The 72,089-nt window shown below is 40.9% G+C and overlaps 2 protein-coding genes and 1 long non-coding RNA gene across 7 annotated transcripts in view; all 3 read right to left on the bottom strand.

Annotated features, from left to right (window-relative positions):
- LOC117501936 overlaps nt 1-997 on the bottom strand; it is a 13,977-nt gene extending 12,980 nt beyond the window's left edge. Inside the window, exon 1 of one of the 2 annotated variants that reach the window (XM_034160902.1) lies at nt 326-997. In XM_034160902.1, coding sequence (XP_034016793.1) covers nt 326-591 — 266 coding nt within the window. In that variant the 5' untranslated portion in view covers nt 592-997. The remainder of the gene's footprint in view (nt 1-325) is intronic. The other variant, XM_034160903.1, reaches the window with a different exon arrangement.
- Nucleotides 998-4,709: 3,712 nt separating this feature from the next.
- On the bottom strand, nt 4,710-8,968 carry LOC117501439. 2 transcript variants are annotated; one of them, XR_004558034.1, is made up of 3 exons: nt 7,300-8,968; nt 4,996-5,066; nt 4,710-4,851 (listed from the first exon to the last, which is right to left on the bottom strand). It is a non-coding gene; the product is annotated as an uncharacterized LOC117501439 (long non-coding RNA). The 2 variants fall into 2 exon arrangements; XR_004558035.1 differs by having other exon boundaries at nt 4,710-4,817.
- A 24,819-nt stretch (nt 8,969-33,787) lies between these two features.
- On the bottom strand, nt 33,788-71,261 carry LOC117501363 (splicing factor, proline- and glutamine-rich-like). 3 transcript variants are annotated; one of them, XM_034160222.1, is made up of 11 exons: nt 69,377-71,261; nt 69,198-69,328; nt 68,420-68,608; nt 64,759-65,060; nt 64,541-64,636; nt 58,487-58,683; nt 58,161-58,245; nt 52,361-52,472; nt 52,212-52,260; nt 42,940-43,049; nt 33,788-34,277 (listed from the first exon to the last, which is right to left on the bottom strand). In XM_034160222.1, exons 1-11 carry the CDS (start codon nt 71,103-71,105, stop codon nt 34,167-34,169), a joined length of 3,111 nt encoding a protein of 1,036 aa, XP_034016113.1. In that variant the 5' UTR covers nt 71,106-71,261; the 3' UTR covers nt 33,788-34,166. The 3 variants fall into 3 exon arrangements, with proteins under 3 accessions (XP_034016113.1, XP_034016114.1, XP_034016112.1); XM_034160223.1 differs by having other exon boundaries at nt 69,198-69,669; nt 69,742-71,261; XM_034160221.1 differs by having other exon boundaries at nt 69,198-71,261.
- Nucleotides 71,262-72,089: the final 828 nt, after the last annotated feature.

The raw sequence follows: 72,089 nt of genomic DNA, 5'->3' as shown, positions 1-72,089 counted from the left end.
TTAGCCATAAATCTAAACTGCATTGCTATCCATGTCTCCTGCAAGATGTCTGCGAAACTAATGCCCCCCCTTTGAACACCAGGATCTCTTTTGCTGAGAGCAGGCTCATCTTAGAATCACTGGCTCATTGTTTGCGTTTGCCTTTGAATTTAGTCAGAAGTATCAGTAGCTGCCAGTGTATTGGAGTCAATACTTAAAGTTTAGCTTTTAGCTGTAACTTCCGCATAATTTTTTTAGGGGCTTATCGGTTTAGCTTTATAAAAGTTAACTTTTCAATTAATGGATTAATGGTTATTGAAGCCAACTTTTTGTTAGCTGTGCCCACCACTGATTATGCCCAATTTGTTCTCCACAGGCAACACTCTCCAAACTCTTTGACTTATAACACTGACCTCTGGAACAGTTCAAAGCTGAGGTCTTACCTGAGCCGAACTGCTTGGGTTCCTCTGGCTGCAGAGCTGAGAGACGGCAGCCGCAGTGGAGTCCTGCTGTGTCCTCCTGCTGCAGGTGGCAGGTGCACAGAGCCGGACAGGACCCGGGTCTGAACCAGACTCTTCTCAGCACCTCTTTGATGCCACGGACCCACAACATCCAGGCCAATGACTACTACTGGGGGTGCAGTTCCAGCTGTGCTGTTCATGAATCCAAGTGTCTTACACCTGACAGAGAAATGGTCCAGTAACACCCAAAAAGCTCCGGGTTCAACAACTGTGAAACTATTCACAGGATGAAAACGCTACTTTTTTTTTTGACACCTTCTGTGTCACAAGTGTGTTTTCTGCAGAGTGGAAGCAGACTGCTGCAGGGATCTGGGTCTGCCAGCCGTGGGGGGTGAGCACAGAACTGTACCAGTGGCCGCGGGCAGCGGACGCATCAATCATGCATGGCCATTAAAGATGCATGATGGATGCTGGTCAGGCAGAAAATTTTACCTCCACAGGTCAGTTTACAGACATCGCGTAGCCACTTGACAGTCACAAAACAGTCCTCACACCACGTGCTCGCACAAACAGAATATTGAAACACTCACAAAATGATACTCAGAATCAAAGTCAACTGAAATATTTAATTTAGAGGAAGTTCCTGTATTATTGTCTATTTTTGCTCAAAAATAAAGTTGCTGAATTAAATGGAGAGGATAAGAAACTCGCATGTTTTTTTGTTTTTTTTTTGGGGGGGGGGGGGGGGGGGCGGGGGCTGGAAATACCTTCAGATTTACATGACAGATCTTGGAAAAGATTTGAATTAATTTCAGATGTTGAGGTCCACTCTGGAATCCACACCAGCACACTTGGAAATGTGGACCCGGTGGGCGTCGTCGGGACATTAAGATGGTGTTGTGGGCGATTTTAACATCCACACAGATGCTGAGAATGACAGCCTCAACACTGCATTTAATCTATTATTAGACTCTATTGGCTTTGCTCAAAAAGTAAATGAGTCCACCCACCACTTTAATCATATCTTAGATCTTGTTTTGACTTATGGTATGGAAATAGAAGACTTAACAGTATTCCCTGAAAACTCCCTTCTGTCTGATCATTTTTTAATAACATTTACATTTACCCTGATGGACTACCCTGCAGTGGGGAATAAGTTTCATTACACTAGAAGTCTTTCAGAAAGCGCTGTAACTAGGTTTAAGGATATGATTCCTTCTTTATGTTCTCTAATGTCATATACCAACACAGAGCAGAGTAGCTACCTAAACTCTGTAAGGGAGTTAGAGTATCTCGTCAATAGTTTTACATCCTCATTGAAGACAACTTTGGATGCTGTAGCTCCTCTGAAAAAGAGAGCTTTAAATCAGAAGTGTCTGACTCCGTGGTATAACTCACAAACTCGTAGCTTAAAGCAGATAACCTGTAAGTTGGAGAGGAAATGGCGTCTCACTAATTTAGAAGATCTTCACTTAGCCTGGAAAAAGAGTTTGTTGCTCTATAAAAAAGCCCTCCGTAAAGCTAGGACATCTTTCTACTCATCACTAATTGAAGAAAATAAGAACCCCAGGTTTCTTTTCAGCACTGTAGCCAGGCTGACAAAGAGTCAGAGCTCTATTGAGCTGAGTATTCCATTAACTTTAACTGGTAATGACTTCATGACTTTCTTTGCTAACAAAATTTTGACTATTAGAGAAAAAATTACTCATAACCATCCCAAAGATGTATCGTTATCTTTGGCTGCTTTCAGTGATGCCGGTATTTGGTTAGACTCTTTCTCTCCGATTGTTCTGAGTTATTTTCATTAGTTACTTCATCCAAACCATCAACATGTTTATTAGACCCCATTCCTGCCAGGCTGCTCAAGGAAGTCCTACCATTATTTAATGCTTCAATCTTAAATATGATCAACTTATCTTTGTTAGTTGGCTATGTACCACAGGCTTTTAAGGTGGCAGTAATTAAACCATTACTTAAAAAGCCATCACTTGACCCAGCTATTTTAGCTAATTATAGGCCAATCTCCAACCTTCCTTTTCTCTCAAAGATTCTTGAGAGGGTAGTTGTAAAACAGCTGATCACCTGCAGAGGAATGGTCTATTTGAAGAGGTTCAGTCAGGTTTTAGAATTCATCATAGTACAGAAACAGCATTAGTGAAGGTTACAAATGATCTTCTTATGGCTTCGGACAGTGGACTTATCTCTGTGCTTGTTCTGTTGGACCTCAGTGCTGCTTTTGATACTGTTGACCATAAAATTTTATTACAGATTAGAGCATGTCATAGGTATTAAAGGCACTGCGCTGCGGTGGTTTGAATCATATTTGTCTAATAGATTACAGTTTGTTCATGTAAATGGGGAATCTTCTTCACAGACTAAAGTTAATTATGGAGTTCCACAAGGTTCTGTGCTAGGACCAATTTTATTCACTTTATACATGCTTCCCTTAGGCAGTATTATTAGACGGTATTGCTTAAATTTTCATTGTTACGCAGATGATACCCAGCTTTATCTATCCATGAAGCCAGAGGACACACCAATTAGCTAAACTGCATGATTGTCTTACAGACATAAAGACATGGATGACCTCTAATTTCCTGCTTTTAAACTCAGATAAAACTGAAGTTATTGTACTTGGCCCCACAAATCTTAGAAGCATGGTGTCTAACCAGATCTTTACTCTGGATGGCATTTCCCTGACCTCTAGTAATACTGTGAGAAATCTTGGAGTCATTTTTGATCAGGATATGTCATTCAAAGCGCATATTAAACAAATATGTAGGACTGCCTTTTTGCATTTACGCAATATCTCTAAAATCAGAAAGGTCTTGTCTCAGAGTGATGCTGAAAAACTAATTCATGCATTTATTTCCTCTAGGCTGGACTATTGTAATTCTTTATTATCAGGTTGTCCTAAAAGTTCCCTAAAAAGCCTTCAGTTAATTCAAAATGCTGCAGCTAGAGTACTGACAGGGACTAGCAGGAGAGAGCATATCTCACCCGTGTTGGCCTCTCTTCATTGGCTTCCTGTTAATTCTAGAATAGAATTTAAAATTCTTCTTCTTACTTATAAGGTTTTGAATAATCAGGTCCCATCTTATCTTAGGGACCTCGTAGTACCATATCACCCTAATAGAGCGCTTCGCTCTCAGACTGCAGGCTTACTTGTAGTTCCTAGGGTTTGTAAGAGTAGAATGGGAGGCAGAGCCTTCAGCTTTCAGGCTCCTCTCCTGTGGAACCAGCTCCCAATTCAGATCAGGGAGACAGATACCCTCTCTACTTTTAAGATTAGGCTTAAACTTTCCTTTTCGCTAAGGCTTATAGTTAGGGCTGGATCGGGTGACCCTGGACTATCCCTTGGTTATGCTGCTTTAGACGTAGACTGTGGGGGGGTTCCCATGATGCACTGTTTCTTTCTCTTTTTGCTCTGTATGCATCACTCCGCATTTAATCATTAGTGATCGATCTCTGCCCCCCTCCACAGCATGTCTTTTTCCTGGTTCTTTCCCTCAGCCCCAACCAGTCTCAGCAGAAGACTGCCCCTCCCTGGGCCTGGTTCTGCTGGAGGTTTCTTCCTGTTAAGAGGGAGTTTTTCCTTCCCACTGTTGCCAAGTGCTTGCTCACAGGGGGTCGTTTTGACCGTTGGGGTTTTTCATAATTATTGTATGGCCTTGCCTTACAATGTGAAGCGCCTTGGGGCAACTGTTTGTTGTGATTTGGCGCTATATAAAAAAAAAAGTTGATTGATTGATTGATTGTGGGTCTTGGCAGAAATGTGCACCCGAGTTCTCTTCAAGTTGCAAAATGCGTTTGATTTCAGCATGTAAGTTTTCCACAAAAATGCAAGTTTTCCACAAAATCAAAAGTTTGATGGAATATGTGTCTACCAACAGTTTACAGGGGAAGCTGCAGTGTGTTCTGGGCCAGACCGGATGAACCTGATCCACAGTAAGGCTCCCCTCGTGCTGGCTCCGGTCTTCAGGCTCCGTCGTCTCGTCTTGCTGCCTCTGAGCTGGACCAGCAATAGGGTTGACAGCCAACCTTCAGGAAGTGTGATCCGGTGGCGGAAACACAGCACCATTATCCTCAACTGTATCTGGACTTAACTTGAGATTCAGACCTGGTGAACCGAATCGTGTGCAGTCTGTGCTGGCGCCAGTTAATGACTCGATGTATAAAAATATATATGAACACACGAAACATTGACCTCAAACAGAAGATTGTTCCCATCACAAAACCAGCTCCTGTTATAAATAAGCAATCAAGAGCACAAATGTGACATTTTATAAGATTTATTGTCAGTATAAAATATTCGACGGTTCAGGCTGATGGACGGTTGTCCTCTACTGGATGGTCTGCAGTTCGTGGAAGGTCCTGCTGCTCTGCCAGAAAGAGGAGGGAACGGAAATGACTGTGTCCACATTTATGATGTAGAAACACAGTTTTAAAACTACTATTATTATGGAATCTGACGGTGTGACAATGTTGCTTATACAAAATCAATATCCTGGTTATAACAGCTACATATTTTACATATCTGATAAACAGAACTCACGTGACAACCTGGCATTCGCATTCAGGTTGTGTCTCTCCACAGCTCTGGTGTTTCAACGTATGTCATTTTAGCTACAAAACAGAAAAAAAGCCATTAGACTACGCTGCTTGACAAAATCCTGCAGTTTCCTTATGAAAACACTTCAGAAATGTGGATTCATAATAAGGGCAGCCACATCCCATACCAGCTCCATGTAACAACACATTACTGGTGCATCTGTCTAGAAATATTGCACCTCCAAAATAAAAAGTAAGAGAACTCCACAAACTGAGGACTGTTACTCCTCAGAAAACGTGACATTCTGGATCTTTCAAGGTGACGTGCCCCTTCAGTTTCTAACAAATTAACATAGACTTTATGTTGAAATGTAATAAAGCAGCTTTATTTCTGTGCTATATGGCAAGATTACAGCTAATTTTATTGCTGCTGAAGTGCTACTTTTGGGTAGATGTCACAACGAACAGTTTGCATAAGTTTGGATGTCTACCTTAAACACCGCACATAAAAATGACTCATTTTGGCAAATCAAGCAGAAAGAATGCGACTAACAAGAGTGATCAGGAGATGACATGTCCCCCCCGGTCCCCACAAATCAGTAATACAAAGTGTCGGGAGAATCACCCAAGTACACCCTTATGCTAAATATGAATGAAATCGGTCAACTGGTTAAGATATTGAGCTAAAAAGGGAAACCGGACATGCTGATCGTCACATTCATACCGGGCGAGTGGGGGGAGATAACCGACAGCAAGCAATATGCAGCAAGACTGTATAAATTATGTCAATTTAACCCACTGAAATCCCCAGTTGCCCATGTTCATGAACTCTGTGCACACATGCATATTTTATATATACAGTAGTGTTCAGAATAATAGTAGTGCTATGTGACTAAAAAGATTAATCCAGGTTTTGATTATATTTCTTATTGTTACATGGAAACAAGGTACCAGTAGATTCAGTAGATTCTCACAAATCCAACAAGACCAAGCATTCATGATATGCACACTCTGAAATTGGGCTATTTGTTAAAAAAAAAAAAAAAAAAAAGTAGAAAAGGGGGTGTTCACAATAGTAGTAGCATCTGCTGTTGACGCTACAAACTCAAAACTATTATGTTCAAACTGCTTTTTTAGCAATCCTGTGAATCACTAAACTAGTATTTAGTTGTATAACCACAGTTTTAGTAGGAGAAACATGCCCATATCATGATGCTTGCACCACCATGCTTCACTGTGAACTGTGGCTTGAATTCAGAGTTTGGGGGTCGTCTCACAAACTGTCTGCAGCCCTTGGACCCAAAAAAACAATTTTACTCTCATCAGTCCACAAAATATTCCTCCATTTCTCTTTAGGCCAGTTGATGTGTTCTTTGGCAAATTGTAACCTCTTCTACACGTCTTTAACAGAGGGACTTTGCGGGGGATTCATGTAAATAAATTAGCTTCACACAGGCGTCTTCTAACTGTCACAGCACTTACAGGTAACTCCAGACTGTCTCTGATCATCCTGGAGCTGATCAATGTGAGAGCCTTTGCCATTCTGTTTATTCTTCTATCCATTTTGATGGTTGTTTTCTGTTTTCTTCCACGCGTCTCTGGTTGTTGTTTTTTTTTTGTCCATTTTAAAGCATTGGAGATCATTGTAGATGAACAGCCTATAATTCTTTGCACCTGTGTACACGTTTTCCCCTCTCCAACCAATTTTTTAATCAAACTATGCTGTTCTTCTGAACAATGTCTTGAACGTTCTATTTTCCTCAGGCTTTCAAAGAGAAAAGCATGTTCAACAGGTGCTGGCTTCATCCTTAAGTAGGGGACACCTGATTCACACCTGTTTGTTCCACAAAATTGATTAACTCTGACTGAATGCCACACTATTATTATTGTGAACACCCCCTTTTCTACTTTTTTTTTTTTTTTTACTAATAGCCCAATTTCATAGGCTTAAGAGTGTGCATATCATGAATGCTTGGTCTTGTTGGATTTGTGAGACTCTACTGAATCTACTGGTACCTTGTTTCCCATGTAACAATAAGAAATGTACTCAAAACCTGGATTAATCTTTTTAGTCACATAGCACTACTATTATTCTGAACACTACTATATATATATATATATATATATATATATATATATATATAAAAGCAACGGAGTACTACATTTGTGTTAGACAAGTTAAAAATTACATCACGCACAGGTGACATGTTATCGATGAAGCCACTCAAACAGTACTTTGATGTCTACATAGAATATATCATACATCCAGAATATTTTTTTTTAAATAACTGACTGACGCTGATCGTACCATGGCTCAGCTATGTGGGGTGTCAGCCTCCATCATCTGGTTGCAGGTCCTGTGGTGAGAGACAAACAATGAGTATCTCAGAGAACTGATCAGTCTGTTCATACGTCAATTTATTTAAGGATGTTATCTTTACCACAAAATGACTGTGTGCATCTGTGTGTAAATGTGTGGTTGAAAAACATGGTTTGTAAATGCAGATTTAAATTTTTGGTATGGACATGCATTAATTGGTAGAAACCGTCACTGAGACTGTTGGATGTGAGGTAATAAGAAATATGTTGGGTGTTTTGTGTGGCGATGTTCAGATACAGGTAGAGTTGAAAACTTCATCTCCACAGCCTGAAGTAGCTTTTTATGACTCTACAACTGCAGAGGGGATGTGACAGATGCATGACAAGCACATGTTGAAACTTCAGGGACAGAGAGGTGTAGGCTCGACTTCACACCGACACGCCAGAGATGTTACTGCCAAACCTTAACTAGAACTGGAACTGCATCTTAGCAGACCAGTGACCTGGTAAACATGATGATATGGTTATTTCCACACTCAGTCTTGCAGACTTTGGGCACTTTTAGAAGAGGCCGTAAAACAGGGTAGTTCTGGCATCACACTCTGAGGTAGCAAATGGAAAAACAATTTTTGGCCAATCAGAAACAAGGATTCAGTTAGACAATGGATCACAGTGCAGATTGATACGTTTTCATAGCCTCGAGGGCAGGACGTGAACCAACACCCGAGAGAGCTCGTGATGACCACCATCTCCGGCAGCACCTTTGTCTTTTCCAGCTACAACAGCTCCAGAGTACAAGAGACAGAAAGGACGTACCACAGTCCTGATACGGAAAGCCCTTTGGAAATGGAACGGCACAATACTGGCACAACAGGCACCCAAGTGCAATGGGCGCAATGACAGAGATGGAGTCGAGGTACAGAGTTTTAAGGAGAGAGACGAGGAAAGAAAGTTAACTTCACCACAGATGAGCAGGGCGCTCCGCAGAGTCAGCACCTGTACAAATCTAACTCCTTTAATAAAGAATCCTCAACGTAAAAAGACTACAATAAAATTTTCAATGCACGTGGCAACTTATTGTATTTTTGCAAAATGTCTTGCAGGACAGTTCTGGTGTACATTTGTAGAGCCGCCACCGGGGGCTTTAATACCAAAAACTATTATTTCAGTAAAGGCAGGAGGGTGAAAATTCTAATTAAAGATCTGAAAATGGTGATTCTTTCTTTATACAAACATGCAGTCGTGTGTTTTCCTAACTGAAGTAGGGTGGCAGCTGCTGGATCTACATCTGAATCATTCATAGATGAGCATCACTTTCTTTTCTTTTTTTTTTTTTTTTTAACTGTGAATGTTTGTGGCACTGAGGTTAGCTCATGTCACCCGCATGCAGATATTGGCAACAAAAAACAGTCACTTGAGTGTCAGTTAAAAACCCAGTGACACTAACATGAGTAAGAATGATCCAGAGAGGGCCCATTCGCACAGAGGCAAGGTTAGGTGTATCCGAAAAAAGTTTTGGTATTGTATCAGCATTTTGTCCACAAGGAACTGCCATTTTCACAGCCAAAAAACACTACTGTTTGAAAGTGAGTCAGAGTGGATGAATCTCAAATCATTGCCGTTGCATTTTGTGCAACCAAAATGCAACTTTTGTGAAACAATGATGTCATCGTCATCATCATATATATATATATATATATATATATATATATATATATATATATATATATACACACACACACCACAGCATTTTCAGTGGTTTTGTGTACTCGTATACGCAGATATTTCTTGATATGCAAAAGAAATCAGAGATTGTTTTGGTGTAAACAGAACTGTCCATATCAGGTGGGGGGGGTGTCCAATTGGTCTAAAGTCATCCAGCATGAACATGGAATGTTTGCAACATATGCTGATTCACATATAACAATTTAGTAGTTTAGCTTTGACTTGTTTTTGTCTGTTAAAGGAAACCATATTTTAATAAACAGATAAATCAGGAAGTAAAAGAGATTAGCAAGGAAGAAGTGAGGGCTGCTATGAAGAGGATGAAGAGTGGAAAGGCAGTTGGTCCAGATGACATTCCAATGGAGGCATGGAAATGTCTAGGAGAGATGGCAGTAGAGTTTCTAACCAGATTGTTTAATAAAATCTTGGAAAGTGAGAGGATGCCTGAGGGGTGGAGACGAAGTGTGCTGGTTCCTATTTTCAAGAACAAGGGTGATGTGCAGAGCTGCAGTAACTACAGAGGCATAAAGCTGATCAGCCACAGCATGAAGTTATGGGAAAGAGTAGTAGAAGCTAGGCTTAGAAAACAGGTGAAGATCTGTGAGCAGCAATATGGTTTCATGCCGAGAAAGAGCACTACAGATGCAATGTTTGCTCTGAGAATACTGTTGGAAAAGTACAGAGAAGGACAGAAAGAGTTACATTGTGTGTTTGTGGACTTAGAAAAAGCTTATGATAGGGTGCCAAGAGAAGAGTTGTGGCATTGTATGAGGAAGTCTGGAGTGGCAGAGAAGTATGTTAGGGTAGTACAGGACATGCACAAGAATAGTGTGACAGCGGTGAGATGCGCAGTCGGAATGACAGACTCATTCAAGGTAGAGGTGGGATTACACCAAGGATCAGCTCTGAGTCCTTTCTTGTTTGCAGTGGTGATGGACAGGTTGACAGATGAGATCAGACAGGAGTCCCCATGGACTACGATATTTGCAGATGACACTGTGATCTGTAGTGAGAGTAGAGAGCAAGTTGAGTCTAATCTGGATAAGTGGAGATATGCTTTGGAGAGAAGGGAAATGAAAGTCAGTAGAAGCAAGACTGAGTACATGTGTGTGAAAGAGAGGGAGCCCAGTGGAATAGTGCAGTTACAAGGAGTAGAAGTGGTGAAAGTAGATGAGTTTAAATATTTGGGGTCAACTGTTCAAAGTAATGGAGAGTGTGGTAGAGAGGTGAAGAAGAGAGTGCAGGCAGGGTGGAGTGGTTGGAGAAAGGTGGCAGGAGTGATTTGTGACCGAAGAATATCAGCAAGAGTGAAGGGGAAAGTTTACAAAACAGTAGTGAGACCAGCTATGTTCTATGGTTTAGAGACAGTGGCACTAACAAAAAGACAGGAGGCAGAGCTGGAGGTGGCAGAGCTGAAGATGTTGAGATTCTCTTTGGGAGTGACAAGAATGGACAAGATTAGGAATGAACATATCAGAGGGACAGCTCAGGTGGGACAGTTTGGAGACAAAGTCAGAGAGGCGAGATTGAGATGGTTTGGACATGTGCAGAGGAGGGACCCAGGGTATATAGGGAGAAGGATGCTGAGGATGGAGCCACCAGGCAGGAGGAGAAGAGGGAGACCAAAGAGGAGGTTCATGGATGTGCTGAGAGAGGACATGCAGGTGGTTGGTGTGACAGAGGAAGATACAGAGGACAGGGTGAGATGGAAACGATTGATCTGCTGTGGCGACCCCTAATAATTTTAATAAACAGATGGGCTGATGAATTCTGTTCACTTTTCCTTCCACACATCTCTAACTTAACTGATGCCTCATCATGGATTGTTCATTTAAGTCCTGGTTTCAAGACCTGATTTCCAGAAAGCAATCTGATTAAAATCTCTCACAGATTTGAGTAACTTTTAAGATGCACAAACTACGTCATTAAGGACGTTCTTCACAAACTCTCGAGTTTGACTCAAGAATGAACACTATCTGAAGTCTTATTTCACTTCCAAAGTTGCAAAGGCATCACAACCCTGTACCAGTACAAGTTGTAGCCACCATCTTTAGTTGTGAGACAGCTTTGTTTGGAACTGAGCTGAGCAATAAAATGTATTTTAAACACACAATGGTCCTGAACAATTTTTCAATAAAGCATGCAAAAAGTGTTCAAAAGCAGTGGACATAGCTATCTAAATTAGGGTGACCATATTTTGATTACCGAAAACCAAGACACTTGGCCAGGCAATGAGACGCTCAAATGATACTCGACGTTTACTAAAAGTCGTAAAACAATGAAAACCACAACATTTTCATCACTTTCTAAAAAACAGGAAAGTTTGATCACCCTAATCTAAATATTACTATACATTTGAAAAATCTGCTAAATTTCATCAAATCTGTTTAGTAGCTTATGTTGCTACTTGAACAAACTAGACAAATGAAACTCATTCTACCATCTACCTTTTCTAGTCCATGGTGGGGGATCATTTTCATTTACATCCATCAATGGGGATCAAGACCACGTAATGGCGCTGTGACACATGAGAATGCTGCCAAGAAATTTGCAGTCTATGATTTTAATAGTCAAGGCTAGAGGGATCCAAACAGGGACTATTAGAAACTGAAATAACTTCATACAATGCTTGAACTATGTAGCTTATCCTTACACTGCCCTGCCAACTGTATCACACATTAATATGTACTTTGACTTACAAAAAATAACAGTATGATTGGCATTTAAAGCAGAATGTGGCATAACATTTTTAAACCATATTAAATAATAGTTTATGGTAATGTTGAAAGACATGTTTCTTAAAAAGTAAATGTCTATACAAAAAGCAAAAGTTGCAGAACAAAGGCCCAAAGAGCTGTTCAGAGCATCGTGAAAAGCTCCTTGAACAGCATTACAGTGGAAGTTATCTTCACTCATGCTGCTAACTGTAATTAAGTCACAGTTCAACACAACTACTCATTTCCACTTCCCCCAACAAAACTTCAGTCAACAGTGTGCAAGAAAACAAAAGGATATACTAAAACATTCCCATTGTCTTATGAACAAATACACATAACTATGATTATATTTCAAGTGTTTGAAGTTCAAAAATAAATTTTTTTTGTAATGTCTGCATAAAATATACACATACAATTAGATTACGAAGTTGAAATGTGGCTCGATGACCCAGACCCGGAGGCCCGCGCACATTTACTTGGTGCACACACTGTACTCCGAATACTACAAACCCACACACACACACACACACCACAGAATATGTAATGCTTCATCACACCCACAGACAAATCAAAGAGAAATCTGCACCATGATGCCATTCTTCACAGGTGTGATGCCAGAAGCCCTGTCAAAGTCACCGTGCACAGTGACACGGTATGTGAGTGGACAGATAAGTTATGGGGGATCGGTGCGTCTTGTATTAAAAACATGAACGGGACACTTACCTTAAGTGTTCAGCTGAGCTGTGTAAGCATACCTCTGGCTGCAGTGCAAACAAGTCCAGGCTTTACTGTCCACTGACTTCTGCAGAACTATTCATCGTCAAAGTAACCCATGAGGAGCCTCTATTGTGGGACGGGGCAGCCTGTCTCTGACAAGCTGGCTGACACACCTCACATTTACCAACACACATAAAACACACAACCACACAGGTACAACACGCCATTCTCTCATTGTCAGTAAGGGGCACGAGATAGCCACCTCAAGAAAGGAGGCAGTTCTGCTCCACTAAGGTAGATGTTGCCAACTGCTGACTTTCAGCATCAGGGCGATGCAAAGAGGGAACAAATCCCACAAGGGGAAGTCATGATTTAAATATTTCTCCATCAACTCCAACTGAGATAACATTTTATAACTTAAGAGATGGCCTTTGGAAAGAGTTCCATTGTAGAACCGATTATCCAGATTAAGAGGTTAATAACTGGGGATAAACTATGAAAAAAAAGAAAGAAAAAAAAATACTTGGGACAAATCTAGGATGATATTCCTTTCATTCATGGGCCAAGAAGTAATCTAACTAAGCATGCTGTCTCTCCAGGAAGTGTGGAACAGGACGTGTTTGTGCCACTGTTGCATCAGGCTGACCTGAGCTACATGTGGAGCTGGTTAAGTCTAGGCTGAGGAAGCCACATTTGTGTTCATAAGTGTGACCACTGGGTGACAACGCTGGACAGCTATTACGAGTTTGACAGGAGACCTGTGATGTGGACACAGAACCGGCTCCCAGCTGTTTCTGTTAAGAGACGTGGATATTTACTGATGCATCTGAATGCACTTTGATCAGCAAAATACAAGAATCTGACTTGAAACCCAAATAAAAACTAGATTACATTTGTATACAAAAAAAAAAAAAAAAAAAAAAAAAAGCAACCCGGACTGATTGTGCTGACCTTCAGGCTGCTAAAAGTCACTCCCAAAGGTTACGTAATAACTCTGGATCAAATTGGCTGTGGATCTGCCTTGTGTTTTTAAGATGCACCCTGACACATTTTACTTTTATCAGCTGCATGAGGGCCCACACAAGTTAAAGACTTGGAAGAAATGAATTATAATTTAGTACATGATTTTTTTGTTTTTTACAACAGTGTTGACTGGACTGAGATAATACGCCTTACCAGCTTGTATGTTTGGTTTAGGAAAAAAAAAAAAAGAAAAAAGACTGATTTCAGTTGGACCTTTAATTTTTTACTTTCTTTCCGTTGACCCTGTCCCCCCGTGTGTGGGCCTTTGGAGTTACAGTGAAGAACATCAAGTGTACTTGCTGTAATTGGGTAAATGTTGTGAGTTTGAGCATTTTAAGCTTGCAGATGTTTAAACCATCAGCTTTCCAGCTTTAGGGGAGGTGATGGTCTAGTGGTTAAGCGCTGGGCTTGAGACCAGAGGATCCTCGGTTCAAATCCCAGCCTGAGGGCCCTTGGGCAAGATCCGTAATCCCGCAGTTGCTCCTGGTGTGTAGTGGGCGCCTTGCATGGCAGAAGCCTGATGTCAGGGTGAACGTGAGGCATTGATGCGCTTTGACCATCTGATGCAGATGGAAAAGCGCTATATAAATGCAGTCCATTTACCATTTTATTTATTTTCCATTGAGCCCAAACTATGCAACCAAGAACCATAACAGTCAACTAGAAAAGGAAGCTGTTGGGACTATAGATCACATGTGTGCTACAAAGTCAGTGTTAACATCAACAAATCCACCCCAGCAAAACCTATCTTGATCAGAAACTGGCTCTGTGATTACCACTGACTCTGGGTTTCTTGGTTGTGAATGTCTCCTGTCATAGTCCAAAATCTTTAAAGATGGTCAAACCTGTTAAAGAAAAACAAAATGTACACAACACCAAAAGACAGACATAACATCACAAGTTTTCAGATGTGCACTGTAACTGTGGTAAATTAATGCATTTGTAATGTAAGATGGTCACGTGTTTACCAGGGGTGGCGTGGGGGTGTTTGATCAATTTAGCGGCATCTAAAAACTTTATATTCTTAAAGTATTTAAATCTGAAAATTTAGAGTACACAATGGATGTCAAATTTCCAAGTATACTTCAGACTCGTGTAGTTAAAATTATTCTCCAACTGTCTTAGCAAATTCAAAAGGACTTGTAGTCCTTAATCTTTTATGGATTTCCTCCACTTTCTGTTCTGGAACAAAAAGAATTACCAGATAGAGGAGATGTCTTAATCGGAAAAATGTCTATAGCTCAATAGTTCTACATGTCACTTTTGAAACATATGCCTGATTTTCAAAAACAAGATACTTTTGGATTCTTTTGTTGTAGCAGAATTCAACATGTTACATGATGCCAATTCACACAGATCACAAAATTTGGCAATCTTTATTATTCAGAATCAAAAACATTCATCTTCAGACCAAGCCTCACAATTCCATCTGTATGGCATTCTAAACTGTTCCGAGCAGTTACCTATCGTGTCAACTATAATTCAAGGGCAAAGCTGCCAAAAAGGACTGGAGGTCAAATCTCAGAAATGTTTTGATGTATCAAAACTAAATTTAGTAGGTGGGCTTGGGACACCCATTGTGAAATAGGATTACAGATTTGGTACAATTAGACCACTAGTGGGCTCTATAATATTCAAAAAACTTTTTTTTTATTATTATTTGTTGCTCACAACTGTTGATGTGTTATATTTTTAAACAATTCTTGTGTCTGGTAATGCGGTAGAAGGCCTTAAGCGCAATACAAGGCAGACAGTCACATCAACCAAACCCCTGTGACAGCAGAGCTGCCAAACAGGAAGTGAGAGTTTTTGCATTGTAATGTTTGGCCATTGAGTCCTGGGATGCAATAGGTATAGAAAATGTAAGTCCCAAGACCAAGCACCGAGTCCTAGCACGTAAGGTCGTTTTGCCACCTTGCACATGCGCTGACTTCAGTACAGAGCGCTTCTAATTTGAGGAACTACCTAGCAGAGTGTGCTGCACTCTGCTAGGAAAGATGGTGTGGCAAAGGATGCCACAAAAGCAAAGTGTGTCTAAGATTATGTTGGTTTATATTTGAAAAAGGCAACGTTGACAAAAAGTAAATCTACGACACTGCAGGGATGGAGGCCTTTCGAAATGAAATAGGCATTGGATCTAGTCATTGTTTTTGCATGTCCAGAATTGGCTAGACATGTTTGAACGTTCTCGAATGCGTCATCGCTCGTGGTATATGACTGCCAGACTCTAATCAATGTTCGCGTTTCTGTGGAAAACCTGGCTATCCTTGGCTCTGGCAGACAGTCATAGATAATGCCACAGCCTTTCTTGGCATCTGTACCTGCTTACCTCAGGGCTGTGAAATGAAAATTGCGAAATTTGATGAAAATTTGCAGGGGGTCTAGGGGTGATTTAGGGCCCGTGGGGCCCCAGAAACCAAAATAATTTTGTATAATGATACATTTTCAGCATCTCCTGGAAGAAAAAAAAATCTCAAAAGAAGTGCATATTTAAATAATTCTAGATTCAACCTTTCATTTGAACTGTCAATGATAATGTTGAAATAACAGAATATGATGTGTAAGTAGGACCTGGAATGATTATCCTTATGATTGGAAACCAGATTAAACTACATGGAATCCATGAAGTCTGAAAAGACTGTTACAGCATTTCAAAAACTACAGCTTAAGCTTGTAGAATATTTTGAAAATAATTGTAAAATATCAACTATATAGTAAAAAAAAGTCACATTCTTGTGTAAATTCCTGTAAATCCACTCAAAGCCACAATGTCTTTTCCCCCCAATGACAGAAAATCTACATTAATTAAAAAAAGTCACCTAATATTGCCTGAAATCCTGTTTGAACAGCACAATGTTTATTTTCCAGAGACAAAAAAAATTCTTACCATGTTTCTTTAGGGTACAAGATACAGTGAGCTTTTCCTCGTTTATTCATGACGACAAACTTTAAATTCAACCCAGCGCTCTTATTAAACTTTTTTAAACTGTGTTGTGTCTAGCAACCAACCAGTCAGGCTTTAAGACGACTGTTTGGTTGCTAGACACTTTGAGGGAGGCATTTTTCTCCACCGACTTCCGCCAATCCAAGGACACAGATTTGTATCAGTCACACACAGATCAGTGTCTGCGGACTTATAAAAACTGCACAATGTTGTAAAACAACAACAAAAAACAAACAAACAAAAAAGAACGCATTTTAAAAACAGTGATGATCACAGAGTACACCCCCCCACCCCCCATGATGAAATCCACGGAGTTCCTTGGATCCACGGAGTTTTCAGAACCCTGTTACCTATACCGGCCGCTCGCCGCGTTACCTCGGAGTCATTGCCACAGAACACACGGGAAAAGAGGAGCAGTCTGTGCGTGGCTCTGAGCGTACCTGACTTTGTCCTTCACACGAATTCCTGGACAATTACTGGCCAGATTCTTCATGCCGTATGACTACTACGACACCAGGATTCCACTTCCTCATAGCTGGCGTGTGAGGATCTGCAGACGGAGCTGCGTGCCGGAGAACCTCTGCCCGCTCAGTTGTGTCTACTGGCAGACTGAAGGCGCTCAGTTCCTGTGGTGCTCATCAATAACATATCACAAGTAAGACTTCCATCCTGAATGACTTTCTCCAGTTAACGGAGACCTGGCTGAAACCAGGTGAAAATAGTGATTCTTCAGAGCTAACTCAGAAAAGGTGCTTTTCCGAGTCTCCCTCCCGGCTGTTCATTCTTCAACTCCCTGTGGGAATAAGAAAAAGGCGGTGGTCTGGCTGCTGTCTTCAAGGAGAACTTTAAATGCCGATTATTGTCTCCAAATGATTACTCCCCTTTTTGGACCTGCCGTGATTTTATTATGGTGTCCGTCTAATCAGGTGGCTGATAATTCTAAAAGCCTTTTGAACTCTTTTGGACTAGCACACTTTAGTGGATGGACCAACACATCACCTCGGACACTTTGGACCTGGTTATTTCTCATGGGCAGTCGGTTTAGCTTTACCACATATCAGACATTGCTATTTCAGATCACTTCCCTGTCATTTTTGAATTTACTGCTCCCCATCTGCTGGTAAGCCACTTGTTCCCGCCTCTCAGTCACCTCCTAAATGGCGAAGGAACAGGCCTTCATGGAATCTGTTTTATGCCACGAATGGACTGGTTTCTCCATTACTCCCAGAAAACCTCTTTCCACTCTACAAGGGCAGCGATTCTGCACTTTTGTCCCTTTTTGCTGCAAATCCACTAAATCAAGAGCCGACCCCTGGTTAAATTCTACAATGCGTGCCCTCAGCAACCCTGCAGACAGGCAGAAAGAAAGCACAAAATGGACAAACTTCAGGTGTCTCTGGGTATTCTGAGGGACAGTCTGATTGACATCTTCACTGGCTGTGAAGGCAAAAGCACAATATCTGTCTCGTATTATTTCCAGCAGTTATCTCAGAGTGCTGTTTCAGACTATAAACTCAGTTGTAAACGTGTAGTTATGTTTGGATGGATGCTACAACCATGACCTGTGAGCGGTTTCTTCAGTTTTTCCATTGACAAAGTCTCATCAGCCAGACAAAATGCTGATCAGAAATGTAATGTTGAACTGCCTGTTACTTGAATACATTCTGCTGTGCTCGAGCCCATCTCTCTTTCATCCCTTAAGCCCCAGTCACAACCCACCATGTGTTTTTTTTCGCCGTATATTTTCTGCGGATGCCATGGCCACTACGTTTTTGTGAAAACGTACAGAGGCAGTAGCAAGAGGGAGGGAGGGAGTACATTCAACGCACGTCTCTAGGAGTGTAACGATAAAGAGAGTTGACAATAAAGCAGTGTGTGTGTGTGTGGGGGGTCGCTTTTCTTTTTTATGAGTGGGACCGGAGCAGCAGGTGTTTTTCAGCGTAGGCGATGCATGAGCATGTCCAGCCTGCAGCGGTCAGTTGTACGAGTGTTTACTTGCCTTGAAAAGTTACAGCTAGTTATCAGACTGAAGGTGTGGAGTGTCTGTGTTGCTGAAGTTTGGAAATAAAGTCCAAGTTCAAGTGAGAAGCTGCGTCGTGCATGCAAGTCTGTCGGCCTCCATAGTATGTGGTGAGTGCCGTAATCCGTACTGCCTACGTACGGATTTGGTTAATTCAATAGTAATTGAATGAAAATGTGTTGCTTTGAATCCGTACTGAGGCAGTACTCACAACATGCGTCATCTGTACTGCTGGTGAATCCGCAGCGAAAGTTCTGCATGCACTAAAACCTCTACGGCGTGCCTGTGTGCTCCTAAATTTGTACTGATGCAGTACTTAGGATGTACGGATCTCCAAATTTACCCCACGTTTTTGCAAGTAGACTGCACGCATGTGCAAGTATGGCGAGTTGTGACCACGGCTTTAGCAAAGTAGTGAAACACACAAAACCTACAAGTTGTTTCTTAGATGTTCCAGCTAAGGTGCTGAAAGAGGTTTTGAACACAGTCAGGGTGGGTCTCCTGACTTTTATCAACTTGTCAGTTCAGGGTCTGTTCCAGCTGTTTATAAACATGCAAAAAAACCTAACCTCAACTCATCAGTTTTATCCAATTTTAGACCTGTGTTGCATCTGCCTTTTCTCTCTAAGGTTTTAGAAAAGGTTGTTTTCATACAGTTAAGCCATTTTCTTTTAGAAGACAATCACATCTTTGAAAAATTCCAATCTGGATTTAAATCACAACACAGCACCAAGTCAGCACAATTTTACAGTACATAATGACATCACAGTGGATGCAGGGAATCCTGCTGTACTGGTTCTGTTGGATTTCATAGCCTTTGACACTGTGGATCACACAGTACTTAATTCCCAGGTATAACATCTTGTTGCCATTCATGTCACTGTACTTAAACCCATCACACCTTGATGATTTAGCCAGCAAATGCCGACCGTATTAAAAATGCTGGCATATGTCTAATAAGTTATGGGTAAGTGTTGTTTAAGTTAAAAGCACGTTGAAGCACACTGATATAAGTCGCAATATGGCGAATACCTCAAAAAAGTTTGGGCATACACATTTTATTTGACGTATGCTAGCTTATGTCTAATACGGCCCACATACGCGGGTCGTAAATTGTAGATAAGTTTTGCGGTTATTGACATGTTCCTTATAAGTTCCTCATAAGTCAAAATATGTCCATTGATGCTGTCCATTGACTGGCTGAACAACCGAAAGCTGCAGTTTTCATGCGAACAGTTCAGACCGATTCAAATAAAACCATTCACACACAGAGTAAATATAAAGTCCTAATGTACCTGTTCATTTTAGATGGATTCATCATCACAGCCTGACAAAATGATCCACATAAAGCATCCCGATTTTGGAAAAAGACGCCTGAAAATACTTTACTTCCTTGCCATGGCTGAAGAAACGTAGCATTAAAAAAGTCCCTCTGTGTTTATCTGCTCCTGATGCATTTCTCAGCCTGAAGCAGAGAACACTGGCACCTGTTGAAAAAAGTGGAAAAGTCAAAAGCGCCATTCACGTCAACATTTATCACAGGCATCCACTGATTCTTCAGTATTCTGCAGGCAATGAAAATAAATCCTATGATCCACCAAGAGTAATATAAAATTTAAAAATGTTAAATTGGTCTCTATGTGGAGGAGCAGGACTGCACAACCGCGCATGCGTGCTCGATGACATTACTGAAGTGTTCCTGTTGTGTGGGCCGCTGAAGAGGAGGTACTGCTGGCCCACCACCACCAGATGGCGCCCTGCTTGGAGTGCGGGCTTCAAGCACGAGAGGGCCACGGAGCCACTGGGAGTGACAGCTGTCACTCTTCATCAGCACCAGCTGTCACTCAGCCAACTCATCACCATCTCCATAAAGACCGGACTGCGACTCCACCTCCTCGCTGAGAAATCAACTACCAATCAGGTAATTTTCTCTGCTGACTCAAAACACTGAGTAATAATCTGAACTTCTTTGCAGCCGTTTTCCTGTGGTGTGTCCTTATCTGTGGGATTGGCGTTTGGTGTGATCAGCGACGGCTTCGTTTCACACCCCAACCAGATAAGTGGTTAGACAGGAGCTGCACGAGTGTGTGATTGGAGGTGGAGGTGCTCCCTCCTAACTGAATACAGACTGTGGGATTACTGAGTGTGCGACCTCACACTCATCAGGACTGTCTCTGTTCTCTGCCAGCAGTACCGGGTCTGACTGCTGAAGACAGCGGCCACCTGGGGCGCAGGGCTTGGCGGCTCTGGTGTTCTTCAGCTCCGTTGGCAGTGGAAGCTGTGTGGATCTGGCTCTTCTCTCGCCAGGCGTCTTCTATCGTCGAGCCTGCCCACACGTCACCTGGTGTATGATTGACAGTCACTATATTGTTATTGTCTGTACGTCATTATGTGATTCACAACATTAAATTGTTACTTTTGGCTTATCCATTGTCCGTTCATTACGTACGCCCCCTGTTGTGGGTCCGTGTCACGACACTTTCACAACAGTTCCGTCAGCTAGGGACGCACTGATCCACTTTTTTTTTTTTTTTTAATGCTGCTACTATTCTGATACTATTACTCGAATAATCGCCAGAATACCCGATTACTAAAATAATAGATAATTGTAGCCCTAGACAACTGCATTAACGTATTCATATTCAGCACATTTTTCATACGTTGGCTAAATCGTCAAGGTATGACAGTGCCCTTAAGTGGTTGAAATCCTGTTTTGCTGAAGAGTTTTTCCTATTATGATTGGTGACCACTCAATTGTTCCTCTTTGTTGTGGAGTACCACAGGGTTCTATTCTCAGCCCTATTCTATTTTCATTGTACAAGTTGCCATTGGGGTCAATTATAGCCGAGCACAACCTGTCCTTTCATTGTTATACAGATCTGCTAATCTATCTGCCCATGAATTTTTCGACTACCAACCCACAAGCTATGGCGGCAGAAATTAGCAAGGAGTGCTGTGATTTGGATCATTTCAACCGCTGGAAACTTGACAATTTAAAGCATTTTTGTAAGCTCCGTGGATTGCCTGTTACAACCAGGACTACGTACGGCAGTAGACAGAAGCGCAAAGAAGAGCTGGATGTGCTTGCGTGTGCTGCATTGTTACAGAAGTGCCGACAAAGGAGGAAGAGAGAGCCACTGTCGAAAATGACCAGTCGTTGTTGATAGTTGGAGACAAACAAATTTCTGACCCCTTGAAGGCAACTGATGGATGGTTAGACGAAGTCCAGAGACTGAAACTGTGGATATTGCAGAATATTTGCTAAGCAGGGATGAGAAATCGCTACTCCGCCGGCTTCATAAAATGAAGGTGGGTCTCACATATAACTTCTTTGGTGTCACGTTTGTTTTGATAAGTTCACAGACATACAATGATATGTGCATGCATACAGTTTGTTTACAGAACATGTCAATCTTACAATATTACGTGCAACGTCGTTCACGGCGCGACATTACAGTCATAAGCCGATGCACGAACACGGTGGCACGGTTTTAGGATTTTGACAAAATAAATGTGTGCAAGAAACTTACAATTTTAGTCCGTCTTTTACATCCATCTCAAGCTTTCTTTTCTGTGACGAAATTGTGTCGAATGAATGGCGGTTTACCACCACATTTCTTCTTCTTTCCATCTTTTAGTAGACTCGGTGGAGCTTTGCAATCGTGTGTTTTCAGCCAACTTTCAAGCCTATAAATTCCATTCGAGCATTTGAAAACAGCACAATGCGCCCCTGTCATTATTGTATGCGTCGCTTAAGGCTTAAAGCCTTTGAAACAATCCCTGTAAGCCTTAACTTTTACGAGTCCACTAATGCTACTGTTTACGAAATTCAATGAGAGTGGTGAGAGTGTGGTAGTTGGGATTTTTGCCCCCGTTTGACCCACGCAGGCGCAGATGCGTTGCTCACTTCACTTATTGTATTCATGATGTAAAAGTAGTGGTTGTCCCAAAATTTCCTTTAACTGAATGGTGGTTAAAGAAAAGAGAGACCACTGTGTTTGGAAATTCTGGCATGCCGAATCCAGTAGCGTAAAACTTGGTGTTTTGGCTAATTATTCAAAACCAGCTGTCAAGAGTATGAGAGTGATATTTGATAGCTGTTTGAGGTTCCATTAACAGATAAACTGTGTCAAACAAGTTTTATCCAGCTACATCTTCAGACAACCAGCTCTGATAGGTGCACAAAGCTGGTGTAGTGTGTACAGCCACCCCCCCAAAGTGAACCTGATGATCTACTCCTTCACTGAGGGGTGTGGGAAAGCACACTTTCTGAGAACAAAAGTACCAGTAAGAATGCCTTTAAATTACACCCCTATTCCACAGGGTGCTGCTTGATTACCATCACCCACAATCCATAAACTGCAAAAATGGGATGACACTGCTTGTAACAAGCTGGCTTATAAAGTGCAGACCTGGCAACTGGCTGGCTCAAAAACAAAAAGTAAGGAGCTGCGCCCAGCTGCACACCCACGCAGAAATGCAACAAATGCTGCTTCTGCTTCAAAAGGTTTACCCAAAGGGAGCACAATCAAACAAGTTTCAAACTGTACTCACTAGGAGTACATCATTTAAAGATGTCTGAACATGACTGTAGCCATTTAGACTACAAACACCCAGATGTTAATACGCACTAGCAACAATTTGGGGGAATAGATATGAATTTTTTGATCAGCTCAAAAATTTCACCTCAATTTCAAAATTGGTGCCGACGGCAGCCGTAACTACTATGTATAAGACGTTTGTTCAAGATTGAAAAAGGTGGATCAAGCAGTTACTATGATGCTTCAAAGCATGTCCTGATTTGCTACTCTGGATGAAACGGGGAGGAACAACGCTCTGTGGCATAGCCCCATTACCCGAATGAGAAGCAGTACCACTAACAGCAATAACACTGTTAAAATCTTAACAATATGCATCCCTAATGTTAGCACTGCTTACATGTATCAAAACCAAATTTGGTAGCTGACCAAAAGAGCCAATTGTGAAAAAGCACCACAGGCGTAATACAATGTGACCTCCAGAGGGCACTAGAGTAATCACGTGTCACAAACGAGCAAAAATGTGTTTCTGATTTGAACAGTTTGTGTATACAATATTTTACTCATTCCCCATAGCCTTCAAGTCCAGTGACCTGTTAAAGACAAAAATTTACACACAACACCAACAACATGGAACAGTTCAGATTCAAACTACATCGTCTTCAAGGGGTGACCAAATTCTTTCAGTATCTACATTTATTCATTTTCTTTTTCCCGATCTTGTGTTTTTTTTGGGGGTGGCATGCAAAATAGTAAAAATAGCTTTGCATTTTGTATGCAAGTTACATTAGGAGTGTAACAATATATTGCAGTGACATGCCATGAGCTTGTAAAATGTATTGAGTGTGACAATCACAGAGGTTAATATGAGTACTATAGTCCGCAGTGGTCGCCATTTTAGATCAGAGCAACTCAGTAAGCAGCACAGACTGAAGCTCAATGAGTCTCATCAAGAAACGGTGCAAAATGCTGGAACGCTGCGCATGTTGGCAAAGCCACAAACCGAGGAAGAAGGGAGAGAACATTTCCTTCCATAATTACGCAGTTTTGGTTATTCTTGTTACATTTCTGTGACTTTTGGGCAATAAACTGGTGTAAAGCATCATACCTGTGTATGAAATTTGAGGATTTACAAGCCACCTTGAATGAAATTTTATTCAAAACTGAATTTATTCAGTACTACACAAAAACTGATTGAATGAACGTGGACCATGTGGAATTAATTAATGCACTCTGCGTGCCTGTCTGGATTGTGTCATATTGTGCCTTCATGTCTGCAGAATTTGGAAGCTGGAACATACTGGATCTGTTTAAACTTTCAATTAAGTAAATTATTAAATTAATTATTTATTAAATTAATAAATAAATTTAATTAATTAAATAATTCCATAGCTGATCACGCATTTGCTTTCAGTCATGCAGTGCTGAACACAGGAGCAGCAGGACGTCTCAGCTGAGCTGCTGATTTATTGCAGCTAGAACAGATCAGATCCGTGTAACTTTCAACACCAGTATTTGAGAATGTGTGGGTGTCAGAGTAAGTTTAATGCTTTCTTTACATAATCAAATTATTCTGACCTGGCTCAATATCCAGGTCAGAACAGCATTTTAACACTTATTTTACAAGCTTTTTTCTGAGTGTGTTCACTCGCATATCCGCACTGAAAATGCATTAACATCCGGGCAGTTCGTCAATATTTTGCCGGGTTAGGAGCCTTCATGTCACTGTCCATGAAGGGACATTCATGTTTAGTAGACAGCATTGGGAGTGTGGACTCTAGTACTCATATTAACCTCTGTGGTTACAATAAAACAAACAAGTCCCACATGGTGCTATATTTAAGGAATAACCCTGTTGTGTCTGATGATTTGCGGACGTTCATGCTGTTATACAGTTGCAAATTGAGCTTTACCATTTGTATATAAATATTTTGGACAGTGACATTTTCGCAAAGGATTTTCATAAAAGAAAACAAATTTAGGGAAGTCTCTAAAGTGTTTTTGGAGAAACTGGAACTGAAATGTCATTTAAAAAGAAAGAAAAACTCCTCTGTGCTATTCCACCATGAAGCTTCACATCTGGTGATGTGACAGACAACAGTTGAACCCAGCATTTTCTCCAATTACAGCCACAGAAGCCTGTAAGTCACTTAAAGTTGTCATGGGCATCTTCCCTCAATAGTCTCCTTACGTCACAGTCACTCAGATTTTTGTACTGTCAGGATTTAATAATAATTTCAGTAAAATTTTTACCAGGTTATATCTCGAACATTAATAGATATATTTCTGAGGACCACCACCATCCAAAAATGAAGAAATACCCATATGAAGTCCATTTCCAAGCATGCACGTGCCCAAATAGTCTTAACTAATTGGGAAGGCATTTTTGAGGGTGCCAATCCACATTATAAAAGGACAGGCCACCTGGAACAGAACCGGGCCAACTAGAATTAGGTTAGTCCCGGAGACCCAACTGCTAGGTCTTGGCTTATTTTTGTCAAACTGTGTCAAGGAGCGTGTGCTGGTCTTGTGCATCTCTGCATCCACACCACTATGTAACTTGGCTCGGGTCCTCGAAGACAACCAACCCAGGTGGACACCTGGCCCATCCCCGTCACTTGAAAGATAAGGCCAAAGGTGGTTTAAAGTGCACCTGGAAAGTATTCACAGCACTTCACTTATTCTGCATTTTGTTAGGAGCCTTATTCCAAAATGGATGAAATTAATTTTTTCCTCAAAATTCAGCACACAGTTCTCTCTCTCATATATATATATAAGTATTCACAACCTTTGTAAAGCTCAAAATTGAGCTCAGGTGCATCCTGTTTCAACTGATCATCCTTAAGATGTTTCTACAGATTAACTGGGGTCCACCTGGGATAAATTCAGTTGATTGGACATGATCTGGAAAGGCACACACCTGTCTACACATAAGGTCCCACAGTTGACAGTTCATGTCAGAGTACAAACCAAGCATGAAGTCAAAGGAATTGTCTGTAGACCTCTGAGACAGGATGGCCTCAAGACACAAATCTGGGGAAGGGTACAGAAACATTTCTGCTGCTTTGAAGGTCCATGTGAGAACAGTGGCCTCCATTATATGTAAATGAAAGAAGTTCAAATCCACCAGTACTCTTCCTAGATCAGTGGTGAAGGGCTTTAATCAGGGAGGTGACCAAGAACCCGATGGTCACTCTGTCAGAGCTCCAGCATTCCTCTGTGGAGAGAGGAGAACATTCCAAAGGGGCAACCATCTCTGCAGCAATCCACCAATCAGGCCTATATGGTAGAGTGGCCAGACAAAAGCCACTCCTTAGTAAAAGGCACATGGGAGCCCACCTAGAGTTTGTCAATAGGCACTTGAGACCATGAGAAACAAAATTTTCTCATCTGATGAAACAAAGATTGAACTCTTGGTGTGAATGCCAGGCACCATGTTTGGAGGAAACCAGGCACCATCCCTACAATAAAACATGGTGATGGCAGCATCATGCTGTGGGGATGTTTTTCTGTGGCAGGAACTAGGAGACTAACCAGGATTGAGGGAAAGATGAAAGCAGCAATGTACAGTAATGACTGTTCATCTTCCTGCAGGACAATGGCCACAAGCACAAAGCCAAGATATCAAAGGAGTGGTTTCAGGACAACTCTGAATGTCCTTGATTGGCCCAGCCAGAGCCCAGACCGGAATCCAATTGAACATTTCTGGAGAGATCTGAACTGGCTGTGCTCCCCATCCAACCTGATGGAGTTTGAGAGGTGCTACAAAAAAGAATGGGCAAAACTGCCCAAAGGTAGGTCCACTAAGCTAGTGGCATCATTTTCGGTAAGACCTGAGGCTATAATTGCTGCCAAAAGTATTGAGCAAAGGTTGTGAATACATAGGTACATGTGATTTTAGTTTATTTTTTAGAAAATTTACAAATAAATAAATACAAAAATTCATGTCATTATGGGGTGTTGTGAGCAGAATTTTGAAGGGAAAAAAAGTAAAAGAATTTACTCCATTTTGAAATAAGATGAACATAAAATATGGAAAAAGTGAAGTGCTGTGAATACTTTCCAGGTCAATTGTGGGGCTTTCTTTCTTGGACCTATTCAAATGTTTTGGCCATCACTAACTTATTTTTCCCTGCTTGAGAAATGAGTAATATCCATTAGACATCTACAGTAGTAGTCAGAATACACAAATACTGGCCAAACGCTACCGTTAATCAGGATAACTCAATCCAAGGTCTAAAAGCAGAAAAACTAATCTTCCTGTCAAACTGAAGAAATAACTGTTGGACTTTTCAACTGTAGGATCAAAACCCTACAGTTGAAAGGTAGGGTGTATATCCACTGTACAGGTGCACAGTGGATATACACCTAAAAATCTATCAATATGCCTTAAACATTTGGTGCTAGATATTACTTTCTGCACAAAACATGGAAATCAGCCTCTTAAAAAAATAGAGCCATAAATCACACTATACCATTTCTTTTTGTCAGATTTCCAAACTCCGATGGTCCTCAAATTAGTCATGTGTATCAATGTTTTTGGAAGTCAAATTAAGCTTAAAATAATTAAATAACTTTATTCTGCCATATCACTTAAAGTGGAGCAAAACAAACAACAACAAAAAAAAAAAAACAGTTTGCTTGATCCAGACCCTGCATTAAAAGACAACTTAAATAAAAAAAACAAAAAAAAACAACAACAAAAAAAAAGAGTGTCCAATACAGCTGAAGTGTCCCGAATGGATCAGCTGAGACGAACAGTCACATGACAAAAACTCAGCTGGAGCGGAAAAGCAGTGGTATTTTCAAGCAATAGACAGTCCCTCCATCTATTTTCCCCAATTTTAGAAGACTGGGAGGAACATTCTTCCTCAGATCACTCCTTCCATTCAAAGATAACATACATTTACATACATCATGAAGACTATGGACTTCTTTTTCTTGAGCACTGGTGGTGAAGTGGTGCCTGAAGTGCTCATAGCTCCACCACAAAAAAAAAGAAAAAAAAAGCCCAATATCAATCAAAGAAACAAGTGAAAAGAATTTAAGACAAGATTTCAACAGAACCCAACCATTCATTTGGTGCGTATCACTTTATCCGATGCCGATCTCTCGATTTAGGATGTCAGTCATCCTCTTCTCATGATGCATGGTATCCATCACGAAGCTATGACAACACAGCCAGGGATGAACCAGAAAATAGTTGGCTTTTGCAGAGTGATACATCTACTTGGGAGGACTTTGGGTTAGCTGGGCTGCAGCAACTGGGATGACATGCTGCGCTGCAAATTGTGCCTAGCACTTTAGTACCCAGACAGCAAGAGGTGTTTTGGGGGTGGGGGGAGTACCTGGTCCATGACTAAAAATCACAATCTGAACACCCCTCTAGACAGCATTCCCAAGGCTCTATTTACACGTCTTGCAATTTTTTTCTTAATACTTAGAAGCATGCTCCAAAGTTGACTGAATGAATAAATAAATAGAATAATTAACCTAGCACTACTCAGACAAATGATGATCCCATTGTACACTGAAACAGATGCGTCTTTATCCATGGTGTTCAAAACTAAATGTTTTTGAAACTACTTCAGCACAAATTAACATTAGTTAACTGTGCATTCATATTTCAACCCTCCACACAAAATATGAATCTATTATAACATGTAGTGATTTGTAAATATGGCTGTTAGTGCTATTTATTTTTGATAGGCATTTTCCATTTGCTGATAAAAAGTCAATTTCACTACACAAATACCAATAAGAGCTCACTTCATTTGTTTGCATATTTGTGTAGTTAAACAAAAGATTTTTGTGTTTAATGTCAATGTCTGTCTTGAGTCGTCATTAGCATTTAGTTTGTCGGTTACTATGAATCACGATGACATGGCATGAAAGCCTTCGGCTAATGATAAATACCACTTAACATTCAAGAGCCTTTGAAAATGGTGCCCAAATGTTTCACTGAGATGCTGACAATTGTACATAAACATGACACTGATTCATGAGCAGATAATGGGCGTAATACTTCAATACTGTGCATCCCTCTTTAAGGAGAAAACACACCAATAATGAAGTTATATTTAATGTCAGACAATCCATAAAAGACTCTGCGTTACTTTCACAACCAGCAACACTGCTCCTGAAGATCAACTATGTGGAATATTTCCCTCCTTGCATGGTTTACTAACAGAAAAGAAATTGTGATGTTATACAAAGCTGCCAAGCCTCAAATGCAACTATTCCATTTAGGAAGGTGGAAACTCCCCAGAACAGGTGATCTCCAGGAACAGAGCTCGTGAGCACATCCGCTCTGCTGACTGCAACAAAAAGTCTATAAGGGAGAACAAAGGACGAGCCCCAATCTGAATCACTAGATGCACAAACTCTTACCTTTAGAAAAAACATTTTCCCTGCACATTGCACACATGGATAATTTGTTTATACAGTAGGGAGATGGGTTATCATCCCCTACTAAATTTCTAATTTGTGTGTGGACACTATCCCATCAAATTCTAATTTGTTCCCATTCAACTGAATGGGAAAATATGTCCAAACCTTTGACTGGTACTATACATACATGTTTTAGTTTTAATTGTTTAGTAAGTCAACTGTTAATAGTTATTCCTTGTTACACTGTAGGACCTGAGATCCACTGTTGCCAGTGCTCATTCCCAGAGTTAAGTCGGTGACTCTCCCTGGATGGGATACCAGTCCACCACAAGTTACTTCCACAGCCATGACAGGTACCCCATTTACAGATGGGTGGACTGAAATAATGCAGATGAATCTTGCCCAAGGACGCAGACAGGTAGCCTGACTGGAAATCAAACAAAATGTCTACATATTGGGAGCCAAATCCTGTCCCACTGAGGTATCCTGATCTGCTTAAATACAACCTTAAGGGAGAAAGAAAATTTTGTTCAAAATTTATATTTTCAAGTGCAACATTCTAATAGTGACAGTGCTGTTCTGCACCATCTTTAAATATTTAGTTGTTGTTGAACAAATGACACTTGACATTTTATGTAGTAAAAAGTTGATGGTAATTTTTCACTTTTCTATTACTGCGCAACTGAGCTGAAGGCTTTGATGAATCTTTTGGTTGATCCCAGATTTGTTCCCAGCAGAATCTGCATTGAGCCAATGATATCCTGAAACACACTAAAAGGTACCAACAGCAATTTGGTTGTATGCATTGAAAAATGCATCATACAGGCTGTTAGACATGATTCAGCTATCAATAAGCTGACAGCTTCAAGCTCATTCATCCACCTATTAATGGAAAAATGTATATCTAGTGTGATTTAATAAGCAAGTACACACATACATTGGTGCAAAGGCCGACTGGACATTCCTTCTCACAACTTGACAAATGAGCACGAGTTCAACATTAAACAGTACAAGTTAACTACACTTTATAAACAGGCTCAATAATGTCACCTCCAAACACATGCACACACCAATGTACACTGTACAGCATACAAAGTGTGCTTGGGTGATAAGTGCATGTAAAGCTCAAGTTGATCCCATATACATGAGACAGTCACTCTCAAAGGAGCTATGTGTAGTATTCCTCCTATAATAAAATGTGAGCACCAAGCCACTCACATCTGTAATGTTTGAACAACTGAAAGGCATTTTGTAATTTAAATGAAGAGAATTCAGTTATTTAAAAAAATCCCTTCCCTTTCTAAACACACAGCACATTTTAGCGTAATATGCAGTCATTCTGTTATATAGTAGTTTCAGTAAGACTGTTTACTGGGACATGTGGGCTTGCAAATGTCCCAGTAAGCACTTTGAGCATAATTTCTTGCTAATCACAGGGTTCCAGTAACTATTAAATCCTCTACTGTTTCTGTTTACGCCAATATCTATGAACAAAGTTATGTGAACAAAGTTCAAACTAGCATAGTAATGAAATAAGAGTGTTCCAAGAGCACAATATTCCCCACTGGCAAATGCTGCTTTTGCTTATGCTGCTACCCTTTTTGGGAGGGAGAAACGGAAGGACTGAAATAACCACAACATAATGCCCCTTTGGCCTTCAGGGGATAAAAACTGCCTGCCTCATAACATGCTTGCCCAGTCAATACCCGACAGTGCTGCAAACTTTCAGACAGTTACATAGTCTCCCACTCGAATGGGTTTTGTACTCACGACTTCTCAGTAATTGTTAAGATTTTATATAATGCCTGAATAGACCGTCATTTGATTGGTAATTTGTTTGTTACATGATATGGATCATTAATCCCATTTGCTATTGTGTTACATTGACCGTGCAAATTTAGTTCCATAGGTTTTGTACCATTGCCTGGTGCCACCACTGCGCGTGCTCACACTAGCAGTGACGGCACTTAGCTTAAAAACACACATGGCGGGCTTTGTTTCATTAACAGTGCTCATTCTTTTGACAAACCCCCCCCCCCCCCCCCAAAAAAGTACACCTTAAGCCATCTGCATTATTCACTGGGGCGTTTCTAGCTTAAGTACAAGCGCTGTCGGATTGAGAGCTCTACAAATTTCAGCTGGGATTTTTCACTGGACTCAGGAAAGCAGACATTCATCTGAACACGAAGTCAATACACTGCATCAGATATGGACCACATCATCAGGATTGTTAATGGGGTGCACGATATATACGATATAACCATTTTGCGGTATAAATTTGGCAAACGGTAGAGATTTCGACTCCACCGACCAATCACGGTAATGCTTATTGATGACGTCACCGTACCCTCCTCAGTGACACTGAATGGCTGGAAAAGGCTGCAGTCGGTGCTTTGGTCATAGCCTCCATCTCCACCTCAGAAGATTAAACCTCTTTGTAAGAGTGTAAAATTAGAAACCATTTTAACTGATTGGTCATGTAAAAGTCACATGGCCGAATGAAACAATTGTCCCATTAAATTCACCAGACAGTCTGTTTCAATGCATTTTAAAAGTGCATGCTTCAAGCTTTATACAAGATTATAAATTATGTTAATGTGCCTACTATAACCTGAATTACCGCACTGTTTATTTGTGAATTTTATGGTCATATTTGGTGCACGTATTTGCAGAAAGCTACAGTAAACAGTCTCTCACATTTCCTCGTTGAACTGCGCTGACAGCTCCCTCTCACCCAGGAGGGCAGAGAGAGAGAGAGAGAGAGAGAAAAAAAAAAAAAACCCACGCCTTCTGCTCTATCACTGGTGTAACGCCACAACATAAGCCAATCGGGATCATCAACCTACTTGGTGGCGTCTCCAAGGTCTTTCTGGACAAAGACACCAAAAGCAGACTAACACTGCCTCCTACTGGACAGAAGCAGGAATGGTGAAATGCACAAAAATACATTAAGTCAGAAAATCAGGTGCTCAAAATTAATTATATCCATTTTTGTTTATTAGTCTTGAAGTAATTTGACAAGGCTCTGTTGGTTTGCTTATATGTTTGTCAGTTTGTTCACCTTAAATTTGGAGCATCCGATTGACTTGAAATTTGGGCAGAACATGCAGTATAAGTTTATGATTTTTGGAGTAGTTCCAATAATATTTACCACTGATAACTGGGTCAATCTTTACAAATTTTGGGAACATTTAAATGAAAAGTCACCTGGTGGTAAATACCGGAATGACAGCTGTTATACGATGGCGATGCCTGGTGGCAAAGTACAGGTAGAGAACTCCGATGTGAAGTGGTTCTCTTTGCTTATTAGTCAAACCCAGGCATCTGAGTGAAACTTCACACCATCTTCCATCTGCAGCCAACAAGCAGTATTTTGCTAATAATCACCGTTTACATTTCCTCGTCGTATGTGAAGTTTGTCTGGTTTTTTGGTGAGCCAAATAGTCTGCCAGTCGTAACAACAATATTAAGAGTAAAAGTAGAGAAACTTTTTTTTCAGCGACTGTTTGGGTTGTCTCTTCACTATCCCCAGGGACAGGTGCTGATCCTCCCCGTGCGCGCTGCTGTGATTTGGCTCCAGACAGAGCACCCTGCTCTGTTCAGCAAATTTGCGGCTCATTTCAGCGTCTTTCTCCGACTACGCGTTGTGAAGATTTATGGACTTTTCCTGCCAAACGTATTTGATCCATGATTGAAATCTAAAATATGACACGTGAGGAGGAAAAATGGAAGTGACAAAGAGCTTTTGTGTAGGGGAAGCAATGAATGCCACTAATACATCACATTCAATCACGTATCACCAAGTTGAATCCACCTACTGGTAAAAACCAGAGCACAAAGACCTTTCGACAAGACTTGTCCATGAATCACTGACGTTTTATTTATTTGTTTATTTTAATCAATGTAGCTTTGCAAAGGGACTATATGACCCATCCAGAAACACTTCCATTACAACTTTTACACTTGGGTTTATATCATGATGTATACCGTTAATGTGAAGGGATTCAATTTATATCGTGATATGAATTTTAAGTCACATTGTCCAGCCCAAATTGTTAGGCATTGTATAAAACCCATTAAGAATATTTTGTTCATTCATGAAATTGAAGGAGTATTTCATATGCAAACCGCAATGGTTCTTTTCAGTGAACAGAACTTCATCAAAGAGCCTCAATTAGTCAGAAGCATGGTTCTATCCTCATGGGGCCACTCAGATTTTTTTTTTCCTGGCTTCACATGTCAAATAGTACATTTTTAGTACAAATCACTGAAAGAAATACTACACACAGATCCTTTAAGCACTAATATTGCACAACTATCAGCGTTTGCTGACTATCAATTGATGGTATTGCAGATCAAGATGCCTGTTGGAAAGATGTTTCAAATTTTAAACACGAATATTAATGCTTTATCCAATTTCTTTTTTATTTTAATACATGCTTGGATTCCAAACGCATGGCACAAAACACATCCAGACAGTTGAGAAAATGACAATTAGCACTTCACGATGTCTCACAGAGCAATATAGCTACAAAAGAAAATTATACACAGGTCAGATACTTTTAATGAAATAAATGTTAATGAATCACAAAGGTGACCTATTATTCCATACTAAAGATACAAAATAAAAAAGGGGAAAATCTTAAGCTAGTCTTAAAATTAGTAATTTGTCCAGCTAAAAGCAAGAACATTTTAAACTTAAATACAACAAATATGACTGAACATGTTTGTTTTTTGAGCATCTACACAAATGTTACTGCTAGAAGGATCCAAGATCAGCTTTTAAAAGCGGGGTTTCTTAGAAGGACCATCAAATTCCTCGCGGACCCTGCCAAACCCAGGGTTTGCAGGACCCATGCCCCTAGCACCACCCTGGGAAAAGCGCTCGTTGCGCTGTTAGGAGTTAATTTGCAGGATATCCGATGGAATAGTGGGGAGGCGTGTATGCAAAGGGATCAGTATCAGTGTGCAAGCACACAGTTCATGTCCATAGGAAGTTGAGTAAGTGTGACAAGAGAAGTTGGTTTATGTTTGCAAACAGATTCACAACATAACCCGCAGGAGACACATCCGAAGAAACCGTTCGTTCCAATATGAAGGTCCACAGGTGCCACAGGTTACATACGGAAAAGGAAGAAAGGGTAATGATTTCGTTAGTCAGTGCCTCCCTACTCCAGTACACATGCCAAAAATAAAATCTACATTCATTAGTGGTACCAGGAGTTGTATATTTTATATATATCTGTAATAATTACAGATTCAGTGAGCAGAAAATATCAGGAATCTATTCCTGGTAATAAAAGCCAACAGTCCTGTAACAAATACCAACTTTATGAAACCAATAATTCAGACTTTTTGGGCATCTGTGTTATAAAGGTAATCAACTCCAATGTTTTGTTGGTTTGTGTTTTTTTTCTGAACAGAATCTACAAAGATCTCTCCTGCATAAGAACCACATTAAAATGTATTATGATGCCTTCATAACACTACTGTCTGCCCCATATAAGATCTGTCCATTAACAAATTTTTAAGCCCTCTAAGTAAATTTCAGGAGTAATCTAAAGGAAATAGGATTCATTTTAAGTCTGCACAGGTTTCGCTTTTTTTTCTGGTTGCTGAGTGGATATACCAAACACCACTTGATAAGTAACATATTAGAAATTAGCTGCAAATGTAACACTGCCAGACCTAATGAGGCATAGACTGCAAATAAAGATGGACAGTAGAATAGCTGTTGAAAACTCAAATCATATATATCCCAGTTGTGGCAGGGGTGGTGGCCAAGTGGTTAATGCGCTTGGTTTCAGTTCAGAAGGCTCTGGGTTCAAATCCCACCTCTGCCACTTTTCTCCATGTAATGTGGAGTGGCATCCGGCGTAAAACCTGTGCCAATTCAACATGCAGATCTACCCTGGATTTGCTGTGGCGACCCCGAGTGCAAACAAGGGAGCAGCTGAAGGGACTTACTTTTACATATCAGTGCAAATTAGCAATGCCCCGATCACCTCAAGTGGGCCCTTGATCAGATATGCCTAAGCACCAAGTACTGGCTGATACCAAGTCTGGTAACCAGAAGTGTATACGTTTCCTGTGTTACAATATGCACAGGCAAACCAAACCAACTATGGTTGGCCATTAAAGAATTTCATTTACAAAGAACTAAGTCACCTTCATGACAACAGTTACTGACAGTACAAGAGTGTTAACTCAGTCTGCTGTCACAGAAACTAATTTGATGCTGCTCTGATCTCTGTGATATGAGGTCTTCCTATGTATCAATTTTACTCCATTTATACTGTACAGAGCAGGCTTAATGTAACCTAGCACCTTAGCTCCAGCTCTGACAAAATACTGATATAAAAAAAAATGTTAAAGCTGTGACACAGCAGAGACAGGGAGCAAAAAAATTAAAAAAGTAAGATTAACAAGGTGGAATGCTGAAAGGAAATACAATGTACTGAGAGTCAACCAGGCCACTCACAACAGATACTGATCCTTCAAAAAACATCAGCATTATGCCCAACTCTGATATCAGGTATCGGGACATACCCAGTGCAAAAGGTTGATCCTGCCATGTGATATTGAACATGGATCTAAATAAAAGAAAAATACATTTTTCTTTGCTATAATCAGGCACTTATGTGTCCCAATTATCCAGCTTATGATACTTTTGCTCGTTTAAAAATTAGACATCCTTGAATCAGATGTGGCCCAGACACTGGATATATATGGCTGGCCATATTGACAGCTAGCTATCTCAGTCACTGGGGTAAGATTTTGCAAACACCTGATAGTATACAGGACCTGATCACGGTCACCTTGCATCCAAATGAACTGTGGTACAGTTCAGCTGCTGTGAAGTAAACATATGAATCAAATCATTACCATTTGTTTTCCTACGAAAGGACACTAAAATTGTACTTTGACATGGAGTACAAATGTGCCTCACTGAAATCTTTTTCAGCCATTCTAAGTCTAGACCAAACTAGCTGAGACTAGAGGACAGCTACAACTCTGGTATTAGCCCTTCTCTTAGCAGGCTCCTGATGTTGCCACAACACACAAAATAAACTTCAGGTCACTCAGATATTTTGCCCAATGAAAACAAATTGATCCATAGTAAAATTATTTTTAGCATAGGCTCATTTGTCTTGAAGAAAAAAACCAAACAAAATTATTTTATATATATATATTATATATATATATATATATATATATATATATATATATATATATATATATGTGTGTGTGTGTGTGTGTGTGTGTGTGTGTGTGGTAAAAGCAAAAACTCACATGATTATGTTATGATTTAAACATAAAAATATGGTTTATTTTTGTTTGCATTAAAACGCAAATTATTTAAAAATCAGGCCATGTGATTTTCAGAATTTTTTTTTTTTTAAGATTCCATCTCTCACAGTTGAAGTGTACCCAGAGTACCAGCTCTGGGTACACTTGCTGGGCCAGTGTGTGCAGTGCTGGGACTAGAGGACATGTGCAGTGCTGGGCCACCCGGATCTCGAGTTCAAATATCCTCTCCCGCCCGGCACGGATTTTCCAAAGAAATTAACTGAAATGTTGCTGAAAAATGTACCAATTCAATCGTATTTCAAGCTTATAATGTCGTACTTTTGGTTCATTTTGCAATTTCAACCAAATCTCTCTCCGCTCTAAGGGGGGAAAAAAACTCCATTAAAATGTTTAATTAAAATAATCCAGAGTGTCAGTGTTAGTAGATGTTGACACTTTTAGAAGTGTAAGGTTTATTTAACAGTTTAAAGGCTGCCGTTTCCAAAAAGCTCGGCGGAACGGTGAGAGCGAGGAGGAGGGGGCAGCAGGAGAGAGTGCGCATGAGAATGAGAGGGTAGAGGAGCCTCATTCAGCTCTTGTTCAAACAATTAGTGTTTTTTTTTGTAATGCTATCCCACTCAAATATGTTGGAAAAAAACTCATGACAGAAACCTCTGCCTACTTCACTGCATTAAAGAAGAATAAATGCTATATGCCCATGAAATATTAATGTTTTAACCTTTTCAGTGTTATTTTATTAACTTAGAAACATTTTAAAAATAACTTTGGTATTACAAATATTACAACATACGTCATTTTTTTTGCGTCTATTCGTCTTCCTTTCAATGCATCCAAAATGACTCAAAATTGGTTAAAATAGGGCGTGCCAATAACACTTCAGAGGTATAAAACCCTATAGCTCCAGGGGGCTTTGCCCCCATGACCCCCACCAGATGCCCTTGCTGCGATCATGTAATTTATCAAACACTAAAATGGTTCTAGCTGCAACCCTGGGTGTACCTATGATAAATATTACAGACCTCACCATTCTTTGTAGGTGGGAACACTTGCAAAACTGAACTGTAATGCTTGTAGAAGAACTCAACCCTTTAATTATGTAATGTGATTATGTAATTTGATGTTTCCATTGTTTTCCTTGTGTCAGAAAACCTATATTTAAATACTTTGTAATTATATCTTGTGTATTAGCAAAGATACTGCATTATTGCTAAAGCGGAGGCCATTTTGTACACCATCTTGGATTTCAGATCCTTAGAATTTGAAGGAAAAAAAAGGAAACCTGTTTAAAAAAAAAAGCTTTTGCTTTAACACAAAATAAAAAACAAACAAATGATCCTACACAATTTTATGTGTGTGTTTGGTTGGGACTTGAGCACAAAAACAGACTAATTACAAATTGTGAAATGAACCAAATTTGTACTGCCATACTTGTTCAGTAGGTATACCGACCACTATTATCACTGAAACAATGTACGGCATCCACCTTTATTTCCAGTCTATGCAAATATTTCCAGTAGGATTTAAGGTGTAAATATTGGCAGGTCATCTGCCACAGGAACTCTAACAGCACTACATGTATACATTTGTACAATAAAGTAGTTTATAGCCCATTTGCATGCAGGTTCTTGCAAAGTTGTGGCGTGTTTGAGCAAAGAAATTTGAAAATAATGATCTGGTAAGAATAAAACTTCATACATTACATAACACTGTCAAGAGATCAGCTTATGTGATGAAGTTTATCTAAATGAACATAAAATGTTAATTTGCAAAAGTATCCTGTGGAACTAGACCTACTTGAGTCAAAACAAACCATCTCAGTAGCCCTTTCCCCAAGGAGAAAACTCATGGAGTAAAAGTCAACTGATGTAAATACAGACAGAGCTTTCCAAATTTATCTACTTAAAAAAACAAACATGAAATATACATCTCCCATTCAAAGGGAAATACAGACTACATAGTAAGACAAGCTGCTCACTTGTAGTCTATTGTAGCTAAAGACAAGTCTCCATAAAGTTGCAGTTTATTTTTAAGTTGTTTGTAGAGTCAACCATTTTTGGGCTTTTGCACTTCAGAGCTGGCTTCACCCTCTAATTTCATAAGGTTTACATTGAGGAGAAACAGAAAAGCTCTCCAAGGAAAAAAAAATAATAAATTCCTCATGCCATGCAAGGTGTACCCTTCAACATTGTTCAAATGTTTAGGGTGTGGGAAAAAATTTTTCTGGACTATACAAGTACCTTTTCATTACACTACAGTGTTTCACAACTGGGCAACACTGGCAGGAAGGCTGACCCACCACAATGAATTCAGTTTTGTCAATCTTGTGTAAATAGCCATGATTAGACTATCTACACGTTTAATGTTAAAAGGCAGGCATAAAATGATCAACAGAAACAAAATAATAACATTTTGTTGAAGTTAATTATCAAGCAGAACTAAAATGCAGCTTATTCCAGCTTCTCAAATGTGACAATTCCAAATTTGAGCTAAAATGGCCTAAAGCTATTTTACCTAGTGTTAAAGAGCTCAGGATGCATTGGTCTAACTACATGCATGCAGTAATTTTAATTTATTGATAAACTCAGTTTTACCTATTATAATGCACAATATATATATATAAATCTGCCATCAAACAATATTAATCCTCATCCATGTTGACAAAGTGTGTCATCGTTACTGCAACTCCAGCCTCTCACTACATGATGATACACTGCTCCCATGCCTTATCAACTTAATGCAGTAGTGTCAATGTAATAAAGAAGTGCAAAACAACTGCACAGCACATTGCATTGTTCTGCTATCTGCACAGCAAAGAAAGAGCAAGAGCTGTGCAGTGTGCATGGCATGCACAGGTTCTATCTGTGAAAGATGCAAAGCTATATTAAGAAAGAATTAAACTTCTATTGAGTGTGCACAAGATTTTCAATGTTTGCTTAGTTCATGGGTACATAGGTAACTTTTTCACATTGTGATTATGGGGTATTGTGTGTAGAATTTTGAGAAGAATTAGTTCCATCCATTTTGGAGTGATGCTGTAATGTATCAGAATATGGGAAGAGTGCTATGAATACTTTCCAAATGCACTGTACTTTATAAACATTTTTCTTTGTATTTTGTTGTCTCTAGACACTCGAACACTGTGCGCACTGGAAGCGGGGCCCTTTAAAGCGTTACATTGTTTTGTTTTTTTAAATAAACATTCCTTTGGTTACTTTTATTTGGAGTTTCGACAACAGAACCACGCATCTCCTCCTCACCCACAGTCTTTATGAACGTCAGGTGAACTACAACCCCTGGCAATAATTATGGAATCACCGGCCTCGGAGGATGCTCATTCAGTTGTTTAATTTTGTAGAAAAAAAAAGCAGATCACAGACATGACACAAAACTAAAGTCATTTCAAATGGCAACTTTCTGGCTTTAGGAAACACTATAAGAAATCAAGAAAAATAATTGTGGCAGTCAGTAACGGTTACTTTTTTTTAGACCAACAGAGGGAAAAAATATGGACTCACTCATTTCTGAGGAATAAATTATGGAATTACCCTGTAAATTTTCATCCCCAAAACTAACACCTGCATCAAATCAGATCTGCTCAGTCTGCATCTAAAAAAGGAGTGATCACACCTTGGACAGCTGTGGCACCAAGTGGACTGACATGCATCATGGCTCCAACACGAGAGATGGCAATTGAAACAAAGGAGAGGATTATCAAACTCTTAGAGGGTAAATCATCACGCAATGTTGCAAAAGATGTTGGTTGTTCACAGTCAGCTGTGTCTAAACTCTGGACCAAATACAAACAACATGGGAAGGTTGTTAAAGGCAAACATACTGGTAGACCAAGGAAGACATAAAAGTGTCAAGACAGAAAACTTAAAGCAATATGTCTCAAAAATCGAAAATGCACAACAAAACAAATGAACGAATGGGAGGAAACTGGAGTCAACGTCTGTGACCGAACTGTAAGAAACTGCCTAAAGGAAATGGGATTTACATACAGAAAAACTAAACGAAAGCCATCATTAACACCTAAACAAAAAAACAAGGTTACAATGGGCTAAGGAAAAGCAATCGTGGACTGTGGATGACTGGATGAAAGTCATTCAGTGATGAATCTCGAATCTGCATTGGGCAAGGTGATGATGCTGGAACTTTTGTTTGGTGCCATTCCAATGAGATTTATAAAGATGACTGCCTGAAGAGAACATGTAAATTTCCACAGTCATTGATGATATGGGGCTGCATGTCAGGTAAAGGCACTGGGGAGATGGCTGTCATTACATCATCAATAAATGCACAAGTTTACGTTGATATTTTGGACACTTTTCTTATCCCATCAATCGAAAGGATGTTTGGGGATGATAAAATCATTTTTCAAGATGATAATGCATCTTGCCATAGAGCAAAAACTGTGAAAACATTCCTTGCAAAAAGACACACAGGGTCAATGTCATGGCCTGCACATAGTCCGGATCTTAATCCAATTGAAAATCTTTGGTGGAAGTTGAAGAAAATGGTCCATGACAAGGCTCCAACCTGCAAAGCTGATCTGGCAACAGCAATCAGAGAAAATTGGAGCCAGATTGATGAAAAGTACTGTTTGTCACTCATTAAGTCCATGCCTCAGAGACTGCAAGCTGTTATAAAAGCCAGAGGTGGTGCAACAAAATACTAGTGATGTGTTGGAGCGTTCTTTTGTTTTTCATGATTCCATAATTTTTTCCTCAGAACTGAGTGATTCCATATTTTTTTTCCCTCTGCTTGGTCTAAAAAAGTAACCGTTACTGACTGCCACAATTTTTTTTCCTGATTTCTTATAGTGTTTCTTAAAGCCAGAAAGTTGTCATTTGAAATGACTTTAGTTTTGTGTCATGTCTGTGATCTGCTTTTTTTCTACAAAATTAAACAACTGAATGAACATCTTCCGAGGCCGGTGATTCTATAATTTTTGCCAGGGGTTGTATAGCCACAGGTGAGTGCACAACTATATTTTTACATTTGGCTACTCATATTATGCAAGTTCAATTTGTCTCTGTGCACATATGTGCAGGCATGTACCTGCATGGCCCTCTGTGCATCAATGCTTGCAATAACGTGTACGCAAAGTCACACTATGCACGTTATACAGGAAATACTGCAGTGGTCACACTGCAGAAATTTGATCTATATGCTGCGCTGCCCCACCAAGAAGTACAGACTGAGCACATGCTGCAATATGAATTGCATTTCTGTGCAATTCTAGTATAAAATAAATTTGTATCCCATCATCGTGTAGTGAGTTGCTGGCTTAATGCAGCAATGAAACTATGTAACGGCAATTACTGTCCTGCGAGCAGTGCAGATCCACCTGCACATATAATCTGGTCCAACAGTCCGAACATGAAAAAAAGCACAACTAAGCCATCAGGCTGTGCCTGCCCCCACAAGTTAAATTTCACTTTGGTAGACAAGTTATGAACAAACTCAAACCTGAATCTCTTACATAGTCAACCTGTATTAAATCAATTCAACTGCTCAAAAATAGGGAGAAAAAAAAAATGAATGCAGGAGAAGGTAAAATTTCTTCAACCTAAAGGTTAATAAGTCTCAGGAATGAGTACACGTTAGTTCATATTATGAGGCATCAGAAGATTTGCAAAGGATTTCCCACTGCCACCCAAAAATGTGTCTTGCCGTTATCACATGCCACTTTAAAAATCTTACTGCAGATGATTCACTAAAGCACTTGCCAAGTAGGTACAAAGTGACATTAACAATGGATGCTTCCACAAGAACTGGGGGGAGGAGACTGCTGGAGGCCATTCTGCCTCTTGACAAGAAAAGTGCCTGTCCAGCTCATGAGACAGGGCTTGCAATAGCAGTGCAAAACACAACCGACATGGTAACGAGTGAGCAGAACCAGTAAAGTCCGTCTGCAACTACTTGAGTGCACACACAGCACAATTTTAATGACTTAGTGCAGGCTGACTGAAGTTCAGCGAAATTAACTTGCGGGGGTTAGGCTCACCACTGAAACAACCAAATCACAAAGGGAGCACACCTACTGCACTCAAGAGAGAAATGTTCCAGAGACAACCAGTGTTTGATGCCTCTTTGCCAGTTGCACCGCTTGCACTGGTTAAAACAAAAAACAAAACAAAACAAAAAAACAAAACAAAAAAAAAAACAAAAAAGCTTTAACAGAAAGGAAAGCCAGACACAAAGTTAAAGTACAACTCTTTCAGAGAGTGGGATACGTTACCATTTCAGTGTTGATTAAGCCTCCTGAAGATACAGCCCCCATTCCTTGCTGTGACTCAAAGCCCATTCCACCCATGTTGAAGTTCTGGTTGGATGTACCGAAGGACATGTCTAACAGAAATAATACATCATGCTTACAAATAAAAAGATAAAACACCTAATGTATTATGTCAATCTCAAAGCTGCATGATAATTTTCATGGCATACATTTGCACTGACCAGACACCAATAAGAAAGTCAAAATTTAATTACAAATGACAAGATTTATAACTGCAGGGTTAAAGTTATATCACAATACCATAATTAAGCACATACTGTTATCGCAGTTAAAAACAAACGACAACAAAAAAAACACGAAACAAAGAGACATACATATACAAACTTATCTCTATTATAATAGCCAAGTGGCCTCTATGAGTGTGTGTATGGCTTCGATCATGCAGAAACTGGGGAAAGCTGACATTTGCCGTTTAGTATGCTTGTGTATTTTGGGTCAAGGGTTAACGCCGCAAAAACAAAGTTGATAGGACTAATATTTTTGGCAACATCAGCAATTTTAGCTAACCATGTGGTTACTGTGGTCCATGTTAGTTTAACAGTGTTGTTAGTGTTATTGATTTGTGTTTTTGTAGTTAATTGGTTTCTACTTTTTTTTTTTTTTTACTAATAGCCCAATTTCATAGCCTTAAGAGTGTGCATATCATGAATGCTTGGTTTTGTTGGATTTGTGAGAATCTACTGAATCTACTGGTACCTTGTTTCCCATGTAACAATAAGAAATATACTCAAAACCTGGATTAATCTTTTTAGTCACATAGCACTACTATTATTCTGAACACTACTGTACTTGCTTAGGGAGAAACGTAGCTGGAATAACGTCCGGAACTCTGGATGCTCAATATTGGCCCACCTTCACCAACAAAGTGCTTGGAATAGATGTATTTGTACTTCTTGACATGTTTGTGGGAGATATTTCGTCGACCACAAGCACGACTCGAATCCACCACTTGTACTTCTCAGTGGTTTCAAAGATGGGATAAAGTTTACTCCTTCCATATAATCCTTTGCGGGAATCTTGAATCGCTCCTAGTCCTACACAGGCCACAACTACGGTGCTTTGTTGCCACCGTTTTTGGCTTGAAGGGCTATTCCGCAGAAAAAAAAAAAAATGAAAAAGCCGACTTGGTCCTTTTAGATGGAGGGGAAAGTTCAGTGCAGGCTTCGCCTCTTCTGTCATGATGCAGAGCTAGCTAATGTTAGCTGCCTGTTTGTAAACAGAGAAAAAGGTGCGCGCCGGGCGAAGGGTAGCAGTGGCTCTAAACACATTAAAACAGTAAAACATAAAAATTGATCCAATAAACAAGAAATAAAAGGGCTGAGTTCTTCAAAAAAAAAATAGTTGCAGTTTAAGGTTCTAAAAATGCCATTCCAACTCATTATATAAGCTTTGCTTAATTTATTACCACCCTTGAAAAATCTCAGCTATGTAGTTTCTAAACACTACCCAATCTAGTGGCCGTGGGTCCCCACGGGAAACATGCTTGTCACACACACACGAAGAGCAAAACCCAGTAAGTATTTTTTTTTTTGTAATGCAGAAAAATGTGGTTGAAAATGGAGATTTAAAAGAAACCATATTCAGAAATACACAGACTTTCATAAATAAAATGAAAAGTTTGTTCAAATTCTTTCATAGTTTGCACACTGATGGTCCCCTTGACAGCCAAGTACAAGTTGGCCTCAACTAAAAATTTATGGTTTTGGAGATACTGGGTTTCGTATCTCAACTAACTAACACACACTCTCTTATATATATATATATATATATATATATATATATATATGCATGTAGGTGGTCACAGAAGGGTGAACTTGGGTGCACTCTGATGCGCAGGGGGAGGACATCGAAAGCATTATGAAGTGCATAACTGATATCGATTTCTGTAGAGACAATATCATCCCAAACAAGACTGTGCGCCATTAACCCAACAATAAACCGTGGGTGACCAAGGACATCAAGGTGACACTGCAGCATTCAGGAATGGAGACAGGGAGGAGCGGGTTCAGCAAGAACTGAGGATAAAGATTGAAGACGGGAAGGACAGTTACAAGAGGAACCTGGAGCTCAAGCTCAAACGTCTTCCCTCTCAGACGACACTCCGTGACACAGACATGCTGCAAAATTCTTCTTTTAAAAACTTGATGGCTCTTAAAGTACGCGATGTCCACATGCTACATTTAGCTTGGAGCAGACACAAAGCATCGCCGGAGCAACCAACCAGTCCCATTTTATAACTGTTGCAACAGCCACACTTTGAGAGAGGGATTATTCTCTGCGGAGTTCCTTGGATCCATGGACACAAATTTGTACACAAATTTGTGTCTGTAACACACAGATCAGTGTCTTTGGACTTATAAGAAAGGTCAGAGCCAACTGTACTTCCTCAGGAGGCTCAGATCTTTCAATTTCTGCAAAAATTATGTTGCAGATGTTTTAGCACTCTGTTGTCTTCTAGCATCATGTTCTATGCTGTATTGTCTTTGGGGCAGCAGGTTGAAGGCAGCTCACACGAACAGACTCAAGTTCATCAGGAAAGCTGGCTCTGTCCTGAGGGTTGAGATGGAGTCGTCAGAGTGGAGGATGTTGAGGAAACTGCACAGCACCCGGAACAACACCTCCCACCCCTGCATGCCATACTGATGTCCTGCAAGACCACCTTCAGCCATAGACTGAGACCACAGAGGTGCACCACAGAATGCAACAGGAGGGATCTACCTGTGGCAATCAGACTATAGTTCTTCCCACTTCTGCACGATGAATACATAAGAGCTATTCAGTTACTCCATCATGCTGCATAATTTTTTGTACCTACTGCATGTGTGTGTGTATATATATATATATATATATATATATATATATATATATATATATACATATACACACACACACACACACACACACACACACACACACACACACACACACTATTTTCCGCACCATAAGGCGCACCTAAAAGCCTTAAATTTTCACAAAAATCGACCGTGCGCCCTATAATCCGGTGCGCCTTATGTGCGCACTGAATTCCAAAATCTGTAAAAACGACCGGCGTTGTCTTTGACCGTCGGAATATCGGACCATTTCCCGGTGACACAAGGACGTAATACGTAAAGTACGTACGCTAGCAGCGTAGAGTACGTACCCTGGCAGCAATAAACCAATCGGAGAACATTACGTAATACGTAAAGTACGTACGCAGGTAGCGTAGAGTACGTACGCTGCCAGTGATAAACCAATCAGAGAAGAGTCCGTGAGTCCGTACACTTACCTCCGCCACTCCTCCGGTAGTTACCGTATACTACAGGTATCCTGCAAAAACATTTGTCTAAGGACCCCCAAAAACGGCACCAGCGAAGAGACATGCTTACGAGGCACAATTCAAACTGCAGGCTATCAGTTACACGGTTGTTCATGGGAATAGAGCAGCTGCGAGAGGAAACAAGAAAATGAACTGCACCAAAGTAAAAAGACCAAACGGAGTTTCCGCAGAAACAAAGCAAGGTGGCCACAGCTAGAAGACCAGCTGTTCAATTCAGACACAGAAGATGAAGACTTCGATGGATTTGTGACAGAACCATAATAAAAAAATAATGTGAGTACCATATTGTGAAATACCGGTAGTTCAAAGTTGTTAAAAAGTTAAAATACACTCACCGTTTTGCTTCAGTGACTTTTTTTTTTTTGTAGACTATGTTTTAGCGTGCGCCTTTTGTAAGGGTTAAGTACCCGCAAATTGAGGGCGCGCCTTATAATCCGGTGTGCCTTACGGTGCAGAAAATACGGTATATACAGACACACACACGTGGTGTGTCCATAAAGTAACGGTCCTTTTTATTTTTTTAAAAACCATATGGATTTCATTCATATGTTTTTACGTCAGACATGCTTGAACCCTCGTGCGCATGCGTGAGTTATTCCACGCCTGTCGGTGACGTCATTCGCCTGTGAGCACGCATTGTGGAAGTAGTGGTGCCGCCCCTCGTCGGATTTTCATTGTCTGGAAATGGCGGAATGAAAATGACTTTTTCCATCAGAATTTTTTCAGAAGCTGTTAGAGACTGGCACCTGGAAACCATTCGAAAAAGTTATCTGGCTTTTGGTGAAAATTTTACGGGCTTCACAGAGAATAAGGCCTTTAACTACAGGTTTAAGGACCACGACCGATTCGCTGATGAAGCGAGACAAAGGAACACCTCCATTTCGGAGTGTTAGAGGACAAGTTTGGACATGTCTAGCTCTCCACAAGTTCTCTTATACTCACTCGACTGGTAGGCACTGAAAGCCGAGATAGACATGTCCAAACCTGTCCTCTAACACTCCGAAACGGAGGTGTTCCTTTGTCTCGCTTCATCAGCGAATCGGTCATGACGCGCGAAGCCTCCGCGCGGCTTTCCATGACAAAATCTCTTTAAAAGTGAAATCTGCCGGAAAATGGCTGATGTCCAGCTCTTGTGATAACCAGAGAAAGAGCACACGACGGTCTCGAATCCACAGAGCCATCAGCTTAGAAATGATCCAGTAGTTTGTGCCGCGACGTCGCAGCTCGGCGCACCGACCGTCCTTAAAGGGGTCCTTAAACCTGTAGTTAAAGGCCTTATTCTCTGTGAAGCCCATAAAATTTTCACCAAAAGCCAGATAACTTTTACGAATGGTTTCCAGGTGCCAGTTTCTAACAGCTTCTGAAACAATTCTGATGGGAAAAAGTCCTTTTCATTCCGCCATTTCCAGACAATGAAAATCCGATGAGGGGGTGGGACCACTCCTTCCACAAGGCGTGCTCACAGGCGAATGACGTCACCGACTGGCGTGGAAAAACTCACGCATGCGCACAAGGGTTCAAGCATGTCTGACGTAAAAACATATGAATGAAATCCATATAGTTTTTTAAAAAAATAAAAAGGACCGTTACTTTATGGACAGACCACACACACACATATATGTGTATACACACACACACACACACACTCAACAAAAATATAAATGCAACACTTTTGGTTTTGCTCCCATTTTGTATGAGATGAACTCAAAAGATCTAAAACTTTTTCCACATACACAATATCACCATTTCCCTCAAATATTGTTCACAAACCAGTCTAAATCTGTGATAGCACTTCTCCTTTGCTGAGATAATCCATCCCACCTCACAGGTGTGCCATATCAAGATGCTGATTAGAAACCAAGATTAGTGCACAGGTGTGCCTTAGACTGCCCACAATAAAAGGCCACTCTGACAGGTGCAGTTTTATCACACAGCACAATGCCACAGATGTCGCAAGATTTGAGGGAGCGTGCAATTGGCATGCTGACAGCAGGAATGTCAACCAGAGCTGTTGCCCGTGTATTGAATGTTCATTTCTCTACCATAAGCCGTCTCCAAAGGCATTTCAGAGAATTTGGCAGTACATCCAACCAGCCTCACAACCGCAGACCACGTGTAACCACACCAGCCCAGGACCTCCACATCCAGCATGTTCACCTCCAAGATCGTCTGAGACCAGCCACTCGGACAGCTGCTGAAACAATCGGTTTGCATAACCAAAGAATTTCTGCACAAACTGTCAGAAACCGTCTCAGGGAAGTTCATCTGCATGCTCGTCGTCCTCATCTGACTCCAGTTCGTCGTCGTAACCGACTTGAGTGGGCAAATGCTCACATTTGCTGGCTTTTGGCACGATGGAGAGGTGTTCTCTTCACGGATGAATCCCGGTTCACACTGTTCAGGGCAGATGGCAGACAGCGTGTGTGGCGTCGTGTGGGTGAGCGGTTTTCTGATGTCAATGTTGTGGATCGAGCGGCCCATGGTGGCGGTAGGGTTATGGTATGGGCAGACATCTGTTATGGACGAAGAACACAGGTGCATTTTATTGATGGCATTTTGAATGCACAGAGATACCGTGACGAGATCCTGAGGCCCATTGTTGTGCCATACATCCAAGAACATCACCTCATGTTGCAGCAGGATGATGCACGGCCCCATGTTGTAAGGATCTGTACACAATTCTTGGAAGCTGAAAATGTCCCAGTTCTTGCATGGCCGGCATACTCATCGGACATGTCACCCATTGAGCATGTTTGGGATGCTCTGGACCGGCGTATACGACAGCGTGTACCAGTTCCTGCCAATATCCAGCAACTGCGCAGAGCCACTGAAGAGGAGTGGACCAACATTCCACAGGCCACAATTGACAACCTGATCAACTCTATGCGAAGGAGATGTGTTGCACTGCATGAGGCAAATGATGGTCACACCAGATACTGACTGGTATCCAACCCCCAATAAAACAAAACTGCACCTTTCAGAGTGGCCTTTTATTGTGGACAGTCTAAGGCACACCTGTGCACTAATCATGGTGTCTAATCAGCATCTTGATATGGCACACCTGTGAGGTGGGATGGATTATCTCAGCAAAGGAGAAGTGCTCACTATCACAGATTTAGACTGGTTTGTGAACAATATTTGAGGGAAATGGTGATACTGTGTATGTGGAAAAAGTTTTAGATCTTTGAGTTCATCTCATACAAAATGGGAGCAAAACAAAAAGTGTTGCGTTTATATTTTTGTTGAGTGTGTGTGTGTGTATATATATATATATAAAACTTCAGTTTCTGTACTCTGGCAAAATAATTCCCTTTGGGATAATATAGTTAATCTTATTCTTAAAACCGTCCCATGGTGCACTGCAGCACAAAGTCCATTGGTCAATGTCGCTAATATCCCCAATTTCTCCAAAAATATTAGTCCTATCAACTTTCCATTTTGGTAGTGTTCATCCTTTACTCAAAATACATAGGTATACCAAATGGCAAATGTCAGCTCTCCCCAGTTTCTCTGTGTTCAAGACATACATACACACCTGAGCTTGAGGAACACACATACCATCCTCCTGGGAGATATATATATATATATATATATATATATATATATTCATTCAGCTCCTAATCAGAAAACAGTTGTATAATAAAAAATGTGATTAAGGCACAAAATGCTTAAAATAGTTTTTATTTCCCTGCATGCAAATGCAATAGGAACACTGCACATTCCATTCCAAATCAAAAAGACAAAACACCTAAATAGTAGCACATTTTTCTTTACAAACTCAAACATTTGCTGTATAAAGTGAAACATGCTTTAAGATTTAGCTTTACTATGAGACACTCTAATATCAGTTATCAAGTTGTTCACCAATGAATATGGCTTTATACACCCTTCAGAAAACCATACACCCTTCGGCCTCAGGGTGTATGGTTTTCTTCAGGGTGTATAAAACCATATTCATTAGTAAAACAACTTGATAACGATTTTATCATATACCTATAAATGATAAATGCCCGCAGAACGCAATGTACGTGCTCTCCCTTCGCTCACTGGCTCCGGGGGTACGGCTGCAGGACCCACAAAGAATCCAAGTCATGGCCACAGAGCTCTGCGGCTGCGTTACCGAGAGCATGCAGCGGGCGCTGCGCATCAAAACAGTGAGCGTAGTCTCTGGACCTGTTGCTGCATGCAGCTTGGCACAGAAGACAGGGGGCAGTGTGAGTGGCCCGCTGCGGCGCTTACCGAGCCCGCAGACTCAGTAAGCGCATCGGAGGCAGTGAGAGCAATCGCGGTGATGCCGACTGGTGTCACGTACAATTCTTTCCGCCTCGCTTAGGAAACGGAGCTTGGAACTTGAGGTGGATGGATGATGACAGAAGCAAAACACCTTCACAATTTATGTCGATATTTTGATGAATTTCTTCATTTACAGCAGCTTCATTAAACAAATGTACTCGAATGATTATCAGCACGACGACGAGCTAACATTAGAAGACAGTTGCCAGTTATAGCTTCTGAAACAAGGGAGAAAAACAACAAAAAAACAAAACAGCACTGTTCAGCTGAAGCATTAGTGGACGTACGTGACACTGCTGGGAAATACACACGTGTAACAAGAGGTGAAGCTCTTAAAATATTTTACATCCACCGATTACTCGGGTGGTATGAAAAATATTACCCATCCGCGAAAAGGGTGTATTGCTATTTATTCTTTAGCGTTTTATCCAATCACGTTGGCGTATCATTTATAGGTATATAATTATTTGTATGACCACTTTCTGAGAAGTGCTTCAAATCTGTGTTGCACTGAGTCAACCAGCTTCTGGCAACTGTGAACATGTTTTCCAGTCCAGGATGACTGGACTGCATTCCACAATTCCTTGGCATTTCTTAGTTTCCTCTCAGAAACAGAATTTTTGATGTCACCCCATGGTATACGATAAATATGCTTGACACCATAGCATGAGAAAAATACCCATATCATGATGCTTGCTCCACCATGCTTTACTGTCTTCAGTGTAATGTGGTTTGAATTCAGGTTTTGGGCCCCTAGATCCAAAAAGAACACTCTTGCTTTTATCAGTCCACAAAATATTGCACTCTCTCTCTTTAGGCCAGTCAATGTGTTCTTGGGCAAAATAGCCTCTTCAGCACGTCTTATAATAAAAAATAAAAAAAACAAACAAAAAAAAAAACTTTGCGGGGGTTTCTTGCCCTTACCTTGGCTTTACATAGGCATATTCTAATTGCTACAGTACTCACAGGTAATTTTAGACCTCCTTTGATCACCCTGGAGCTGATCATTGGCTGAGTGCCATTCTGTCTTTTCAATGATCCGTTTGAATGGTGGTTTTCCATTTTCTTCCACAGCTTTCTGGTTGCATTTAGATCATTTTAGCTGAGCAGTCTAATTTTCTGTGTTTCTTTTTGTTTTCACCTCTTTAATCAACTTTTTAAACAAAGCAGTGTTGTTCTTAATGCCTAGAATGACCCATTTTACTTAGATTTTCAGAGAGAAATGCACTACAATGAGCATGTACACCTGCAGCCTTCATCCTTAAATAAGGGCCACCTGTAAGGGTGCAAAATAAGGGTTACAGAAAGAAAAATGCACCCTTTTTTAATGAACAAGCCAATATTCCTTTTTGTCACTTTCTGTAAAGTAATAAATATTTAATAAGTCAATTTTTCTTCATGTTTGGATTTGGAATAGAATGTGTCATGTAAAAGCTAATACAAGGATTCTGAGCTTTATTCCTTTAAAAAAAAAAAAAAAAAAAAAACACTGCTATGTATTATTCTGAACACAACTGTGTACAGTCTATAAATTTAGCACTACTTACAGGAAGCATAACCAATAACTCAGAATACACATATGTGCATACACACACACACTTACCAGTCATTGTCATGGAGCCACTAGAACCCAATCTGATTTCACTGTGGCTCTGTTAATAAATTAAATATATTAGAGCACACAAATACCATGCATCTGACCTTATTACATTTATTAAGTATTTGCAGGTTTAATTATGAAGTTGTACTCACATCCATGAAACTGCCCATTCGATAGCTCTCCTCACGCTGACGGCGCATCTGTTCTTCCATTTCCCTCTTGCGGAGCATCTCCTCCTCCCGCCTGCGGCGCTCTTCCTCCTGTCTGTTTATGGGCATGAGAGTATTATACATGAGGTGGGTTAAGGACCAAATATGAGAAACATCTGCTTTCCTTTATTTTTAGTTGTGGTGCCAATATATCGTCATGAGGTAACATAGATGAATGTATGCTTTTTTTTTTCTTTTTAGAATAAACTCTATACTCTTTAATTATTCTTTCACTTATATAAAAAAAAACCTGTACTTACTCAAATATCATTACGCACATCAAGAAATGAAATGAGCATAATGGTAAAGGAAAAAAAGGGTTTTCAAAATGACAGTAATTTTTCACATACACACACACATGCATACACGCACGCATAGACACACGCACGCGCACATGCATATAAACCGGATATTCGCGCTCACCAGACAAAAACGTGCCAATGGTTTTGTATGGTTTTCCATATAATAAACACCGTATGTAACAGATTTTCGCTCACATCGCACAAAACGTCCTGTCTGATCTCAATGTATTTCCACGAAAAAAAACCCTTGCACTCGTGAGAAAAAAAAAGTGGGCATATATTATTTCACATGTATAGATATTAACTGTGAGCTTGCAAATGATCTCTGTGCATGCATAAGCTCAGAGGAAACTGCTCCTCAAGTGAGGGAAAAGGTGCTGCGAGAGAGGCGCCCCTCCCGCTCTCAGGGATTCCTGTTCTCTCACCCGAAACCTATGTCATTATGGGGAGAGGGAACCAGGTCACCACTGGCTCTATTGTGATTGGTCCGTTCTGAAGATTGAGGTTTGATTGACAGCCCTCCTTCAGTCTCTAAAATGGAGACGGCGTTGTGTTAAATTTAAATGTGAATTACTGTCATTAAAGGACCAGTCAATGCAATCATTATACAATATAAAGGTGGGGAAAAACACACACACACAGGATTTTCAGGGGGCACCGTTCAGTCGGCAACACCGGAAACATTCACCACGTGAGTAAAAACCCAGATTTCCAGAGAACTTTCACTGATTTTGTCAATTCACACCTTGTTTGATTTTTGTGCAAATTTACAGTCATCACTCTGTACAGATTAAAAATCATTGTAGGTAGCCTCTCTATTCTGCAAATAGCCCTTCTGTAAAATGTTACACCAATTGATATAAAACGTAAATTTTGTAATAAATTGGTCATACTGTTTGTCTTAACGCATATCCAGCGAGGTCTGACCCAATATGGAGACATTTATTAAACACAAATATGGATCATACACTTTGGCTTTTATGTTCCTAGTTTGGAAGGAAGCCGTAAGTAAATAAGTTCATTTGAATGGCAAATTCATCTGTTTTATCTGCAATGTAAATGTGGCTTTAGTGAATAAAGGGAATTTGGAGCGGAATTTCAGACAATTCACAAGAAATACGATGCTAACCCGGCTAAATCCCCTCTGCTCGCTCAAAATGTTGAGGAATTGAAAAGTCTGCAAGCAGCACAATAATTCATGATCCATAAATATGAAGAGTGATGAATGTGGTGAACAAATTGCAGTGTTCCGTTCGGGCCAGAAGTCTGAAAACGCATTTATTCTGTTCTGCTGCGGTGTTCATGTACTGTTGGAAATTACAGCCTGTTTGCTTGGATTTTTTTTTTTATGTGGGTGGGTCTGCTTCACTGGGCTCAGGCACATTATATAGGCAAGAATTAATCTTTTGTGTGGATACAATTAATTATTTTAAGAAAAATAAAACAAAAACCATGCACCTGCCACAAGCAACTGCTGACTCTTCTGCCTGAAAACGTTCTCAAACGTTCAAATCATGCTTAATATGCACAGCTTTTGAATTTGAAAGCAAGTTTAAAAGCATATTACATGTGCTATCAAGCAGGTTGCAACATCGTGCAGGTCCTGCAGAACTTTCCACACATGGACACAGAACTTAAGCACCAGGACACAGACTGGGTGGAGCCTGAGAGTGCGTGTTGTGATCACTGCAGAGAGCATCTTGTCAGAATTTGACAGGCGCTTCACTGACTTTGCACCCAAAGAGCCTGTTATTTTTCGCAGTTTTCCATTTGGGGAAAATATAGATGTGGACTGTATATCGTCCAAAGTTCCACCACTCTTCAACCTGGATCCTCACACTGAAAAATGACATTGAGCTCAAATCCAGAGCAACACCTGAAATGGATGTCCAAATCTGGAATATAATGCAGACAGAGAGTGCATGAGTGCTTACTTACGGCTGCACTCAGTTCCTACTGTCCGGACTATGAGACCAGCTTCCTCCTCTCAGGGCCACAAGTCCCACTAAGGTAGGGAACAACTTTTCCAACTTGAGGCCAGTCCGAGGCCTACTTGTGCTTATTCTTTTCCACCATACACAATTACTTCAATGATGCATTATTATTGTTAAAACCTGCCAGAAAATTGTGTTATTATATTGGTGCACAATATATTGCAGTTACGTTGTGGCATTCCATATGGCTTGGTAGATCTCGATACACTGTCAAGGTTGGGCACCCCTGGCGTAGTGTGTCAATACACTCCTTGAGGTATCATCATCCCATCACTACTTCTAACCTTAGTCACATGAAATTTGGGGTTCCACAGGGGTCCATCTTAGGACCCCTGCTTTTCTTCCTTTATAAAGCCCCCCGTGGGCACATATTGTGGCGTTTTGGGATTACCTTTCACTGCTATGCTGATAACTTCTGGTAATCTCATCCACATAAAATCCTTAAAAGATTGCCGTGCATCAGTGAAAAGCTGGATGTCTAGCAATTTCCTACTTTTAAACTCTGATAAGACAAATGATGGTTCACATTAGAGCTAATACGAGGACTGCTTTCTTCCATCTGTGAAATATGATTCTTGGTCCAGTGAGACATCGGCATCAATTTGACCAGCTTAGCCTAGGCTCGTGTGTCATACATCACAATGACAAAGTGAGGAACCTTGGAGTAATGTTTGATCCTACGTTGTCAATTTTGATCCTACGTTGTCCTTTGACCTCCACATTAAGAGATATTACAAGGACTGCTTTCTTCCACCTGCAAAATATAGCAAAAATTCTTCCCATCCTGTCTATGGCTGATACTGAAACCGTGATTCATACATTTGTTTCTTCTAGATTGGACTACTGCAATGTTCTATTTTCTGGTTTACTGCAGTCCAGCATTAGGGGGTCTCCAACTGGTTCAAAATACTGCTGCCAGACTTTTGACAGGAAGCAGAAAGTTTGACCACATTACACCCATTTTGGCATTTCTTCACTGGCTTCCTGTCCCTGTGATATCAGATTTTAAGGTTCTGCTACTAACCTATAAAATTCTTCAGACTAGCACCGCCCTACTTCGCTGACTTGCTTAAACCCTATGTACAACCCCTGGCAAAAATTATGGAATCACCGGCCTCGGAGGATGTTCATTCAGTTGTTTAATTTTGTAGACAAAAAAGCAGATCACAGACATGACACAAAACTAAAGTCATTTCAAATGGCAACTTTCTGGCTTTAAGAAACACTATAAGAAATCAGGAAAAAAAAAATTGTGGCAGTCACTAACGGTTACTTTTTTAGACCAAGCAGAGGGGGGGAAAAAAAATGGAATCACTCAATTGAGGAAAAAATTATGGAATCATGAAAAACAAAAGAACGCTCCAACACATCACTAGTATTTTGTTGCACCACCTCTGGCTTTTATAACAGCTTGCAGTCTCTGAGGCATGGACTTAATGAGTGACAAACAGTACTCTTCATCAATCTGGCTCCAACTTTCTCTGATTGCTGTTGCCAGATCAGCTTTGCAGGTTGGAGCCTTGTCATGGACCATTTTCTTCAACTTCCAAAGATTTTCAATTGGATTAAGATCCGGACTATTTGCAGGCCATGACATTGACCCTATGTGTCTTTTTGCAAGGAATGTTTTCAGTTTTCGCTCTATGGCAAGATGCATTATCATCTTGAAAAATGATATCATCCCCAAACATCCTTTCAATTGATGGGATAAGAAAAGTGTCCAAAATATCAATGTAAACGTGTGCATTTATTGATGATGTAATGACAGCCATCTCTCCAGTGCCTTTACCTGACATGCAGCCCCATATCATCAATGACTGTGGAAATTTACATGTTCTCTTCAGGCAGTCATCTTTATAAATCTCACTGGAACGGCACCAAACAAAAGTTCCAGCATCATCACCTTGCCCAATGCAGATTCGAGATTCATCATTGAATATGACTTTCATCCAGTCATCCACAGTCCACGATTGCTTTTCCTTAGCCCATTGTAACCATGTTTTTTTTCTGTTTAGGTGTTAATGATGGCTTTCGTTTAGCTTTTCTGTATGTAAATCCCATTTCCTTTAGGCGGTTTCTTACAGTTCGGTCACAGACGTTGACTCCAGTTTCCTCCCATTCGTTCCTCATTTGTTTTGTCGTGCATTTTCGATTTTTGAGACATATTGCTTTAAGTTTTCTGTCTTGACGCTTTGATGTCTTCCTTGGTCTACCAGTATGATTGCCTTTAATAATCTTCCCATGTTTGTATTTGGTCCAGAGTTTAGACACAGCTGACTGTGAACATATTTTGCAACACTGCGTGATTTACCCTCTTTTAAGAGTTTGATAATCCTCTCCTTTGTTTCAATTGACACCTCTCGTGTTGGAGCCATGATTCATGTCAGTCCACTTGGTGCAACAGCTCTCCAAGGTGTGATCACTCCTTTTTAGATGCAGACTAAGGAGCAGATCTGATTTGATGCAGGTGTTAGTTTTGGGGATGAAAATTTACAGGGTGATTCCATAATTTATTCCTCAGAATTGAGTGAGTCCATATTTTTTCCCCTCTGGTCTAAAAAAGTAACCGTTACTGACTACCACAATTTTTTTTCTTGATTTCTTATAGTGTTTCTTAAAGCCAGAAAGTTGCCATTTGAAATGACTTTAGTTTTGTGTCATGTCTGTGATCTGCTTTTTTTCTACAAAATTAAACAACTGAATGAACATCCTCCGAGGCCGGTGATTCCATAATTTTTGCCAGGGGTTGTACCAATCCTGGACTCTGCATTCTCAGGGTGCAGGACTACTTTGTGTCCCTCGGGTGAATAAAAAGTCTGCGGGTCACAGAGCTTTCTCTTATTGTTCTGTGGAATGATCTCCTTGCATCAATAAAACAATCAGTCAATCAAGTCCAGACTTAAGATGCACTTATTTTCCCTTTCGTATGGCTAGTATACTGGCATAGCATTTCTTCTGTTTTTCTTGTTGCTTAATGCTGACAAATTATACTGTATTTGTTGTCTTTCTGATGCCTGATTGTTTTTTTCTCTCTGTTTGAGATGCGGCTCCATCCAGAGATGGGTCTGGTGTCTTCTTCTGCAACCCTCCCATCCTGCACACCAGCAAAATTTTCTGTATATTTGTTTTGTAAATTGGGTCGTAGCATGGCCCAAGCAGAGGGTCGCCCCTTGGAGTCTGGTTTGCTTGAGGTTGCTTTCTCAAACCAAGGAAGTTTGTCCTTACCACCGTTGCTTGTGTGCTTGCTCACAGAGCAGGTTAAGGTTAGACCTTACTTGTGTGAAGTGCCTTGAGGCAACTTTGTTGTGATTTGGTGCTATATAAATGAAAATAAATTGAAAATGAAATGCACAGCCCCAGCGTGTGCTCAGACTTCACTGACACATACAAAAATAAGTAAACTGCTGTATTTGAGAAGATGTCAACTTGGTATAAAACTATAACTACCTGAGCTGCATCTCCTTCCTCTTTTGCATCTCCTGGCTGTGCATCTCCTCCATACGCCGCAATTCTTCCTGCCGCCTGGCAAGTTCTACAAAGCAAAAAACCAGTGCAGTTGCAATACAGGAAATACTGAGCTCAGTATGCACAAGTAAGTACTTTGCTTATAGATAGCTAACAAGCGCATCTTATCAACTGAGAGCCATTGACAAGTTTCATAATAGACAGGAAAACCACAATCACCCCGTATACTTAAAAGGAATGCTGCGCAGATATTCTTCTACACATTTCATCCAAGTATGAAATACAGCAAAGCATGAAAAAAAAATGACCTTGTCTGAGCATGTTGGCCTGGTGTTCAAGATAAGCATCTTCCATCTCGCTCTCCAGCTTCTCACGAGCCTCCTGCATGTTCTTCTCTACCTGCTGCCTCTGCTGTTTTTCCATTTCATCCATGGACTTCCAGCGCTTTGAATATTCAAATTCAAAAGTTCCGGGACGGGCAAAGCGTGGAGGCTCCTCTCGCTCTCTGTTAAGAGGGATTAATAAAAACACACACCAATTAAAGAAATAATGCCCAAGCTTTCCATAATATGTTGGCTTCAAATGTTTGATGTTATAGCAGGTATGTTGATTCGCATCACATTGGCGTGAGCGTAAATCAAATTACAAAAAAGGTTTCATCAACAATATTTTTCACTGATATTCACAGAATACAGCTTTGCACATAAGATGCCATTGGCCTGTGCACTTTGACAGCACATAATTAATAGTGATAATTTTTTTTTTTTTTTTAGCATGACAATTTCAGGGCTGTGAAATGAAAACCAAAATCCGAGGAAAATTTGCAGGGGGTCTGGGGGGCATAGGCCCCCAGGAGCCAGGATCTTAGACGCCGTGGTATCCTAGAAACCAAACTGTTTATCTAATGATACATTTTCAACATCTCCTGGAACAAAAAATAAAAATAAAAAAATAAAAATCTCAAAATTAGTGCATATTTAAACGACCCTGTCTGTATTCAACATTTCTTTTTTTAACAGTCAATCATGTTGAAATAACAGAATATGACGTGGAAGTAGGACCTGGAATGATTTTCCTTTTAATTGTAAACTAAATTATGCATCAACTCAGAACAATTAAACTACATGAAATTCATGAAGACTAAAAAGACTGTTACAGCATTTCAAAAACCTGAGCTAAAACTTGTAGAATATTTTGAAATTCATGGTAAAATATCAGTAACAAAGCTTATAGTAAAAAAAGCCACATATTCTTGTGTAAATCCAATCAAAGCCAGTGTCTTTTTCCCATAAAAAAGTCTACATTAATAAAAACTCATTTGTGTAAATTCATGTAAATGCATTCAAAGCCAGTCTTTTTTCCCCCCATGAAAGAAGGTCTAGATTCATGAAAAAGTCACATAATCTTGTCTAAAATCCTGTTTGAACAGAAAGCGCTGTAACTAGGTTTAAGGATATGATTCCTTCTTTATGTTCTCTAATGCCATATACCAACACAGTGCAGAGTAGCTACCTAAACTCTGAGTGAGATAGAGTATCTCGTCAATTGTTTTACATCCTCATTGAAGACAACTTTGGATGCTGTAGCTCCTCTGAAAAAGAGAGCCTTAAATCAGAGGTGCCTGACTCCATGGTATAACTCACAAACTCACAGCTTAAAGCAGGTAAGTTGGAGAGGAAATGGCGTCTCACTAATTTAGAAGATCTTCACTTAGCCTGGAAAAAGAGTCTGTTGCTCTATAAAAAAGCCCTCTGTAAAGCTAGGACATCTTACTACTCTTCACTAATTGAAGAAAATAAGAACAACCCCAGGTTTCTTTTCAGCACTGTAGCCAGGCTGACAAAGAGTCAGAGCTCTATTGAGCCGAGTATTCCTTTACCTTTAACTAGTAATGACTTCATGACTTTCTTTGCTAATAAAATTTTAACTATTAGAGAAAAAATTACTCAACCATCCCAAAGACGTTCTCTTTGGCTGCTTTCAGTGATGCCGGTATTTGGTTAGACTCTTTCTCTCCGATTGTTCTGAGTTATTTTCACTAGTTACTTCCTCCAAACCATCAACATGTCTATTAGACCCCATTCCTACCAGGCTGCTCAAGGAAGCCCTACTATTAATTAACGCTTCGATCTTAAATATGATCAATCTATCTTTATTAGTTGGCTATGTACCACAGGCTTTTAAGGTGGCAGTAATTAAACCATTACTTAAAAAGCCATCACTTGACCCAGCTATCTTAGCTAATTATAGGCCATTAATTATCTCCAACCTTCCTTTTCTCTCAAAAATTCTTGAAAGGGTAGTTGTAAAACAGCTAACTGATCATCTGCAGAGGAATGGTCTATTTGAAGAGTTTGTCAGGTTTTAGAATTCATCATAGTACAGAAACAGCATTAGTGAAGGTTACAAATGATCTTATGGCCTCAGACAGTGGACTCATCTCTGTGCTTGTTCTGTTAGACCTCAGTGCTGCTTTTGATACTGTTGACCATAAAATTTTATTACAGAGATTAGAGCATGCCATAGGTATTAAAGGCACTGCGCTGCGGTGGTTTGAATCATATTTATCTAATAGATTACAATTTGTTCATGTAAATGGGGAATCTTCTTCACAGACTAAGGTTAATTATGGAGTTCCACAAGGTTCTGTGCTAGGACCAATTTTATTCACTTTATACATGTTTCCCTTAGGCAGTATTATTAGACAGCATTGCTTAAATTTTCATTGTTATGTAGATGATACCCAGCTTTATCTATCCATGAAGCCAGAGGACATACACCAATTAGCTAAACTGTAGGATTGTCTTACAGACATAAAGACATGGATGACCTCTAATTTCCTGCTTCTAAACTCATAAAATTGTACTTGGCCCCACAAATTTTAGAAACATGGTGTCTAACCAGATCCTTACTCTGGATGGCATTACCCTGACCTCTAGTAATACTGTGAGAAATCTTGGAGTCATTTTTGATCAGGATATGTCATTCAATGCGCATATTACACAAATATGTAGGGCTGCTTTTTTGCATTTGCACAATATCTCTAAAATTAGAAAGGTCTTGTCTCAGAGTGATGCTGAAAAACTAATTCATGCATTTATTTCCTCTAGACTGGACCATTGTAATTCATTATTATCAGGTTGTCCTAAAAGTTCCCTGAAAAGCCTTCAGTTAATTTAAAATGCTGCAGCTAGAGTACTGACAGGGACTAGAAGGAGAGAGCATATCTCACCCATATTGGCCTCTCTTTATTGGCTTCCTGTTAATTCTAGAATAGAATTTAAAATTCTTCTTCTTACTTAGAAGGTTTTGAATAATCAGGTCCCATCTTATCTTAGGGACCTCATAGTACCATATCACCCCAATAGAGCGCTTCGCTCTCAGACTGCATGTTTACTTGTAGTTCCTAGGGTTTGTAAGAGTAGAATGGAAGGCAGAGCCTTCAGCTTTCAGGCTCCTCTCCTGTGGAACCAGCTCCCAATTCAGTCCAGGGAGACAGACACCCTCTCTACTTTTAAGATTAGGTTTAAAACTTTCCTTTTTGCTAAAGCTTATAGTTAGGGCTGGATCAGGTGACCCTGAACCATCCCTTAGTTATGCTGCTATAGACTTAGACTGCTGGGGGGTTCCCATGATGCACTGAGTGTTTCTTTCTCTTTTTGCTCTGTATGCACCACTCTGCATTTAATTAGTGATTGATCTCTGCTCCCCTCCACAGCACATCTTTTTCCTGATTCTCTCCCTCATCCCCAACCAGTCCCAGCAGAAGACTGCCTCTCCCTGAGCCTGGTTCTGCTGGAGGTTTCTTCCTGTTAAAAGGGAGTTTTTCCTTCCCACTGTCGCCAAGTGCTTGCTCACAGGGAGTCGTTTTGACCGTTGGGGTTTTTCCGTAATTATTGTATGGCCTTGCCTTACAATATAAAGCGCCTTGTGGCAACTGTTTGTTGTGACTTGGCGCTATATAAATAAAACTGATTTGATGATTTTGAAATGATACAATATTATATCATTTGATTAAGGATTGTAATTGTGTGCTTATGATGAATTGTATTGACCATGTTTAACTGCTGACATGTTGTTGACTTCCCATAGCTAAGCCCAGCATTGACCACTTTGATTAAGTCATTATTTGATGACGGCACGATGCTTATGCTATAATATGTTTAAAGATCTTATGTTTTGTTAAACTACACATAATCGTTTGGAAATGCTTTTGATGATTTATCATGTAACTGGAATAATGTTTCATTATTATTAATTGTTTAAATGTGTTATTGCTGTTGAATGAACTCTGTGTGACCTTTTTCTCCTGACTCCCTGTGGAAATGTTTGACTCTCCTGACATATAGGAACTGAAACTTTCGTCTGTGCTGATATTAGAACTGTGGTTTCTCGCCGTCTGTACAATGGCACACTAAAATTGAAGACACCTCCATATATAGACTGTTGAACAGGTTTAAACTGGTTTTAGGATCAGATGTCCAGCCAGACATCTGACTCAGCAATCCGTTTGCCCCAGACATTCCCCCCATGCCACTTCTGGAAGACCTCTCATGACCTCCTGGTCTCCCCCAGTTAACCAATCAGAAGACGATAACACCCCGACTGAACTGAATTGAACCAACCCTATAAAGATTGTGTGTTTCCAGCATTCGAGGTTCTTTGCTGAACACACAACCTGTTGGTATCGTTGTTGCGTAATAACGTGTGTTGCATTGAACCCACCCTGCGCTTGGTGAATGATGACAATCCTCTGATCTGTTCTGTTGTATTCTTTAATAAACCCTTTAAGGTCTGTGTAACTGCAAATTGAATTCTGAGTTTTCTTGTGTCTCTCACGATTCATGAACACGCAAGGAACACTTCCAAGTCCTTTCGGACGTGGGGAAGGGTGGTATCCTTAACATCACTAAAGTGTTAACTTTAACTAAATAGTTATTAAATGTAGTGTTGGAATTAAAAATGTATGTCTTTTCTAAATGTTTATATAATCTAAAATAAAGTTATTGGTTTACCTAGTTTTTTGACTGTTTTGAGTGGATTTACACAGTACAGGTCAAAATACCCTGCAATATAATCAAATTTTTTTAACATAATACGAGGGTTAACAAATATAAAAAGTACACTGATGCCAACAATTATCTCTACGTCCCTGATTGTCTTTCGGACATCAAAAGTCAACCCCTCCCCCCCAAAAACTCTCGCCTTTTTTCCTCTAACCACTGCCATTTAAACTTGTCCTTCACGCCGTTATCACAAGACAGGCTGTCCCCTCTTTTCAAAATTGTGAAATCTGCAGTTATATTTGATTGTTTTCCACCCTAAAACTTCAGACAGCCCGTTTCCTGAAAGTCAGGTGCCTTTTCTGGTCATTTGGCTCAAGCCAGCTCCATTTTCTGAAGAACTTTAAATCATCTTGTGCAGCAACATTTCATCACTGTGATCAGAGTTTCAGCGTGGCACACAACTCACAGAACGTCATCTCTAATTCTCTTTGTGCAGTGGCACGTAACATTATCCCTTCAGTCTCGGATCATGACATGAAAACGTCAAAGTTAATATCCAATGTGGCGTCTCATCACAGATGTTTCCAAACAATGCGACAAACACAAACTTTGTGAATAATGCCCACATTAAATCTGACCAGGAAAACAAACAAGCCTTCGTCTTTTGTTTATTGGCAGCTTGCAAACCAACACGGCGCATTACCGCCAACTACCAACTGTTTGGATGTGGAATTTTGGCTTTTGACGTAACTTATGAAAAATAACCTGGAAACGCTCACCACTTGAGCAAAAACCCTGAATTCCGGTCATTTCCGGTAGACTTTCATCACTGAGTATCGAATTAGATGAAACGTAACTACAATTGACCAAAACCGGTTTTAACCAAAAAAATGAGACATCCTCGATTCTGTGTGAATTCAGCGATCTTGACGTGCAGCGGACTGTGAGACCAGAGCTGAGGGACAATCAACAAATTACCACAGCAAAAGAAAATGCTTTCACATTTAAGGTTTGTAGTGCCATCAAACTCTCATCACACATCATTAAACTCCCTCTGGTTAGATTAGAATGGGAATAAACCCCTTGTGTCTGATGATGTGCGCATGTTAATGCTGGATTACGGTTGCAAATATCCACTTTACCGGTAAAACTCCTTTTTAACGGCTCCACTAACGCATCACCAGTAAAACTCAATTTGCGACTGTAAAATCCAACATTAACATCTGCAAATCAGACAACAGGGTTATTCCATAATTAAACAAGCGCAAAAATCAGTAGTGCTTTTTTTTTTACAGCCTTTGCTGATTTCACAATGTGAGTTATATCTGGAAAAATGTCCACCAGTAACATACTTACGCTTGATATCTGAGATTCTTATGTGCTAATTTCTCTGGAAAACCATCTTCATCATCAAACTGCTCTAGAGGTTCTACAATCACAGGCCGAGGAGACCTATGGCACACACAAGATAGCCAGGCATGATTATAGCTACAAATACATGTACACTCGCAGTCCTAACTCAATGTATATTAGGAAATGTGGCAAATTACTACACAGTATAAAGGCACACTTACATGGTGAGCAGGAACACGCCATCATTACAGCGATCGAGGGCTTTTCTAGCACTGGGTTTGGAGGCAAACTCAACAATACCCTTTCCTGTTGAACGCCCACGGTCATCAACAATGACAATGGCTCGCTCTACAATTCCGAACTGTGAGAAGGCCTCTTCTAGGAGCTCGTTTGAGACAAAAGGGGACAGGTTCTTAACAGACAGAGCTGCAGAGTGTGTGGCAAATCTCACACGCAGAGTCCTTCCTCTCATGGGTGTATCATCTAGTTCTGCTTTGGCTACCTCTGCAAGCGCACGAGACTCCTGAAATGATAACAGCAATTATGAATTACATTGATCTTGACATATCTCATTTATACCTGAAAAGAAACACTTTTCAGAAAAACTACAGGTTTTGTTAATTTCTATTTATGTCCAGAAAGCTTGGATCCAGTGACAATGTACAGAGATCAAGGATTTGGTCACTACAATTTAATATTTATTTTCTTTAAGACTCAATAAAATGTAGTTGACATAGAAAACCTGTAAAGCCTAGTTTTAGTACACAGAAAATTCACAAGAGGTATTGGTAAGGGAATCGATAAAGAATCAGCTCAATAAGCCGAATCGATAATGGCATCGATACAGATCAAGTCTTATCAATACCCATCCCTAAAGGCCCTGTCACACCTTGACGATTTAGCCAGCGTATGCCTGCCATATTAAAAACGTGATGTAGCAACGAACTGTGTTAACTGACAGTTGTTTTCTGAAGCATTCCTGGGCCGTTTGTCGTTTTAATGCAGTGTCGCCTGAGGGATCAAAGGTCACGGGCATTCAATGTTGGTTTTCGGCCTTGTTGCTTATGTGTACAAAGTTCTCCAGATTCTCTGGGCTGTGGATGATGGAATCCTTAGATTCCTTGCAATTAAATGTTGATAAACATTGTTCTTAAACTCGTGGACTATTTTTTTTGTTTGTTTTTCACAATGTGAAAAACTTGTTCACAATGTGGTGATCCTCACCCCATCTTTGCTTGTGAACAGCTGAGCCTTTTGGGGATGCTCCTTTTATACCCAATCATGACACTCACCTGTTTATAATTAATCTGTTCACCTGTGGAATGTTCTAAACAGGTGTTCTTTGAGCATTCATCAACTTTCCCAGTCTTTTGCTGGCCCTGCCACAGCTTTTTTGAAATGAGTTCCAGGCATCCATTTCAAAATGAGCAGATATTTGCACAAAAACAAAAAGTCTATCAGTTTGAACATAAAGTATCTTGTCTTTGTGGCGTGTTCAATTGAAGAGATTTGCAAATCATTATATTCTGCTTTTATTTACATTTCATACGTTTCAACTTCATTGGAATTGGGGTTGAAGGAAATATTGTCGCCTTTGTTCCACCGTTTTTGGTTTTGCCAACATGCACAGTTTTCCAGCACAGTCACAGATCGCAGGCATCAGGTACCGGATTAGACGCTATGTAAGATCCAGGTGAATTACTCTCTGCTTCGTTCTTCAGTAAGTTAGTATTTAAGGTCATCGCACATTAATTAACATCTGGGCTTGCAACAACATCAAGGTATTCATGACTAAGTCTATGCGGGCATATGTGGCAATAATTAATGATTGCTGATGTATTTTATTTAGGAAAATTAGTGACAGAGACACTGAACCGTTTTGAACCACTGAATCAATATGAAGCAATGGTTAAGCATTTTGAAGCTTTTGATACAATTAGATATGGCGACATCTGCTGACCAATCTTTAACATAACATATGCCTGGAACAATAAAGCACAAGATGTCATCAAACAGTCAGGCTCTCTTATATGTCGGGCTGCAGCTATTGATTATTTTAGTAATTGAGTATTCTATCAATTAATCGATAGAATCAATCAGAATAATCAGACAGAAAGCATTTTGCATTTTTAAACAACAACCATCCAGGGCTCTTCCTAAGCAATGGCACAATGTTGCTGCACCATCACACAGACTGTTAGTGTATCCCTTTCTGTTTTCCTGGGTAATTATTTATCTTTCACATCTTTACAAGTTTTAGATCTTTCCAAGTGTCAAGTGTTTTTGTTTTCCCCAACTTGTAAAGTTTAACCAAGTTTTTTTTTTTTTTTTTTTTTTTTTTTTTTTTTAAGTTTGGTGGACTGGGACCCTGCGTGAATTTTTTTAATCCCTCTTTCTCTCCGATTTGGTAGATGCATTTCAGTTGGAGGCTGAACATTCAAGCTTCGCAGTCACTGGATTTTTTTATTTTAAGTTACCGTGTTTGTGAAGCATTGTGTGTTGCCCAAAAAGCGAAACACTCAGTGAGTGTCTAAGCAAAACGGTGTGAGCCACTCACGCCGGGCAGAGAGATGGACAGCAGCTGGCCGTCACGCGAATAGTCACTCCCCACGTAAAGCGGAGAGCAGCCAGCGGACGAAAGTGTAAAAAAGGACAAACACATTGCTTCGCTTTAAATGGGCAATAAGCTATTTCAGATGATCAGCGTGGACCGTCTTTCTCCTAAAAGCCTTTAATTTACTCTGTGTCATGTTGGAAAGCAGTAGCTTTTGTGCTAAATGGAATAGCGCTTACACAGCCTGTGCACATGCTCTAGTCTTCTGGGATTTTTTTTTAGAGCCGACCGATATGGATTTTTTGAGGCCGAGGCCGATGCCGATGACATTTGGGCGGGGGGAAAAAAAAAAAAAGACAATCAATAAATCGGCTGATTTGCCGATAGCCAATAAATCAGCCGATATTTTTTTAAATTAATAAAATGTTCTTTTTTGGACCCTTAACAAAAAAGGTATGAGCTAAAAGCTGAAGCTTTGTCCTCCTATTGATTAACTTTATAACAGAAGAATTTTCAAGTTCAAAAAATGCAATCAAGAATTAAAACCTTTGTGAAATTAGGTTCGGGATAAGGATACAGATCCTTATAAACTTACTTGTATGCTTTTGTCAGCCGATCAGTGCAGTGTGACGGCGAACTATGAGGGCCGGTGATGAATACATTTAAGCAGGGGTGTAAGCAGCTCTCAGTTGAATGGAGTCAGAGCTCCATCTACTGGACAAATGGTGCAAAGGACATTTTACACTGCCGACACAAACATTTCAGTAACTGTTCCGTTTATGAGACATTATCTGCGTTCTATTGGCAAAGGTTCGGCCGATAGTACTTTGAAAAGGGCTTATATCGGCCAATAATATCGGCCTGCTGATATATCGGACGGGCTCTATTTTTTTTTCTGAGCATGTTACACACAGGCCTGGCACATGTACTACAATGTTAAACAAAGCTTTGAGGTACAGAACTTGCCTTGAACATTTTTGTAATCAAATTATTCGAGTTACTCGACTAATTGGGTCAACCCTACATATATGTTTAATAATAAAGGTTCTATGTAATTTTTGATGGCATTTTTGTTTAAAAACATTAATAATATACTTGTGTTATAATCCCTGAAGGTATCTTCCCAAGGGATTAATAAAGTTCTAAATAAGGTTCTATCAAAACCAATGTAATGTGATTGTGCCACCATAACATACTGTATATAACAGAAACATAAATTCTGAAATGCTTGTGCAACTACAGACTGTTATGACCATTTTACACAATTGAATTTACATCCTCTCTGACAGACCAGCAGCCACCCACGTATACATTTTGGACTTTCTTACCAGTCTGATGAAGCCAAAGCCTTTGGCTTTGTTAACGAACACTTCATTAGGTTCTCCATACTTTTCGAAAAGCAACCTGAATTCATCTTCTGCGATATCTTTCGGCAGATTCCCAACGAAGAGGCGACACCGCTGAGTGTATGGTTTCTCACCGGGTTTCAGCAGCCTGGACAGTGTGGCCTTAAACTCCTGGAAAATAAAGACAGTCATTTAATTCGATGCAAAGTAAATTTGAAATTTATTAATTTACATAGTTCCACTTCGCGATTAGATTGCCTCAAGGCACTTCACACAGCATAATAAACAGAGAAAACTGAATTAAAAATAAAAGACAAAAGCATAAAAACAATAAAACAAGGAAAACAAATGAGCCTTTAAAAGTCTCCACAGTAGCCTACACCTTAAAGTAGCGCACACATGCAATTCTTTTAACAGATACAAAATTAGATGCCACGACTTTATGGTTAATAAAAAAAAACAACAACATTACCAAATTGTAGTTTTTTTTTTTGCTTGCTTTAAAGACTTAAGTGTTTTCGTTTACCACCAGAACCTGATTTTACACAAAATGGCGGACAGACTTCACGAAGGTGCGCTCGTTTCCTCGACTGGCTACAACAAAAAGGACGCGAGCGGAAACGTCGCAACGACAATTTTACCAAACACCGCCCACCAGAGCTGTTCAGTTTCAGAAATCAAGCGGCCTTTTGACTGTGCAGCCAAACAGCTAATAAACGTAACTCACACACACACACACGAGGAATAAAGTGGTACAGACCGACGGCTCACTCTGCTCCGTCTCTGGAGTACTGGTGTTCTGTTCCATCGGTTCCGGTTCAGCGTTGGGTGCTGGCTTCTGGCCGTGATGAGGCTCCGGTCTCTGGTCGAAGTGGAGCCTTGGTCTCTGTCCTTGTTGGGTTCCCGATCTCTGGCCCTGCTGGGATCCTTGTTGGGTTCCCGATCTCTGGCCCTGCTGGGATCCTTGTTGGGTTCCCGATCTCTGGCCCTGCTGGGATCCTTGTTGGGTTCCCGATCTCTGGCCCTGCTGGGATCCTTGTTGGGTTCCCGATCTCTGGCCCTGCTGGGATCCTTGTTGGGTTCCCGGTCTCTGGCCCTGCTGGGATCCTTGTTGGGTTCCCGGTCTCTGGCCCTGCTGGGATCCTTGTTGGGTTCCCGGTCTCTGGCCCTGCTGGGATCCTTGTTGGGTTCCCGGTCTCTGGCCCTGCTGGGATCCTTGTTGGGTTCCCGGTCTCTGGCCCTGTTGGGGTCCCGATTCGTTACCCGACTGGGATCCCTGTTGAGGCCCAGGTCTTTGGCTGTGCTGGGCTCCCGGTCTCTGGCCCTGCTGGGGACCATGCTGCTGGGCTCCCGGTCTCTGGCCCTGCTGGGGACCATGCTGCTGGGCTCCCGGTCTCTGGCCCTGCTGGGGACCCTGCTGCTGGGCTCCCGGTCTCTGGCCCTGCTGGGGACCCTGCTGCTGGGCTCCCGGTCTCTGGCCCTGCTGGGGACCATGCTGCTGGGCTCCCGGTCTCTGGCCCTGCTGGGGACCATGCTGCTGGGCTCCCGGTCTCTGGCCCTGCTGGGGACTCTGCTGCTGGGCTCCCGGTCTCTGGCCCTGCTGGGGACCCTGCTGCTGGGCTCCCGGTCTCTGGCCCTGCTGGGGACCCTGCTGCTGGGCTCCCGGTCTCTGGCCCTGCTGGGGACCCTGCTGCTGGGCTCCCGGTCTCTGGCCCTGCTGGGGACCCTGCTGCTGGGCTCCCGGTCCCTGGCCCTGCTGGGGACCCTGCTGCTGGGCTCCCGGTCCCTGGCCCTGCTGGGGACCCTGCTGCTGGGCTCCCGGTCCCTGGCCCTGCTGGGGACCCTGCTGCTGGGCTCCCGGTCCCTGGCCCTGCTGGGGACCCTGCTGCTGGGCTCCCAGTCCCTGGCCCTGCTGGGGACCCTGCTGCTGGGCTCCCGGTCTCTGGCCCTGCTGGGGACCCTGCTGCTGGGCTCCCGGTCTCTGGCCCTGCTGGGGGCCCTGTTGCTGGGCTCCCGGTCTCTGGCCCTGCTGAGGGCCCTGCTGCTGGGCTCCCGGTCTCTGGCCCTGCTGGGGACCCTGTTGCTGGGCTCCCGGTCTCTGGCCCTGCTGGGGACCCTGCTGCTGGGTTCCCGGTCTCTGGCCTTGCTGGGGACCCTGCTGCTGGGTTCCCGGTCTCTGGCCCTGTTGGGGACTCTGTTGAGGACCCTGCTGAGATCCGGGTTTCTGGTCCTGCTGTGGTGCCGGTTTGGGGCTCTGCTGGGGTTCGGGTTTTAGGTTCTGAGGAGGCTTCTGCTGTTCCTTTCCTCCGGGCGACTTGAGCTGCTCGCCCTCGGCCTGGCTGGGCTGGTTCGGCGGCGGGGTCTGGATCTTGGTCTGGCCTCCGGCGGCTTCCTGCTGCTCCTGCATCGGGCCCTTCATGGTGAGAGCCGGGCCAGGAGGCGGAGGAGGGATGATGGGCAGACCCTGCTGGTCCTGGTGCGGTTTCTGTGGGCTCGGCTGGCCTGGAGACCGGTTAAAGTTGTCTCTACGGTTCTGGAAGGGATGGTTCCTGAAGTTGTTGTTCCCCATCATGCTGCCGCGCATCGGGCCTCCGGGTCCTCCGCCCCTACGCGGCTGAAACGTGTTCATTCCGTAGGCGCCGCGATTATTATTGTTAAGCCGAGACATTACGTCGTGTTACTCCACGTAATACGAATTTAAAAAGTCAAAAACGATCCGCTTTATGTCGTAAAAACTGCTTCTTACGAAACGCGTCAGTCTCCTCAAAATGGCGACTGCAGTGTTCTTCACGCGAACGTTTTTTCTTTCTTCAGAGCCGAAAGCAGCCGGTCTGCTCTGATTGGTCTACTACCTCGCCGGAGGCGTGGTTAAGCACCATGCAGACGCGCCCTGCTCAGCGTGCGGCTCTCGTTGGAGCGACAACATACAGAAAGTGTCTCTTCCCAGACACAGATCTCAAACACGCATATAAAAAATGGCCTCTAGGGGGCGCCGCAAAATATGAAAACTGCTATCACTTTTGATTGGATTATCCTATTTTAACATATGAGGTATGTATGGCTTCAGAATTAAAAGGATAAACTGGTATGTCAAATATTTGGTGACCAGATTAAAAATAAATACACTTTTAGCCAAATATATTAAATGGATACAAGCATAATAGTACTTTTTAAAGAATAAATTCTGAAAATGTTCTCACAGTTGCTATAAAACATGCTAATTTAATGAATCAACTGGATTTGAGATTGGTGTTCAGAATATCAAAGACAGGTGAGCTACCCATACACAAATTAGGCTGCATATGTGTGGAAGCACTTAGATATGAAACACCCAACTTTCATGCCTTTAGTTATTGTATGCACTTTCTAATTATTTAACTGCTTCAATATTATATGCCATCTACTGCCACACAAGGGCAGACTAGCAGGCACGTGTACTAGAGGTGGGCGATACCTGGAATTTTAGTATTGATCCGATACCAAGTAAATACAGGCCCAGTATCACCAAAATCGATACCAATACCGATACCTTTTACCTATACCTTACCTATACCTATATTCGTATAAGGTACCGTATTGCTCTGGTAGTCTGACTTCTGTCTTGACTCTTGTAGAGAAGAAAATGATAAAGATATCAAGAAGGCATTTTGCG

This window comes from Thalassophryne amazonica, chromosome 20 (genome assembly GCF_902500255.1).
Source record: "Thalassophryne amazonica chromosome 20, fThaAma1.1, whole genome shotgun sequence".
Taxonomy (NCBI): Eukaryota; Metazoa; Chordata; class Actinopteri; order Batrachoidiformes; family Batrachoididae; genus Thalassophryne; species Thalassophryne amazonica.
The sequence above is the reverse complement of the archived record's forward strand: the minus strand, read 5'-3'. Positions and strand labels throughout refer to the sequence as shown.

Coding starts and splice junctions, on each gene's coding strand:
- LOC117501363 (XM_034160221.1), bottom strand. CDS start 71,105: ATGTCTCGGCTTAACAATAATAATCGCGGCGCCTACGGAATGAACACG. Junction 65,061..68,419: donor GCTTTGGCTTCATCAGACTG/GTAAGAAAGTCC, acceptor TTATCATTTCAG/GAGTCTCGTGCGCTTGCAGA. Junction 52,473..58,160: donor AGGAAGGAGATGCAGCTCAG/GTAGTTATAGTT, acceptor GCCCATAAACAG/ACAGGAGGAAGAGCGCCGCA.